This window comes from Cinclus cinclus, chromosome 3, assembly GCF_963662255.1.
Source record: "Cinclus cinclus chromosome 3, bCinCin1.1, whole genome shotgun sequence".
Taxonomy (NCBI): Eukaryota; Metazoa; Chordata; class Aves; order Passeriformes; family Cinclidae; genus Cinclus; species Cinclus cinclus.
Window position 1 is genome coordinate 97,431,149 of NC_085048.1, and position 72,089 is coordinate 97,503,237.

At 42.4% G+C, this 72,089-nt stretch overlaps 1 protein-coding gene across 1 annotated transcript; it reads right to left on the reverse strand.

Annotated features, from left to right (window-relative positions):
• Positions 1-3,311: 3,311 nt before the first annotated feature.
• KCNK12 (potassium two pore domain channel subfamily K member 12) lies at positions 3,312-22,146 on the reverse strand. The gene is made up of 2 exons (XM_062489365.1): positions 21,795-22,146; positions 3,312-4,207 (listed from the first exon to the last, which is right to left on the reverse strand). Exons 1-2 carry the CDS (start codon positions 22,144-22,146, stop codon positions 3,312-3,314), a joined length of 1,248 nt encoding a protein of 415 aa, XP_062345349.1.
• Between the last annotated feature and the right edge of the window lie 49,943 nt (positions 22,147-72,089).

Here is a 72,089-nt window from a genome sequence, read left to right on the forward strand (position 1 = left end):
GTTAGGTGCCCAAACCTGGCAAGTTCTAATAGTTTTTCAAGGGACTATGAAAAACTGATCTCAAGCTTCCTATGTCCTCTTGGCTCATGTTCTCATGCACAGGGGTGATGGGTACCCAGGCAGGACTGGCAGGCTGAAAAGTAGAGATTTGGTTTCCATGCATCCTTGAAAAACACTTCTGCTACTGAGTATGAGGGAACTGTAAGGCCACCCTTCAGCAGACACTTCCCAGTGAGACCCAGGTCAGTAACTGTGCTCTGACCCACTTATAAACTGAGCTTTGTTGAGCCAGATGGGTTTGGGGATTTTTACAGGTGGGGATTTTTTTATTAGATACGACCGGGTGGTCCCTGTGGTTGGGTAATGGGACATGTGAGCTGCAAGCAACAGGACCACTGGTAAACAACTGGGCATGCACTTTCTCTGCCTCTGAGGCTAAAGAGAAGCAGCATGGAGATTATCAAGCACCCTGGGTGTAAGTAAACACTACATCTAAGTGAACAGAGCAGCAATCTGATGCCCAAGTCCCTTGAGATGCCCAGCTCTAGGAGCTGGTCCAACTTCCTCTGGAGTTAACAGGAACTGCAAAGGGTCCTGCAAAGGCACCCCTGTGACTGATGGTACCAGAAAGACTTGGAAACATTTCAATCATGTTACAGCAGACTGTGTGTCTGCCTTTGCCTGGACTCAGAAAAAGTACAGAGGAGGTACATACAATTTCATATTATTTGCCAGGCTGAAATAAGTAGTTTGAAGACAATTCACAAATTTACAGTTTAAACAGGATCCTAATCATAGTTATAATATTTATCCTTTAAAACAAATATTTGAAAAAAAACCCAAACTTAGTTTGCAAATTTTTTACCATAAAAATAAGAATCCTTGAGCTCACAGAATGTTGATACATTTGTGCGAAATGATAAACAGGTAATTCTGGTTTTATGAGCGAAATAATTAAAAGGTAATTCTGCTGTGGCTTGGGGCCCCATCTGTTCAAACTCCTAAGTCATTTGGGACAGAGCCTGTCTGCCCTGATTTATGTAATAATTGCAATGAGTAATTGTCCCCATGATGACAAATGCACCAAGATCGAATACTGAGAGGTCAGGCTGCAAAAAAAGAGCAGGGTCCTACTCACACTTTTGATAAACACATAAATCATCACAGGAAGAGATTTACCAGTGGGAGTAATCCCAAGTGGAAATAACAAATTTTCATTCTTTTGGTTCCCTGCCTGTGCTGTTTCCCTTGCATGCCTGAACTGGGTCTTCCAGCAGTCAGTCTTTTCCAAACCATGACCTGTCCCTATACATCCTGCCTAAATTTATCCTTCAGTGGGCTTCAAAAGGAGCACCAAACACCTCTTCCTGCCTCCTTTAAGAGGATGAGTGTATAGACAGGTAGAAACACTGACAGATGGACCTTGAGGAGTCTCTCTACCACCAAGAAAGCTCCAGCCTCTTGAATGCAGCCCCTGCCATACAACAGAATCTTAAGCCTGAGTCTGTGCCAGCTAGAAACACATTGCAATCATCATCACTGCTTGTTTCTGGCCAAACACATCTTGATAAAAGCTGTGACATTTACAGTGTGATACAGACCCATGTGTGATGGTTTATGTCAGATCTGATTCCTTTTCCTTAGGAAAAAGATACATTTACCACCATAATTCAGCTGGCAGGCTTAGGTGTGCAAAATCTCAAATTTAAAGTTGGTTGTCCAAAGGTAAATTCCAAAACATTTTGCACTGCTACAAATTTAAAAGAAAGCAAAAATGATGGCTACTTCAACCCCATGCAAAACAAAGTAAATAAGAAAAAAAATCTATATAAAACTTCATGGAAATATTTTCAATCATTTCTAATATTCCTAGTTATTTTTTTCATCAGCTTGTTCAATTTATTGAGTGACCAATCCACTACTCATGGTGGTGTCTACAATTTTTTCCTGTAAGTTTCCAATAGAAGTCTTCTCAGCTTATAAACTCAAATTTTGTTTCTTGCTTGGAATCAGCAGAAATAGTTTTATTATCTTTGTAGTGTAGTAGAGAGAATTTAGAGAAATGATCCAGAGCTGTGCATGTATTTTGAAAGAGGTTTGCAGCAAATCCTCTGCATCCACTTGTCATGCTAAACTACACACTCTAGACCAGGTTTGCTTTTGGCTCTTCAGTGGTTTGGGCTAGCACAGGTTAAACATGGCTTAAGATGGTAGCAGCAACAGCCAAAGGCCAATTTATAACTTGGTATCAACATTTTGGGGGAAGTCAGCTTCTGGGGGAACTCCAAAGCAATGCTCTTCTGTACAACCTGCACAGTCAGATTTGTGGGAAACGTACAGGGTTGGGGCCCTCCAAGAACTGCAAGGAAATGATTGGCATTAATCTCTGCAACAATACTGCAGAAGTAAAAGATGCAAATTTAGGACAACAGAGAGCCTACATTCATTTTAGTGACTTATTTCAATGAGAAAGTAACGAAGTAAGCATTTTTGCAGTGACACAAACATTGGACACCAGAGGTGCATACCAGCTTCTCTTGCATTAAACAAAGTCAGTTCTTGAGGATGACAATTGCCTGTTTTCTGTTATTCAGTAGGTAGGAACAGTTTTGCACGCTTGAACATGGTCCTTGATAATCCCCTGACTTTTATGAGTTAGATGGCAGGTGGTCTTCCAGACAAGCCTGGCTAAACCCCATCATTTGTAGGAGGGGAGTTCAGCCCATTCCATCCTCTGCCACAGAAGTCAGTGGGATTATTGAAGGGAAGCACTGTCACCCTAAAGCTGGTGCGACCACAGTCACCTACGTGTATGTCATATAGAGGCCTGCTATGAGGAATTGCTGAAGAGCATTGAGTACAAGGCTCAGGACCAGATCCAGACTTCAGCAAACTGTGAGATACCGGTTAGCCAAAACTTACCAACCCCATGTTTGAATCTGGAGCCCAAACTGCCCACTTTATGCCTTTTAACACAGAGTTTAGGTTCGGGCTCTATTCTGACGAAGAACATGCTGGTTTTGACACCATCCTAACTATTCACATCATCCTTCTATAATTGCACCAGATTCTGCATCAAAGACATCGAAGTCTCATTTAAAACTGCCTTAGGGGAAAATTGTAACATAATGGTAAAGATCTCACTGCATATTAGAGAAAACTTATAAAACCCCCAGAAAGCAGAACACTGAACACCCAACGAATACCAAAGCTGTCTCTGAAATGCAAAACTTTCCAGTAGCTTACAGCGGTAATTCCACCCTAACTTCCACTTTATTTCCATTTAAGAAACATAAGGAATTCCAAAAACTCTACCTAGAATCACTTGTTTCTGCCAAGCGGTTGTTCATGATGGCCAGAGCCCCAACCCCTGCAGAGAAACCATTCTGTCTCGTATTGATACAGACATTCCTCGGGTAGCCGTTGGCTGTCTCAGACAACTGCTTCTGCAAAATGGCCAGGGACACTTTATTGGAGGCTGTGAGCTCCCTCATGGAGATCATCTCTCCAGAGAGCCTCCTGCCCTCGGTGTCACTGTCGTACTGTCCGTCAGCGTCCATGGTGACGTTGTGGCGGCGCAGGCGGGCTCCTGGGGTGATGGCGTTGCGACGGCTGAGGCGGGTACTGGATTTATGGCACTTTGGGCAGCATCTGCATTCGAATTTTTTCAACACCCAGTTCAAAATTTGTTTGATTACGATTGAGATGACATTAAAAAGGGAGTATATGCAACATACCCCCAGTAATATAAACATGAAGTTCCCGAATCTGTATAATCCCTGATGTTGGTACGTAGCCTTTTGGTTGCTTACCAAATCTCCAAAGCCGATGGTGCTGAAGGTGACAAAGCAGTAATACAAGGAGTCAACGTAGTTCCATCCTTCCACTGCTGTGTACATGGCGGAGGCGCAGCAGGAAAGGGTAATAGCAAAAATTCCCAGGATCAGCAACACGTGGTAAACGGATGGCTTCCAGCCCACAAGGCTACCCACCCCAGACACAGCCGATCCCCTTCGGAAGTTGGGAGGTAGGAGACCACTTCTCTGCAGCTGTCTCTCATAGCATGCCCTCATGATAAATGCCAGGAGGGAGATGATGCGCTCCAAGAAGAGGTTGAAGAAGAGGATAGTCCCAGCACACCCAAAAAGGCCATAAACGATGAGGAATAATTTTCCAGCCACTGTTGCTGGTGTCGTCATTCCAAAACCTACGGTGTGGAGATAAATGGGCAACATTAATAACACAGGTTTTTGTGAGTAAGCTCAGGATATACGTACCTTTACATGGCTCCCATCTCACTGGACATAAGGAGTGCGATCTCTAAGTCATCTTAGGCCAACGCAAAACTGACTTTGGTAGATAACAAAGAAGGCACCAAAAATTCAAGGAGACAACTAAAACTCAAAAAAAGAAAAAATCCTTTCAAGGTGAAAGGATTATCATCTGTATTAACAGAGCAACCCCACTCAAAATGCAGGTGGAAGACTCACTGAGCTCAAACCTAACCAAAGTGGGATAAGGTGAAAAGAGGCCATTTTCCTGCTCCCACATGTGTCAGCCATCACATCCTGACGGAAAGTTTAAGTTGTCTGTTCACAAGCTGTAACCCCATGTAACATTTTTGTTATAGGGATCTGATTTATAGCATTTCCACTGAGAAGATGGAAGTTTTCAGGTTGTATAATAGGAAGAAAAACCCCAACATGTCCCAAATAATCAAATATTATTTTAAAAATAACATCACTTTAAAGTCTTTTCCAAATCCCAGCTGTGACCAGCCCACCTGGTATCATCACAGAGGGAAGGAAAAGTCATGATGCCGCAGAGCTGCCTGGCAGACTGAGGGCACTGGCAACTTGCAGATGGATAATTACAGCAGGGAAAAACACTGCTGCACAGTTGAATAGAAAAATCAGAGTATACAAACTCTGTGAAGATCCAGCAACAATATTAATTCAACTCGTCTTTACATGAATTACTTATTGTAATATTACATATTATTATAACATTACTCATACACAAAATTTTATAAGTAAGCAGTAAAGCCTTGTAGCTAACAGACAGTTAAATAACAGCAAAAGTGAATGTAAATTTGCATGCAAATGAATACAGTAAGCTTACTCCATGTTATTTGCTGATACCAGTTATCTTATGAAAAAGATTACATATATTTCACACCTTATCTCAAGAAGATTCTTCTGAAACTGTTCTGCAGGTATTGACTTTGTTCTGCTATTCTTCCCCGTAAAAACATTTGGTGGGTCAGGCAAAAAACATATTGACAGGACTGAGGTGACTGCTTATGTCCCATGAATAAATAACCACATCTAAGATAAAGTTTTGTGAAAAATCCACATTCTGAAGTTTCATTGCTGTATTGTTCCACCAAAATACCAAGCAAGTAATGTATACAAGGAGGTCAACATCAACACTAGCCTATATAAACAGAAGTTTGTAAAGAAAAGGCACAGAGCATAATGAAATCATTACAGAGCATAACAAAATAATTAAATCCAGTTTATTACCATGACACACCTTTATAAACAGCAACAGGATAATATTGCCTATATATAATGAGTTGAGATTGCTGCTTAAAATCTCTTTTTGCAATGGCTGAAATTTTCTGGATAGTTTATTTGTGATCCCTTCCTACTTCGTTGACAGAGAATTTCCCATTGGTTGATAAGAGGAATGTAAATGCCCATGACAAGTAAACTCAGACGTATCTTTTCAGTGACATGAAGATGCATGAGGGAAGAGGTGGTCCTATTTTCACAACAGATATGGCAGGCTCAGAAACAGCTGTGTGCCAGCAAGTCAGCCTATGCCTCATAATTTGAGTAACCTGAGCTAGTGAAAGGTGTCCCTGCCCATATGAATATATGACCTTGCAAGCCCCTTCCAACCCAAACCGTTCTATGATTTTATGATCAAAAGCATCATTGTAAAAAGAGTATTTTGTGCAAAAGTCAGTGAAAAACTTGCACAGTATTACCAGAAAATATTACCAAAAAGGTCATTACATTTTGCTTTTTGGACCCACCTTCTCCCTATTTTGCAGTATTAACAAGACCACCTTTGAGCAGACCTCACAAAGCCTGCCATGGGCCCTGTGAAATTCCATCTTCTCTGTGGGGTGGAGCTGCTCTCTGGATTGGGCTGGCTGCTAGCAGGAGTCTTCTCATTTAATGATGAATATCCAAAAGTGCCTGGTCCTCAGAAGGAGCCGGGGAGCCTGTTGTGGTTGCCAGCTAGGGATACACAGCCAAGTCATTATGGAGAAGGCATCTGTTCGCCTGTGCCTTGTCAGCAAAGCACTTGAGCATGTGCTTCACAGCAAGCATGTGAACACCACCATCAAAATAAATGGGTTTATTGTCACACATATGGCTAGACACGCTTATTAATTAGGAAAAAAAAAAAAGATAGCGACAGCTTGGATCAAGCTGTAAATGCGCCGAAGCCTTTTAGTATTTCCTGGTGTTCCTTCAAGAGAAGTGGTGAAGTTTTGTATTTTTGATGCTGTTTGTTTCATCAAAATTTTCTGAAGCAAAACGCTACCAAAATTCATTATGTAGCTAGGCAAGGTGAAAGGGCCCATCACAGCGATAAGAATGCTAAGAAGTACATAAAGCAGGCAAAAAATGAGGCCAGGCAAACACTGAATCATTTAGGTTGGAAAATACCTTTACAGCCATTGAGTCCAACTGTTACCCCAGCATTGCCAAGCCACCACTAAAACACATCCCTTAGGTCACCAGGTGGCTGAGGGATCAGTCACGGGCTCTCCGTGCAGGGTCTTCCTCTGCCAGCTATTTGTCCCTGGGTGTAACCCCAACCACGAGGAGTTAGTCTCGATATGTTCTGTACCTCATCTCTGAGCTCAGCCCTCGACCTAGGACAAGAAAACTGTGATGCCTGGATGAAGCAAACTCATCCAGAACTGCCTAAGCTTCCTACACAGTGCAAGGAAAAAGCACAACAGCGCTTTGTTTCTCATGGCCCTGAGACATATTTTACAGGTGCCTTGGGGTTGACTTTGTGTGGTTCAGATGCAATGTCTGAACCTCCCTCATGCCAATTCTGCCCCACCACTTCAGATACAAGCTCCATGACAGCATCAATTTCAGCTGGTTGATATTTCTCCTTCCCAAAGAGAATCAGTAGAGATGAGCTGATATAAACTCTCTTCAGCAGCCTCTCATGGTTAGGTTAAGTGCTGGCATTTAATGAGACCCTCATCCTGACTTGCAATAACAGGTTTCTGGTTACAATTCTGCTCATCTGGAGTTTTAAATTACTTAAGCTAGGGATGGATTCAAGAGGTAGAACAGATGGACAAACTTGTGACATATGCTTCCTGCTGCTCTTGCTTTCTTTTCTTTTACCCACTTTCTTATGAGTAAGAGATGGCTGATGCCAGAAGACAAAGGAATAGCAGCTTTAGTACTTCTGAGCTCTCCTCTCAGTCAAATTACTTCGACAATTACCTTGTCTTACTATATTTTGAGATTAAAGGGGGTGACATCTTTGCAGTAAAGATGTATTTACCCAGAGATGCAGTAAAGTTTTGGTCACTTCAAGAACTGAACACAAGAAAGCCACAAAAAACAACACAAGAAAGGGCATAATGTGTCCCTGCCTTTTTCAGCCACCCCAGTTCTTCCTATGCAGGTGTCCTGCCATAGACTTCACTCACACAGCAGGTCAGCACACTGGAGCAATCAATTGAAATCCCAGAGTGAAACAGCACTTAGATCATCAGAGTAGCATCAGCTCTATACCATCATGTATTTATATTTAAGGAAATCAAAAGAAACTAAAATGGTTGAAAGTAACTTTTAAAACAAATGGTTCTTCAGAGATAAACAACAACAGGAACAACTATAATCAGAATGTTGCTTCCAGAGGGAAAGAAGTTCTTGCAACATAAAAGCTATGGGGGTTACAGAACACAGACAGAGAAACAAAGCTACCGATTTTCATGTTTTCCTGCTTCCTGTCTTTTCCACACTTGCTTTACTTCATAGCTCTCCAATAATCCTGGTTGGTCTTCACTGACTAACACATAAACCATACTATACCCTATGCCCAAACATCCTATGTTTGAATCCCATGTTTGGGTTCTGGTGCTTCCTTCCAGGCTTTCCCATCTGTTAGCATTTCATCATTATTTCCCTTGAGAATCATACCTGTATATTTTACAACTGCCTCTCATTTATTCTCCAGCTCCTTACCACCTAACATCCAGAAACAGTTGCCTTGGATACAGGGTCACAGCTTGGAGCGGAGAAAACTGCTGCATCCAGAGCTTTTACCCAAGGAGTGGGAATACTACAAGTCAGTTCTTCCAACCAGCTCTGCATTTTCAGACTACAAATGAGACTTGCTTTCCCTTTAACATTTTTCTCAACCTGCTTTACTAAAATACCCCCCTTTGGGTTCAAACAGTAAATTTTTTTTAGAGCTTTTCTATTGCAAAGCCTTTAATATAAAAGTTGCTGTGAAATCTCATTTGATCTTATTTAGATTACTATCTGCAAACACCTCCTGAACAGCAGCGGTCTGTCCAGCACCGTGTGAATTAAGGCCCTTTAAGTTGGACCCTTGCTATTTCTGAATAAATGAGATACAACTGCAGTTTTTAGGGCTGACCTAACCTGTATCATACACAAGCTTGTAGTCCTTGGTGACTCATGTACTGGGGCAGATAGTCCATGGAGAAAATACTGGGCGACCATGCAAATAAGGACTGACTTCCATAGTCATTCCCTCTATCCATTCATTCAAGAAAGAGCACCATCATAAGTCTAATGAATGCAGTTAAAAACCATCCATGTCTCTGCTGGTGCTCCTTGTTTCATTTCCACCTGTGAAACATTAGTCAGGTGTTTGAGACAACTGCTACTCAAAAGGAGCCATACTGGCAGAACAGAGCCAAGAGAGAATTAATTGAACTTTAAGGAGTTTCAAAGACCTGCAGGCAATTATTAAAGGCTTTCTACAGTACCTGTTTTATTCTATTTATACACAATGGTGATCAGATTATTGGTTATCCAAAGTGCTGTGATGCCTTACATCAGCAAACACCAAAATCAATCACCCTTGGCATTTCTCTGCTGGCCATGCTTTAAACCACAGGCTAAAAGGTCATGGCCACATACTCATTCCTCTTTCATGTATGTTGGGTTTAAAAAGAATTTTAAGCCTAAAATAAGACAAGCTTCCCTTAAGGGAAAAAAAGATTAAGTCTGTAACAAGTACATTACACAAACAAAAGGTGAAATAATAAATAGTCTTTAAGTTACCAGATGCATGTGAAAGGTATAAAAAGAGGGAACAGTGTTTTTCTGTAGAATTGAATGACAAAGATGAAGCCAAAACTATTGCCAGCTGTGACTTGGGTGAGGAAAGGGAAGAGGGTTGGGCAGGAGCATCTTGTGTCAGAGCTGGAAAGCAGCAGGACAGCTCCATCAAGGCAGGGGTGCTGGGACTCTCCTGCTTCTCTGGCACCTGGTCCTTTCAGCACACAGGTAAGGGGACTGCAATTCCCACAGGCATCCCTGGAGACCAGTAGGATGTCCTGAGAGGCTGCCTCATGGGAATGATGGGTAAGAGGCTCCTTGGAGAGAGTGGTGGGATGGAAAGCACTGTGGTGGTAACCAGAGGTGCTGGTGGCTGTGATGCTGGGATTGAACGGAGTACTCACATGCTCTGCAGAGGAAATTTTCTAAGGGAGATGGTGATGAAGGACTTCTGCCATAAAGAGGACTAGGCAGCCAACTGAGGGATAAGAAGCTGCAAGAAAACCTGTCTCATGAAATCCCCTGAAAATGGGAATGTGAAGAGTGACCCCAAACAAAGAGTGCTTGCATGCAGAGCTGCTGCCACATGGGGCTGATACCTGGCAATGTCAAGAGGTTGAGGAGGGGACCTCACAACCTAAGGAGAGGTTGTCATGTGTGATACAGCCTGAGTAATGTATTTAGGGTGAAGGATGTGCTGGACTGAGAGGAATAAGGGCAAGGTTTCATCTCAGAAACCTCAACTGTTACCACCTTGATGAGGTACTGTGCCTTGATGAAGGCACTGGGGGCGACCCCAAAGAAACCTCGGGGAAGGAATAATCTTCTCAAAACCTGGCAGCTTGTGAATGTCTAACTTCTCCTCCTCACAGCAGGTTTCCCAAGTATGTTTTTCTAAGCTGACACCTATAAGTTGAGCTTTCCAAGAAAGATCTTCAGTCTCTAGTGGGTACTCAGCAAGCGCATTTATCAGCTCAAGTGGCCTAACTTTTGTATGTTTGAGTGATACGTGGCCCTTAAAAAGATAAACGCTGGGGCTTCAGCATCACCAGCAGCAGCAGTATTCTTGCTCTTTTCACTCAGCACAGATAGGCAAGCTTTGTTTTCCCAGCTTTGCTGCATGTTTCCCTTTCTGTGTACAGCCTGTGAAGAACTGCACACCAAAGACCAACTAAACAAGCCCACCCTTGCTCACCACTACACGCCATTATCCTAAAGACAAAACCCAATAAATACAGAAGGAGGTCTGCTGAAGTTGCTTTGGCACAGAACCACCCAGGAGAGAAGCAGAAGTGTCTCTAAATCAGTTTTATGGTTCCCTGGCTGGGGCCAGCTGCTCTTTATACACCTTGTACAGCAAATGGGGACTGACTTGTGCCAAGCCATCAGCGCTGCCAGCTGAGCAGCAGCTCTGGCCCCAGGTCTTGCTAAGCAGGCCCCCCTGAAGAGGGAATATATGGGGACAGTCACAGGCTTGAGGTTCAAAATCTTAGGCAAGCTTATGTTCAGTTTTCTGGCTAATCCCACTGCAACAGAACATGGGATGAATGAGGGAGAGGGACCCTCTCCTAAAAGGAGATGGTAGAGAATAAAGCTCAAAGAAGGATGAAAACCAGGAGTAGAAATTCAAACTACACAGAGAACAAGAAACTCAGGACCTACAAACTGGCAATATTCTTGCTGAATTGACTGTAAAGGGATGGATGTGTCCTCTGGCATGACAATCTCCCTTCTCTATTAACATATTGTTCATAAACTTTCTTTCAATACTTAACGTTTTATTGTTCTTATAAATAATATAATCTTCTTGCCTGCTAAACTCTTGGGGCTAGTCTATGGTTTACAGTCATAAAAATCAAGACAAATTATTTTCTTCATTTTATGCTGCCTTTCTTGGACAAATCTTCAGGAAAATGCTACTAAATGCCCTCCTGTCTTGTCAGTTATCCTGCCCCTTGGCAAAGCACTCCATGGCTTGTTAAAAGAGAAAGAATATTGGTTAGTGTTGCCTAAATTAGTCCTAAACCACCTCACAAATGAGGACTTCCAGGAAAAGGAGATGAGAGCAGAATGTTCTTTCTTTTGGTGGCAGTCTCTCTCCTTGTATATTGATCTAAACTAGCCAAGGGCTGCTTCCTGTGGCTGTCTCCACACCTTATGATTGCAGGGTCCTGCTTCTTTTCTTTTCTTTTCTTCTTTTCTTTTCTTTTCTTTTCTTTTCTTTTCTTTTCTTTTCTTTTCTTTTCTTTTCTTTTCTTTTTCTTCCTCTCCTCTCCTCTCCTCTCCTCTCCTCTCCTCTCCTCTCCTCTCCTCTCCTCTCCTCTCCTCTCCTCTCCTCTCCTCTCCTCTCCTCTCCTCTCCTCTCCTCTCCTCTCCTCTCCTCTCCTCTCCTCTCCTCTCCTCTCCTCTCCTCTCCTCTCCTCTCCTCTCCTCTCCTCTCCTCTCCTCTCCTCTCCTCTCCTCTCCTCTCCTCTCCTCTCCTCTCCCCTCCCCCTCCCCCTTCCCCTCCCCCTCCCCAAAACTATTCTGCTACAATCTGCTCTGAAATGGTGGTGGTGTTAATAATGGAAATATTGGAATAATGGAAATATCCCAAACGCTCCACAGTTGTTTAACGAGGTTGTATTACCATGCAAAAACCTCCCCTTTGCACTACAGGCTTAGGGTCTTCACACTCCAGCACTAACAGCTGTCAGGGGGGTATCAAAGCCCTGCTCAAAATCCAGGCTGTGTGAAGAAGCATCCGCCTTGGCTTACTGCACTGCCCAATATCACCTAAAACACAGGGGTTCCTGAAAAACCACCACACAGACCAAACACCCCTCCATTTAGAGTAGCTGTTTTTACAGCTACACAGAAAACAAAAGCATGATAACCAAGAAATATATGAAGTGTGTCTGAGTAACCACGGATATAGATGACAGTAGAGTTCATGGACCCCAAGAATCACCAATTCCTTCTCGCTCTTAAGATGTGTCCAATATCTGAACCTGTACACTGCCACCTCCTCTGGCCTTCCTACAGTCCTCACACAGCTGATGATTCTAGGTGAACGCTGTTTCAAAAGTAGATTTCTGTTGCAAACATAATTTTTCATCCTTTAAAGCTGCTTCCATTTTTATTTCCCTATATTTCTTGGAAAATGTTTTTTTTTTTGTGTGTGTGAATAATCATGTATCTAAGCAACACCCTAAAAGAAAAAAGCTTATGCCCAGTCATTGCAAACCATCCACACATGGTTTTGCTGTTTACTGAAACTTGCAGCTGCATTTCAGATGTCTATGTACACCCAAGGTTGAGCCATTTTTTTTTCTGAACTCCACGTGAAAAAGAATAATGGCATCCAAATTCTGTTACATTCTTGAGATATTACTGGCTTCCAAAGAACACTTGCACATGCACAGTCACTTCAGTGCCAGTACATCCCACAATACTTCTCCTTTCAGGCTAAGAAACAGCATTATCTAAATTTCATAGGTGATCTTGGGTCTATGTCATATTTCCCCACACAGGAAGTCTGATAAAAGAAGATGTCACTCATGGGCTTTCTGAGCCTTAGAGATGGGAAAGGCTGTTCAATGGCTATACTTTTGGCTTCTCTTTTGACTGGATTAAATAACAGACTTGTGGCATATTTTTCTTCTGCCACTGGTGTTTGTGTAGGTAGATGTTCAGAGAACATCTGTTTCTTGATAGTTGTCTCAGCTATTCTGCTTTACAAAGAGTTTGCCTATAAAGATGTACCCAAGGGATAAAAAGGCCCTAAATATGAAAACATCCTTTCCACTGTTAAGCCTTTTTTTTTTTTTCCAAATCTCTGTACAAACTTCTACAGTTACAATTTAATGAGAAAAACTCTGATAAACCTACTGGGGCTTCTTAATGGTTTAAATACACCTTCATGGGTCCCTTATTTTAAGAAGTTTCAGCTAATAGCAAAGAAGCAAATTCTCAAGTATCTTTTTGCTCAGGCAGCTCTTCCAATTCATTCATGAAAGCACAAAGACCTGATTTTAAGTTACTGTAACAGAAACAGAGGGTTACAGGACTGCTGACTAACCAGTTATTTCCCATTTTCTATTTCTTCATTTAACTTCCTTCCTTAGTATGCATTTCCCCCGACTATTTTTAAATTTAATGATACTGAACAACTCTGCCACATTACCAAGACAATTTTGAGCTTTTGCATTTATCTGAGATTTCCCTGGTCTTGCAGCTCTGCCAGTACTACTTTTTGTGAACGAACAAATCATCATATCAAGCAGCTTGCTTCTGCCTCTCTCATGAAACCCACAACTTGGATTCAAGAGCCGTCACTCCCTCCTATTTCCATCAGGCATAAAGCAGACCTGACTGCATGCACATTGAGCATGAGTGGCACCGTGTTTTTTGTTTGACCTCAGGAGAGAAATATATTGATTGCACAGAGCTCAGGCTGAGCAACAAGATGACAGAACATACAGTGATGAATAACCAAAGGCATTTTAGCTGCCTTTAACTGAAATTTACTGAATTAGTACTTCACTCAACTCTCACATGGGCAAAGTTCTTCTAGCTGCAGTTTCTGCCATGATTAAATGTGCCTGTGTAAGACTTGAGAACGACTGGGAAACATTTGGCCAATCATTTCTGAAGGGAAGAAGCTGCAGTGGAACAAGCTCGGAAAGGTTAAAATCCAGTGAGGACTTGTTGCGGGGCTACAACTGTTTTCAAGGCATTACTGCTTCTCTCATGCACCTACTATGGATTTTTAAACACAAGCAATAGCACTGTCTCACCCACAGTAAGTAATCCCATATGTTAACACCAAACCATTCAATTTCTTACCTTATTCCACTCCAAAGCTTTAATTACTTGTAAAGGCTGCTAATGCTTTGCCTTGTTTAATGCAGTAAGATTTAATTTTCATTCTACTTCTCATTTGATTCAAGAAAGATTGCACTGAAACCTTCTCATGTCTAGGTGTACCAGCCAGTGCTATCAGCAGACCCACTGAGCTCAGGAGGATGTATTTTACATGGCAATAATAACTGCATTTGTTTTACAAACCTGGTGTGCCAATAAAGTACCTATGGCAGGATTTCCTAAGGCTCTGCAGACTGGTCTGCTATTGCCTTCAGCAGAAGCAGGCTACTGAGGAGGTATTTTATTTGTCTGGATTGCTATGAAATTGCCCCTTGGATTATAATAGAGTGTTTCTATTTGTAAAAGGTTTTTATTATCACTTCAAACATTTATTGTGCTCTGGAGGACTTTAACAATTCAAATGTTCACCAGCACGAACCCTAATTTTTGTCCTTAAACATCTTTTCCCAAAATGTCTTCAGATATGCACTTGGTGCTGACACACTACAAAAACTGTCTCTTTTGATATAGGTAAGCAAGGCTTATTCAGATCATGGCCAAAGGCTATGTTTTCAATAATATCAAGCTGTTTCAGTCTAAAAATTGCATATTAAATGCTCCAAGCAGTTTTTCTGTTGCTCTCACCCTGATGCTACAATGGCAAGAGGCAAAATTCTCTTTGTCTTAAGAGCTTCAAAGATAAGGTAATCTTACATTCATTAAAATAAAGAAATTACATTGTATTTTCCAGCACACCGCCAGCAGTAGGTAATGTTACATGAAGTCAATTGTCAACAGAACTACCCTGTAATTGTTCTCTTCTTCTCTCCACAATGAAGAGCAATTAAAGCTTGCATAAAAAACAAGACAGTATGCTGGAAAAGATGACCCTGTGGTACAAGTGAGAAAAAACGATGACGTGCATATGATCCGTGTCAAACTGAAGACAATCAGAAAAGGAAGAAACAAACTGGAAAAGAAATGAAGGTCAATAGCAGGATTAACACTAGGGAAAGGGGATGAGCGTGATGAGGAACAGAGAGAAACCGTAAAGCTTTACTTCTGACTTCTTTGGTAGTTCTTAACAAGAAAGACTGTAAAGATATCAAACAAATATTTGAGAGTTACTCAAGCAAACAAGTCACTAGTAGAGAAGGGCATAGTAATTGGGAAGGCAGAAGAAGCTGGAGAAGTTCAGGTTGGGAAAGGCAGGTGAGCAGGCAGCAGTAGATAAGCCTTATGAGAAGGAAAGGGGAATATCCCCAGGAGAACAAAGTGGAGGGAAGATTCCAGGGACTGGCAGGGATTCACGGGAACACAGGCCATAGAGTTTCAAGCAGGATTTGGCTTTATGAGCTCGCAGCAAACAGGGCAGCTGATAAACCCAGTAATTATGATCCTGGGCAGCCACCACAGGCATGATAGCTGGTTTACAGGGAGGTTGCTTGGCAATAGGGATGGACTGGCTGGAGCCACACGTCGATGGAGAGCTGTCAAAGGGGTGCTTTGGCACACCAGTGTCTAGTTTGCAATCACATCTACAAGCTCTTTAAATGCTCAGAGAACTAAAAATAGAGGTATTTGCAGGACTGTCACTGAAGACCAAATGGAATGTTCTGCTAAGCAGGAGGTACATGCTCACTAAGAAGACATTGCTCCTTCAATGACCTGAGCTAGAGGCACCCTGAAAGCCGCAAAAATGGAGAATCCATGATTACAAACTCCAGCTAGTCTTTGGTTCGAACCCGAACCAGCACCTCGTAAGTCAGTATAAAATCTCCACTAACTTCTGAGATGCTGGACTATCTCATGTAATGCTGGGCAAAATTTGGTTTTTGGATGACTGCTCTATAAAGCTGTGGTGCTTGACATTTAATTTGGAGACGTCACATTTCAGTGCTCCAGCTGAGCACCTCAAACTCCACACCCGCAGCAAAAAGAAGTGAAATGTCTTTGTCCTTGAATTCTCCATCAGTTACTGATAATGTTTTGACATGTTTAGCTAGGGTTTAATGTTAAAGAAACACCTGAAATGCTTAGATTAACTAGTCTGAACTGAAATGCTCTGTAGAAATCATTCAGTTTAGATGACCAAAGCACAGTGAAAGTTTAATTTTCTGTGGCTGGCATAAACCTACAGGGGCAGGCAAACCCTAAGAAGCACTGAAATTAAAATAATATTTTTTACAATTTCTTTTTTAATTAAGAAAGAGTTTTATTTCAAGTATTTGGGTTCCTCCATCTTGCCTGCTAGAATAAAATCCCAACAAATTTAGCATCAAAATGTTTTAATAGTGACCCTTCAGTGGGGACTCATCAAGTCACCTGCGTGGATGTATTCCAAGTAAAGGTTTGTATTGTTGCTCTCAACTACAAGAAAGCAAGCTGTGATTTAGATTACTTTTCTGCTCAGAGCACCCAACCTATGCCCACACACACTTAGGAAATTCCTATCAGTGGTACCCAAAGAAGTTAATACTCCCATGCAGCTATGGCAAGCAGAAAACATTGCTATGGTGACAGTTCTACATTTGAGGAAAATCAGTGTAGGATCAGAATTCTCCACAGAAATATGCTGACCATTGACCTGCTGCTCTCTGAGCCTCTTGCTCTCTGTTCTTTATAGAGATTACCCAAGTGAGAAAATAACTCTCAGAAATTCACCAGCAAATTGATCAAAATATGACATGCACCAAAGGAATCAGATCTGCTTGAAACACACTCTCATTCTGCCTGTAGACTGTGTATAGGATGGCAAAGACAAATAACCTGACACTGCAGCTTAATAACACTGCTGGCTCTTCCAGCTGCTTTCTCATTTGCTTTTGTTTGATTATTCCTTAACTTTAAGAAGATCAGCTCTGGAGGCAACTCCCCCTAACCTGAAACCTCTGCAAAAGCTGCTTGTACAAGCCCCAGAGAACTGCAGAGCCCTGGGGAGGTAACACTGCTGCTTATCAGGTGCACACCCTGGCTTGGCTGTTGTGTTTTGGGTGGGTTGGCCCTATAGACAGCAAGGCTGCATTTGGGGAGAGCAGAGAGCCAGAACCTCCTGTGGCTGCAGCCCTGATTCACATCCTGGAATACAACCATGAAGAAGATGGGACAAATATATGTACCCCTTAAACCTTCAGACCATCTTGGTTATTTGTGGGATTTCTTCCCAAGTTATCCTCTGTAGTGCCTGCTCTCACAGGCTCACCCCCTGGCTCCTGGCAGCACAGTCCAACCTCTGCTTACTGAGCTGTCCAAATGTGCTTTGCACATCACTTCCATTTAATTATCACCCCCAGAACATCTGGACTGACAGATATTCTCACAAGACTATGATACAGAGCCAGAGGATATTTTAGAAGTGAGTGGTTATGGTGCTTAGGTTGTGGAACACAAACAGAAATGCTGCTGCATATGCTAGGTCCCTACAGAGGACCCAGAGAGAAGGTCTAACCTAGCTGACATCCTAAGGAAGGAGAGAACAGCTGCCAAAGCCAGTGAGATAGCAGAAAACACAGAATGCTGTGTCTCTTACTTAAGAGCAGAGCATGCCTCATCCCTTTGGGTGGAGTTGTCAGTCCACAGGAATATTGAGTCATTTAACAGGATACTTCAGGGATAAGGCAAGTACGAACAGTCCTGCTCACTCCTACACACTGTGTCCTCAACACCTGTAACCTCTGCACAGCTATACAGAGAGAAGATTCCTGCATCTCTTCTTCCCAGGGGCACTTCTCAAGCGCACATAACCCAGACACGTTCCATCCCAAAATCATCTGCCCACAGTGAAGGTGCTATAAAAGAAAGACCATTTTGTCGAAAAATCACTTTTATATGTCAGAGTACTTCACTTGACCTCATTTTTAATGCCTGGTATAGATTTCCAGTGTCTTCTATCACCTGATTTTTGAAACATGTACTTACAAATAAGAAGCTTAGAAACCAATTTTAATGGGTCTATGTTTAAAAATGTTCTACTATACAGGCACCTGTTTAGTAAAGGTTTATTCTAACACATAAGATAGAAAAAAAATCTGGGTTCAAAGTCTAGACTCATAGACTGAGTCAGAAATCCAGATCTTCAGGCATTCCAGAGTTGCCTGGTGTGCTAGGCAGAATAAGTCACTGCTACCAGAATACGGGGAAAACTAGGACTTGCATCTGTAACATCTTCCTTTTACCAGGAAGAAATCTGGTCTGAGTTATACCTTTGCTTTCAGCCTTTAACAAAGTGCTGAGTACTACAGGTGGTTTGCATCTGGGGAGGGAAGGTAAAAACTCAACTGAAAACCACAGTCTACAGTTACACCAAAGAACCAAGAATAAATTTCAGCTAGCTGCTCCTTAAAGAAATAATAATAATAATAATAATAATAATAGTAGCCTTGAAACCCAGTACCTTTTGGAGTGCAAAATGATGACTGAATAGATGGTGTAGTCTGACAGCAAGCAATTAGAAATTAGACCAAATGATTTTCTTACATAGCTCTGAAAATCCAGATGTGTCTCATGAAAACAGACTCAACATTTCATTATTCAAGCACAAACAATACAGTAATAAAAACTGAAGGCCCAGAGTGCTATCAAGAGGGTGTTTTATGGACTGTAAGACACACACTTTGTTGGCTATTCAGGAAAATGCTTTAAAATTGGAATTTCAACTCTCACTTCCTAAAGACTCCATTAAATATGTTTCTCACCCAGACTGTTTGATTAAGTCCCTGAAGAATCAGGGAAGCGCAGAGCTGCAGCCAAGGAGGCACCTAAGAGATGGAAGCTGCTTGGCTCTGCAAAGGTCCTGCTCAAGGAGCACGGATAGAACAGTTCTCTCCCAGCCTGGCTATTCCTAACCCTTGTGTTCACAGAAGGAAGAAGAACTGGAGTCTTTCTCAGCTCCTCTTACACAAACTCCAGGAGAACTTGCAGCCCTGTCCCTGGATGACTGTATTTCAATGCCTAGATGTGAAAGATTTAGTAGTTTTATTAAAACCGTTGAGAACAGAGCGAGGGCTTGAAAAGACATAGAGAGATTCCTGCAAGTTGGAATCATCTACAGATGAGAAGCTGAATAACCTGTGGGTGATTTACCCTTGAGAGACACTGAGGACAGTTGCTGTTCGTTAGGCAGTGAATAAGGGAGCTTTCCACCACCTCAGTAGGATACTGGTGTGTTGAGCTGGAGTAATAAAGTTGCTTTGACACATGTAGCTGATGAATCCGTTGAGGAAGGCAAGCTGTTTTGACTCTGCACGTCTGGTAGTTCTTGGCAAGGGTGGGTAAAAACAGCATTCTTGTCAATTAAGCATGACACAAAAGCAAATCAAATTGCTCAGAGCCAGGATAATGTGGTGTGTGAGCTGATAGAGGAATCAAAGGTAACCCAGGTGGGTAGGTACATAAATGAACTGGCTGGGAGAGAAAAACACGGACCTCGAAAGAATGGCTTTGGAGCTGCTCACCCAGGTGACATCTCGCTGCCCTGCCATTTGGTTTCTCCCATGCTGGGACCACAAGCCAGACAGATTTGTTCAGGTTTGACTAAGAGCACAGCGTCGTGTTTTAGTGGAACAACCAGTTAATTCATTGGGGTTTTTTGCTTTTGCTGGGCGGAACTGCCAAAAATAACCCAATACAACTGTGTGGTGGAAGAAACCCTGCTGCAGCTGAGTGCACTGTGGGCTTTGCCTCTACAAGATGCAGCAGCTTGAGAGGCACATGAAGAGAAGCACTGAGGTGGGGGCAGCAAGCTCCTCTTCATCTGCAGGAGCTGGACACGTGGCTGGTAAAAGCCATGCTAGGATGGAGCGCAGCAGCCTCGGGATGCTGGTGCTCCAGCAGACACTGCTCCTGTGCAGTCTGGTACCCCCAGCATGGCAGATCTGCCACAGCCTTCACTGTGCCCACAGGCACAACCTGGCCTCACTTCCAGCCACCTTCTGCTGCATCTCCTCACTCAGAGCAAAGCCCTGCTCTACGGCTCTCTGAACCCACCCCAAGTACCGTAAGTAACCCAGGAGTATGCACTGGCAGGTGGCATTCCAAGAGAAGGTACGACTTGGGGAACATTTGTCAGAATCCAGCCTTTGTTGCACATCAAAAAAACCCAGTTGTCAGCCTCCACCTCGCATGTGAGATGTGACATTACTGACTCTAAGGAGAGAGCACTGCCCTCAGTTGGTGCTACAGGAATATGAGATGCACAACTCTTGGTTCTGCCATTTACACCTGTCAAGATGGGGAAAAACCCCTGCTGAGTTCCTCAGCTCCTCTGCCCGGGTACAAATGACTGCAGATGGGGCAATGAAGAGGAGGTGGAAATGCAAAGTAAGAGGAAACATTTCACATTTCAATAACCACAGAGAGGAGAAGCCAGAGTTGGCAGGGAAGCAGTGTGTTCACACATCACCTGAAGATTTCTGTTTCCCACAGCAGGTGTAATGAAAAAATGGGTTTGTTAAAACATTGGCTTTTTTGTTCCTTCATTCTGGTCAGTCAAATGATCTCTTTTAAATACACATTCCTATGATGAAGAAAGCTTAATTAAAACTGTTTTAATGACTGGGCTACCAAATGCAATTGCAAAGCAAGTTAACTGGATTTTTTTCAATGCAAAAAGTAACAATACCTAATAACACCGCTATACTCACCATCACGACACCATTATATGGATTAGTCACTATCGATAAAACGTTTTCCATACCTAATGAATGTAAACGCAATTATGACCTGTAAGTTTCTTCCTCTACAACAGAGGGAAAACACGACATTTATGCTCAGAAGACATCTGGCTTCTAACAAAACTTAAAAACTGGCAGAGCTAAGACCGCTAAGATTTTGTGCTCAGGGACAGAGTTTCTCAAGCAACAGCCCAAAACTAGTAGATGGCCACAGAGTTTAAAAAAAAAAAAATCCTCCCACGAAAACTCATAATTGGCTTTACAAAGTGCTGCTCTTTCCTGAACACCGATGGGATGTGAAAAACTGCGGCCGGCTGCAGCGATACACTGAGAACACTGCATCGTGCTACAGCTGGAAGACACACGGCTTGGTGTGCCCCGAGTCTTTAAACACATACACACCCGAAGTTTGCCAGCAGTTAAAGCCGGTACCAAGCTGAGCGGCCAGGCACGGCGAAAGCCTGGCTCTCGCTCAGCATCTCCATCTGCCCGCTACTGCCGGCCCCCGCGCCGCCTCTCCCAGCACCGAGCCATTCGCCCGGCGGGCGCATCCCGGCGCAGGCAGCGCTACACGGGCGGCCGCCGGTCCCGTTCGCTCCTTCGGGCCGGCAGAACGAAGCAGCCCAGCCGCCGGCAGCAGAAGTTTGCCGGGGAGGGACGGGGCTGCCGCAGCCGCGACGGCCGGCGCTCCCGTCAACCCGCCGGAGCGCTGCGGGCCGGGAGCAGCGCCGGTCCCCGGCTCCGTGCGCGGAGCGACGGGGGGGGGGGGGCAGGGGGGGGGCGGCGGGACCGCGACGCCCGGACGGGAGGTCAGCGGGGACAGAGGGACCCGGAGTCGCTGCGAAGCCCCGGTTGCCACAGCAACGCGGCGGCGCCTCTCCCCAAACTTTGGTCGCTATAACGACGGGGCCGGGGCCGCGGCATCCCCCGGACGGGCGGGTCTGCGCCGCGGGGCCGTCGGGGCGGCGCTCACCTATGGTGGAGACGACGGTGCCCACGAAGTAGAAGGCGCCGGGGAAGTCCCAGCGGGGCCGCAGGGCATCGACGCGGATGCCCGCGGCCATGGCCGCCTCGTAGCTCCGCAGGAAGGCGCGCAGCTCCGGCAGGCTGATGTTGAAGATGCGGCTGAAGTTGTGGAGGGTCCGGTTCCAGCGGAGCTGCGCCGCCGCCTCCGACGGGCTCTCGAGGGCCGAGAAGACGGTGGCGCCGGCGCTCAGGTACGCCGCGATGAGGGCGGCCAGCAGCAGGAACCGCCCGTTGTCCTCGTTGAGGGGCGCCAGGCGCCGCCGGCGGCAGGAGCCCACCGCCCCCCGCGGGGGCATCATCCGGTGCGGGGCGCGGCGGGCGCGGCGGGCGGCGGGCGGCCCCCGGCGGGGCGCGCGGGCATGGGGCGGCGCCGCGCGGAGCCCGGTGCGGCGGCGGCGGCGGCTTCGCTGCAGGGGCCGCGGCTCTGAGTCATCCCCCGGCGGGGCTGCCCGCCCGGCTGGCGACGGCGGCGCCCCGGGGCCGTTGGCCTCGCCCGCCCGCCCTCGGCCCCGGGGCCTCGGGCTGCTGCGGCGCGGGCTCGGCGGCGCGCACCGGCCGGCTCGCTCTGGCCATGCGGGGCGGCGGCGGCGGCGGCGGCCCCGCCGCGGGGGAGACGCCGCGGGGAGGCGGAGGCGGAGGCTCCGCGCGGCGCCCGGTCGACGGCGGGCGGAGGGCGGGAGCGTGCGGCGCGTCCCCCGGGGAGCCGCATCCCCGGCGGGGACGCTCCCGCAGCCCCGCTGCCGCCGCCCGCCCGGGCCGGGCCGCTGAAGCAGCCGCTGCCGCGCCCCCGGGAGCCGGCCCGGGGGAGGGATGGGGCGGGACGGGGCCGCCCTGCCCTGCCCTGCCCTGCCCGCCGCTCCCCGCTTCTCCGCTCCCGTGGCGGTACCGGCCGGACAGGGGGGATGCGGCGGGCGCGCTGGTCCCTCGCCATGTGTGGGATGCGCCGGGGCTGGTTTGGCTTCAAAAGCTTTCCTCTACGCCCCGTGCTACCAGGGTGTTTTTGAGGGACTCGGCGGTGGTCGGTGGAGCGCTAATTACTTAATTTCAGACATTTCTCGATGCGCGAATCGTTGTTTCTGATCTGACTCCACAGAGTTGGACCCAAGAAAATGACACATTTTGGATTCGGTGCCAAATGCCCATTTAATCTTAGCTAGTGTCTGAAAGGTGATTTCCCCCCCCCTTCCCCCCCCCCCCCCCCGCCTAAGATGTTGGATTCTCTCTTTACTGTTTGCCTTGGAACAAACATTGTAGCTAGCTTCTCTTATCTGTTATGTTGCAGTAAGAACTGCAGTCCTTTCCTAGGAGACCTGAAGTAAATAAGTACATTCGTATTTTTAAAATAAAATGAGAATTCTCACTGATAAAGTATTGCAAAGAGGATGGGAGTGATGTCAGTCCTGCAAACATGTGTAGGGGTTGATAACGCATGTAGGAAAGATCTGGGCTTGGAGGAGGAAATGCTCTCCACAATTTACAGTTGCCAGTGTCAGTCTCACTGGGATGGGAGCTTGTGCCCTGGTTTATGTTTTTTTTTTTTAGCCTAGGTTCTACCTTTCTTTTTTTTTTTGTCTACAGGAAAATAATTGCTGCCTCTTGGTAGCTACATGATGCCTTTTAGCAAAGGGCTATTTCCCATCACTAGAAGCTCTCCATAGCTTCACATATCTATTTCTTATTTTGGATCTGAGAGATTTTGCTTTGCCATGAGATTTCACATTATTGGCAGTTCTCTCTTGGCCACATCATAGCAGGAGAACTTCTTCCCTTTCTAACAGACCATTCATACTTGTCAGGGGAAGAAAATGGCTTGGGTTTATGCCTATGCTTCCTAGGAACAGGCCACACATAAAATGTAATTAATTAGTTTACAAAGTATTCTGATCAAAGTACCATGTCTGATAGCCACTAACATGTCTGAACTTAGGGGTTTTGCCATTATTGCTTTTGTGCTAAGGTGTTTTGTTTGGTAGAGGTGAAAGGCAAGTGTCTAGAAGTATCAAAGAAGATTTCCGATCTCCTGTTGTGCTCAAGGTAACCAATACCACATGCAACCCTTTAAAAAGTGGCTTCTATTTCAAAGTATCAGTTGTGTGTGTCCCATTGTAAATAATAAAACTGAAGAAAAATTTAAAAATTAAACCAATAAATCACAAACCCAGTAGCTGTGGAAAGCAGTAGCAGATCTCAAGGACACAAGCAGAAAAACATTGTGAAAGTATATCAGACCTGAACAAAAGACCAGTGAAATGAGTGGAAAGTCTCCCATGGATGGTCAAGGGCTTAACAGGTCAGCAATGAGCCATTTAGTGGCAATGACTATAGTCAGGAATAATTTCCACTGTGGTAGCCCAGGAATGATTACATGTAGTCCCCTGTCTCAGATGATGCTAAACTAAGCTAATTTACCTGAATTTGCAGGAATTTTGTTGCTGCAGATGCGTATCACGGTTCTCCATGGTAAATTCCTGCTGCTTTTGTGTTTGCAGGGGAAGTAAGACTGGGGTTTTTTGTTTGGTTGGTTGTTTTTGTTTCTGTTTTTTACTTTCTTGTTGGGAATATTAAGAAATGAGGGTTCTGTTCTCTGGAGTCCTCAGCAATTTCTCCTACTGTGAGAGGCCCCTGATGTTTTTAGTGAGAAGCCAGTTAGCAAAGTTTGTGTAATTCGTACCTCACGGTGCTATGCATTGTCCCCTCTTGGGGGACGGTTGGCTCCCAGATGGGGAGTGAAAAATTGGCCATTTCCTTGGGTGACAGGACAATTTCCAAGCAGTAGAAGTTGACTGGCTCTGGAGTCTGTGGTGGCCTCTCTGGAGATGTCCTGCCTGGGAAAGGATGATGCTGGTGGGATGCTGATTAGCTTGAAGGATCACATAATGGATATGAAAGCCTACCAGTAACTTTCCATGAAGAAAAAAGCTCAGCTGAAGCAGCAAGGGATGTGGTTTAGCTGCTTCAGCATGGACAAGATTGTATTTCCAGCATCACCGAATCATGGTTTCTAAGAATTCGAGCTGTTGACAGATTTTCAAAATGTTTTGACAACTCATTTCAGTAAGATTTTTTTACTTGGAGTCTTGAAAATTTGTCATCATTTTGCAGAAATACTTCAGGTTTTTCTGGTTATAAAGCTGGGGGGGGGGGGGGGGGGAAGTGTTTTGTTTTGTTTTGGTTTTTGTTATTGTTTTTTTAAAGTCCAACTGAAAATGTGAAAATGTTTGGTCATTTCCAAAGTAACTAGATCCTGGAAGAATTCCATTAGCTAGATAATAAGTCCTCCAGAGCTGTGGTTTAAAGGAAGGTTATGGTTTTGGTGACTGTGATCCAGATATGAGAGTTTGAGGAAACACCCTGAAGCTGCTGCTATTCCTCTGCTTGGGTAAAACTCTAAAAGGCTGTTATATGGTTAAATGAAGGATGTTTTTCTAAGTTTTCTTGAATAATTGGATGAAATCTTGAGGGATTTGGTGAAAACATCACTGTCTCTAAAACCATTTGCCTAGAAATATTTTAAAAGCTGATGGTCAGCTGTAAATTGGGCTTTTTGCTAAAATTAGATCCCTGAGCTGTGGGAGTATTGTATGCGTGGCACCAGCCATTTGGTTTGTCAGGAGGTCAGTGTTTGTGAAAGCAATTATTTTAATAACTAAAATGTGGTATTTACATTATTAGCTTGGCAGTTGAAAGTGAAGCTCATGCAAAGAAATTAGATGGACTCATTAAATGTTTAATTAAACAATTGTCTGCAAATAGGTCTTACTGCTAAACATCACATCTCTTTATTAAAGAATAAAGTTTAAAATGCTATTTTAAACCTGAAAATGACCAGTTACTGTTCTTCCTTTCAAGGGAATAGTTTGTGGGGGTTTTGTTTGTTTGTTTGGGGGTTTTTTTGTTTTGTTTTGGTGGGTAAAACCCTCCAAATTCTCAACCATGGTTTGACTGTGTGACTCAAAAGCAAATTAGCAGGACCACTTATTTCAACTTCAAGGATACCAAGACCTCCACATTTGTATTCTCAGTTCCAGTACAAGTTTCACTGAGACACATCCCCAGTGACTTTATAGCAAATAATTGCGAAGAAAAAAATATCATGTACATAATTCAGGAGCTTTTTACCACGACATTGGCATAGAAATGTCTCAAGTAGCTCTTTGGAAGTGTCTCATACAATGTGAAGGTAAGCATGCCGTACTATCCTTGACCTGAAATGTACTGCTTTGTTTGCAGTAGCAGGATGTTTTCTACTCAACAGTGTTTTCCTAGTCAACTTGTTTTCTACTCAACAGTGACTAAAGGCAAATGGATTTGTAACTGCTCCTGCAGCTGGAGTTAATGTGCACATGGTTTTGTGCTGCTCTCCATACAGCCCAATATGGGCTGTATAAACTAGTTTTTGTCTGTAACACGTACCAAGGAAATTACTTTTTCAGTGAGTAGCCTTATGGTGAGCCTGGGTGCTTGACAAGCTGCACCGGCAATGAGGTGGTGCTCTTCTTCACTTGTACCTCCTACTGGATTTCAGGGGACAGCCTCTTTGGTATCACCTGGAAATTAAGAGGTAATTGGTAGTCTATGCAATCAAAGCCTTAATAGCATTGTGAGCAAAGGTTTCAGTCACGATGTGTAACAGAAAAGAATATGCCCAATTTTTAAGTTGGAAATCTTGATACTTCAGGATAGAGGGTTCTTTCCAGTACCTGACTTAGTGTGATGACAGATTGAGACAGTGAAAAGCATACTAACTACAGAGTACTTGGGGGATGAGTGTGTGTTTCCATGGAACCTCAGATATCACAAGTGTCTCCTCACCCTCCCCAGGCACTTTTTTGGTTTTGAAGCAGAAGACCAATCCCATGACCCAAATGGCCTTTTGTGCTCTCGTGTCTTCTCTGTATCAGGGAGAACTTTTGGGGAGGGGAGAGAGAAAACAGGCAGGCTTATTACTGGTATTGAAGCCATGAGTTGCCTGTTGCAGTCAATTTGGTTGAAAATTAAGACATTTTATGTGTTGATTAGCAGGTGGCCCATGTGGAGTCTCGGCATGAAACAGGTAGCTGGGCTCTGTAAGCCCCCACTGCTCTGCCAGAGGCACTCTGGCTTTCATGGGACCAGCGCCAACAAAGCTGATAAGATAAACTTGAGAATCTTTTGGAAATAATTTCTTGTACTCCCAAACTCAAAATCAAGTCAGGGTGAGATGTAGGAGTCAGCCAGTGCAGGTTTTGGTTTGCATGGGAATGGATACTAAGGGATGTAGGGAAGCAGTATTGGTAACCAAAGACATAGTTTTACTAGGAGAATATTTCCACAGGCTTAAGAGAAACAGGAAACAATTGCTGTCTGAATCAGAGATTCCTTCCTTCTTCCTTCAAATTTATGAATATGCAATGATCTTTTGTTTTTATTTTTCCAGAGGCTCAGCGATCTAAATACTACTTTCTCACTTTCACTGCTCTCACTGAGAGGGAGAATGATCTAATTAGTGCTGCCAATTACATTCAATTTAAATCTGATGAATAGCCAATTTCAGAAGGCCTGATTCTGTCTAGTGCTCTGAGCATCCTGAGCACTTTAATGTGTTTTCACTTGCATGTGCTGCTGATGGAAGCCGCGCCCTGCGTCTTGTGCAGGTAGCTCAGTGTTCACATGACTTACTTTCCTCACAATTTTTTGGTATGAAATCTCACATTTTATGGGAAAACCTTCCACTCTGGTGGTTTATGCTCTTCCTGCATTAGTTTTGCTAATTTGTTTTCTATTATTGCTTTGTGCAGGGAAATCTTAGTGGCTTGGCATGCAAGAGATTTTTAATACATTTTAATAATGGAAAGCCACTATTCTACTACTCAGGAAGATGCAGTTTTGTAATATTTCTGAGACCCTGCAAAGGATAATTTCTAAATGCACAACCCACTGTTGAATTCATGTAGAGTATTAGGCAACAAACCAGTTACCAGATTTTCTTTGGGTGTCACCTTGTTCAGCCTAACCAGGGCCTGGCCTTTCAGGAGAGGTCGACATCCTTCAGCTCTCCAAGTGAACAACTCAGTTTTTGAAAGCACTGAAAGGCCAGTTAGGCAGTCTGTAACCTGCCATTTCTCTTGACAAGAATTTGGAGGAAAGAGGAAGAGCTCTTTGTAAATCTCTCTGTTAAGGTTAGAGATGTGGCCCCTGTGTTCTGTGGTTGAGCTTCACAGTAGAGAGGGGAGGGATGGACAGACAGATGCATGGGTGGATGGATGCAGAAACCTGCAGAATGGGATTGGTGCAGCTCCTGAGAAATCTGCATCCTCCAAGTCCATGCTTGCCTGTGTACTGATGAGCTACAGGGAGCTTGCCAGGAAGGGAAGTAATTTTAGAGTGTGATTTGGAAAATGATTCAGTTTAAAAATTGCTATTTTTGAAGGGCTACTTTCAGCTGGGATCCAGTCTCCAGCCTGTTCCCAGAAGCACTTGCCTTGCTGCAGCAGAGCGTGGTGAAAAGTGGAGGAGGAATGTCTGTCTGGGAGCTGGCAGCCCTAAATCTCGTGATGCTACTGAGGAAACAATTCATGGGATTGGGGCCTCATCCCATGGGAATGGGGTCTCCTTACATTTCACACTTCTTTCTGCATTTGGCAGGCAAGTGTTTAACCCAGCTAGGCTGGTGAACATGGCAAAGGACACTACCCACCCTTCCTCCACACTCGAAGGAAAGCACAGGAATGTGGGTCTGAAAATGGGGCAGCTGGGCAGACAGAGTTTCAAAACAGGAAAGCCTACTTTATCCTGTTGATATAAAAGCCCAGGACAGCATGAAGAATTTATGAATCAAAGTTGTGAAATGGCAAACACCTTCTTCATGCCGTTTGAAGACGTACTGTATGTATTTGACAGAGCCTCTGGCTGCAGCTCCTGAAAAATCTCTCCAGCCAGTGGCACCAAAATGAAACCAGCTTAGCTGATTCTCAGTCCATCAGGCTTTACAGAAGTTCAGAATTTCAGGAAGTTAAGCATTTGATCACAGCACAGAAGAAAACATTGGCAACCCTTTGGCCTGTTAGATTTTCTTTCTAGGGTGAGGAGTTTCGGAGAGCAATTGTGTGCTGATTACACCTCTCAGTTACCACCAAACAGGTTAAAATGTCCCTTCTGCCCTGGATTTGTCCCTCTTGTTTCTTTCAGGTAGGTGCTAGCTGATGTTCCTCTAATGTCATTTACCTTGGTAAGCTTTTCATAGACGGATTCCACTTGTGACTAAGAAGCTTCACACAGCTTGGTTTGTTCTTGAGGATGTCTGGAGTGGAAGTGTATGGCTGAAGACTTTGCTTTGGTTTCTGTGCCAGGTATCAGGCACATACAAGGAAAGCAACATATCTTTAGAACAAAATCTAAGCTCCTGCTAGGAAGCAGAAGGTGAAGAGGATGTCGTGGTGAGGAGGGCTCCATTTTACAGCTTCAAGTGCGGGGCTTCCATTCCTGCTTGAAATGCAGTAAACAACTGGGGAAATGTATCAAGCTTAAAAAAAAAAAAAAGAAAAAAGAAAAAGTAAAATTCCAGTTTGCTATGTAGAGGGTTTTAAAGGACCTTTTTAGATTAAGGTTTTCTGTTATTTATGACCACATAAATGGTATTTCATATGTAATATGAAAACATTCTTTGTGCATCTTATGAAAGGAAGACAATTGCTGTGCCACTGAGACTGCAAAAATGTGCCAGTGAAAACATTCAGGACTAGAGTAATTTTCATCTCTGGTCTTCTTAGCCTGGAAATGAACTTCAGCCTCCCAATTTCCTATTTTCAGCCTGCATTTTCCTATTTTTAGAGATGGCCACTGCCCATATTCACCTGGGCACTAGGGGGAAATGAAATTAAGTGGCTTGGCAACGTTTTGCAGTCATTTCACGAAGATGCAATCAAAGTGATGTAAAGTGATTAAACTTGTTACAGTAGCTTTAATGCATTGTAGGTCTAGTGTGGCCAGTGCTCTCACTTTGGTTTTAGAGCACTGGGGTATTGATTTAGCATTTAACAAGCACTTACCTAGTGAAAATGCATCAGTGGAAACATGAGAAATAAAAATACACAATGAAGAACATATGATATTGAAACCAAACGACATGGCATGCTTCAGGTCAGAAAGAGCTTAGATAAGGAATGAGGTGAACACAAAGAAAAAGTGGGATGACTGGTGCCTGAGAGTGGCCACTTCAGAAGTGGAGCAAATAGTGGTAACCTCTGTAGCTCTGCAGCTGGGAGAAGTGCAGGTGGCAGGGGTGGAGAATAAAAAGGAGCACAGACTTTAAAAGCTTTCTGGAAGCTCAGGCTTAGAGCCCTCCCAGAAGATTTCCTTCTGGCTGCACAGTCCCCTTGCTGGCCCTTCAGGTGTGTTGACTGAGTTAAGCAGGGTCTCGTGCAGAGGTTGGAATATTTTCAAGCAGCACTTGGCAAAGTGTATTTTAATATCCTTAATCAGAAATTCAGTGGGCTAATAGAGGTTTAGGAGCTATGGGATTTGTCCCACATGGACACCCAGGGGCTGCTGGCTTCCCTGGGACTCTTGGCTGTATCTCAGCATGGAGCCATTCCCATTCTACAGTGATTCTGTGTCAAGCCCACATGCCATCCACAGCTCCTGACTCCTGGTCTGACAGCCAGGCCATCTGAGTCAGGCTTAGAAAACATGGATTTCTCACCAGTTAATCACCTTGATGTGATAATTTCTCTTCCAGTTGCCTTACTTACCTTCTGAATTTGGTCCTGTTTCTCTCCCTAGGTTGAGAAATATTCCAGAGTAGAATGGCTTTTATTTCGATGCATTATCATAGCTCCGTTGGAGATGCAAAGAAATCATGGCAAGCTTCCCACCATCCATGAAGGAAATGAAAGAGAATCTCGCTGGTGTGAGAACAATGGTACTGGGGAGACCTTGTTATGCAGATAATGATATAAGGGGAAAATGCTGTGAAAAAAAATTGTTATCTATCTAGCAAGCAGGCTTCATTTCTGTCCAAATGCCAGTGTGGCTTATTAATTTCTACTGAAGTGAAATATATTCATGCTCTTGGAAGTAGACTGTGTTGATTTAATTTGTGTTTTATGATCAAGATTCTAGATTTCATATCTTTTATAAGTAGTGAGCAGGGATTTAGCTGCATAAGACACATTAATATCAATACAATATAACTCCCCAGGCACTTCTTTAAAGACTATTTTATACATAACAACATAGAATTTCACCTCTATATTTCTCTCATTCTCTCCATGAGAAAACAGTGATAGCTAATCTGAAGGCAAGCACACATTTTATTATTGCTCTCAAAGCATTTTTAGTACTCTGAATTTTTCCTGCTGACAAACAACAGGCAGTGTGTAACATAGAAATCAAATAGCTGCTTTTTTTGTGGGCTGAGATGGGGAAAGCAGCAGAACAATCTCAGGAAAGAAACCACAGGTTTATTTATTTTATATGATTTCAGTGCTCTGCTTTCAGAGTTTTTTTTGCTTTAGAGAACTGGTATGCAATGAGTGAGGGAGATCCTTCTCCAGTATGAAATATTATTAGAAAAGGAATGTTCACTTTTCTAGAGGAAATTTCCTTCCTGCTTCCTTCCTCATGAGTAAAGAGTCTGCTTCCTTCCTCATGAGTAAAAATGATCCAAATACTGTTGGGAATTGAAACAGGGAGGAAAAATGACATGTTTTCCAAGCAAAATATGTTCATTTTATTTTTACTTTGTCCTTACAAACCCTGTTTCTGACTTTCATCCCATCCACTAAATTTATCTCTCTGTACTAAAAGACAGTTGTCACATCTTAGACACTTGTTCATCCAGGAGAAGGCAATCTGGAGAGGATCCTAGATGATTTTGAGTATTTCCCAATAGAAGAAAAGACCTCTCAGCATCGCATGAGGACTGCTGGTGGGTCTTGGACATTCTGAGATGTTCTGTTTGAGCTGGTGAGGACTTGGTGGAACAGGGTTTGTGCTGGGGGATCAACCAGCTGGCTGGACTTTGCAGGGTGTATCATGATTATCATGTAATGTATGTATCATTATACACCTGTATCATGATTACCCTCAAGTAAGGGAACATTACATTTGTATGAGTTTAGTCTTCCTAAAATTTGGCTTTCCTGATTTATCTCATGATTCAGATAAACAAAATTCTGGTTATTCTGATGACACCTGACAAGGGTTGGACTCATAGTGACCCAGTCACAATTTGCCCTAGTTTGGGATTGCAGAACATTCCTTTTGCTCTGGACTGAGTGAGTACATTTGGCAAGTATGGGGTGTCTCTGGAGCTGTGCAAGTCTGTTCCCTACACTAGTCAGTGGTACTGTTGTGTATTAATCCCATGAAGCAAATTCTCACATCTGATCAAGTGCTGAAGTTTAAAGGGGCTGTTACAATACAAGAGAACATAAATCATCACCTTAACTGCAGCCTGTGGTAACCTCTATCATGGGATTCAGCCTAACAACAAAACAAATCTATAAATCATCTGGAAATGACTGAGGAGACGAGTGCCTGGATTTTTTCAGCTGAGTGTTGAATAATTATGAGCGCCCAGTGTATGCCCAGGTCTCTCACACACACACAAACACACACACACTGGAAGCGTATAGCTGATAGAGATGCAGCCCAAAGTTCATCATGTGGCAGTTGTAAGAGTTATGAGTCCCAGGGACTGCCTGACCTTAGGATTCCTCTAGGCTACATCATATTTAAGTAACACTGGATTTCTTGGGACTGGCTAATACATGAATCAGAGAGATGAAGGTCAGGGAAAGAAAAGGCATGTTTAAGCTAAAGGAGAACATTGGCCCAAAAGTAAATGGGTACATATTTTATATGAATGCACTGAAAAAATATTTAAGAATGTTCCTAGCTATTAAAAAACCCCAAATTTCTAAACAGTCTTCCAATAAGATTGAGAGTGAAAAGCTGGACTGCCTGTAAGGTGGAGTCTGAAGTGTGTTACATAAAGTGGCGTCTGTAACACCAGCAAACTGAATGCAGTGGCTAAAGTGCTCCAAAACATCATCAGGTATTTTAAGCTGGGTAACAGACAGACCTCAGTCACACAGGATATTTCATTCTGATCACCATGAAAAGGGGCATTGCATTTCCACGCTCTTTTTATAGCAATATTGATTTTTGAAACTCAAGTAACTTTTGTAAGGCGGCTGAGGAATGCATTTAGGAAGAAAGGCTAGGGGTGATTTTGCTAGAACATCCTTATCAGTTGAAAAAAAAAAAAAAAAAGAAAAAAGTTACATCTTTTATAATTTACCAGCATGAAAGCTCCTCAAGGTCTCCACTGTTCAGAACCCAGCGGGAATTTTCCAACTGAGGAGGAGGAAGAAAAATGTTTACTAAAAGACAGATTGCAAACATCAAGCTGCCTGTTCTACAACTGATCTTTTACTCTGAGAATATCCAGAAGATCTATACTTATGGTTAGGCTGTTATTTGGAAAGGCAGTAAAAGACATTCTGCTGAAAACTGCTTCATATTAAGCCTGCAACTTGGGGAGCTTTTAAAAACAGCAATTGTCTTGGATGTTCATTTCAAGGCAGACCCTGCTCTGTACATTTAAAGTAATGATTTGTCTTTCAGATCCACTGGAAGTATTTTTTTAGTTTTTTTTTTTGTTCTTGCTTGTTTAAGAAGCATAAAAATATCACAAAGGAGAAAAAAAAAGAATATTAGATAGGTTTTTGTTAAATGCCACACTCTGGCCCCTTCCTGAAGAAAAAGAGGCCAAAATTTTTTTTAAAAATAGACAATTCTCTGCTTTGAAGTCTGGAAGGTAGATGGAAATGCTCTTGAGAAGGGAAGCTGCCAAATTCAGTCCATGGGGCTGTGATAGCTCAGTGAAACACAATGCGAGAGCCCAGAAATGGGAGAATGATGTTGGCTGAACGATCATATTGTCATTTTTAAGAGAGGCACATCTACACTTTTTCACTTTGACCTTTAGTTTCTTATCACTGCAGACTGATCTCTTTTGTGCTCTTTCCCCAGCCTTTTTAATCAGTGTTTTCTTGATGAGACGACAACTCAGAAGAATTAGAAGATTAATTTCTACTAGGAAGAAACTTGAGTCTTTGTCAACTGCCCCTTCAATTGCTGCTGCTAGGAGATCTAGACATGGAAAAGAGATTTATTGTTTACTGCCTGGTAACATGAAACTACATCCACATACTCATGGCTCCTATCTAGTACTTAGGCACAAACTCGTCTTTTGTGCAGCTGCAAAGCTTTGCTTGAAGCTGCATTTGCCTCTTCCACTGCCTCTGTAATTGTCAAATCCTCTGCAATAAAGCCCCTTTCAGTCTCATTTCCCAGCAGAGGTGTGATAGCTGTAAGCTAGCTCCTTTACTCTGATATTAAATTCCCTGGTATTAATGGATTATGGCCTTCAGCATTGTCAATATTATTGATGGCAATATTGTGACACTGGAAACTCAATCAAACCTCACCTTTTACATTAATTGTTGCACAGTTTTTACCTTAGCACTCTGAAGGGAAGCAATTACTCTGGATCCATGAAAACATATCAAATGTAAAAGACAGTAGGTAATGATTGTTGTCTCTTCACCCTCAAAGAAAACGGGTAACTGCAAAAGATAAATAAAGACACTGGTGAAAGAAAAAGGGATATAAATGGGCCATAGGTTATAAGAAATTCTGCCTGCTTGCATCTACAGTGCACTAACAGTTCAGCAATTTCTCAAAGGCAAGTGGGTAGCTTTCACAGCATTTTTTGATGCATCTTTTGGGAGGCCTGGGGCTAAAAATTGCCCGAGTGTGATTTGTAATTCTACTTCCTGCCTGTTCCCACACATGCAGTGAAAAGTCCTATACCCTCTTCTTTTTGAGCATAGCTGGCTAAAGGCAAGGTTCCCCAGGGAAATCCACAGCAAAATTGTGTTCCTGCTTTATGGTGACAGTTAACTTTGAAATTAAAAACTCATAAAGAAAATTCTAACTGAGCCCACAATGGTACTGGCTTTTTGGACTAAAATTTCAGGGTTGAATAACTGGAATTTCAATATCATCCCATATGTGTTTGTGAAGCAGTATTGTCCCAAATGGCTAGTGATGCAGTGCTTTCTCTGTCCTGCTGAATAAATCTGTTTTAGGTCAATTCCCAGTAGAGGAGTTTGAAAACCTCCTCTTGCTGTTGGCGTTGTTTACTTGCAACAGTAAAAATCTGCCCAATTTCAGGCTTCATCCTGAAAACACCAGGAGCTCAGTTCCTTATCCTGCAAAACCGTTCATCACAGACTTAATTCCAAAACACATGAATAGTTCTCAGTGACATCTGCAGAGTAAGTCATCTTCAAGAGCTTAGGTTAAGCACACCCATCCCCTGGATCAGAGGGTTTTGTTTTTATGTTCAGAGCACAACACTGCAAGAAAATGATCACCAACAGAAGGTACCTGAGGAGCTGGTGAGTGGTTTTCCACAGAAGTGAGTGGGGCAGGGGAGAGGGGACCAGCTACAGCGAGTGCTGGCACTGGGGAAGACAGGAGGCTTTGTCTTCATGCCTTAAAACTGGTATTCCACTTCCTCCCGAAGATTAGGCTAGCTGGAAGTTTATCTTGGTCTGGGAGTGTGCTCAGGCCAAACACAATGTCAGGCTTCTTCAGTCTTTGGAGATTTCTCTTTGGTTTCAGGGGTTGTTTCAGGGGTTTCAGACCTCTGCCCAGTGAGGGAAATGCTGCAGAAAGTGGCATGGCACAGCTTTGATCAGCCCTCAGAGATGTAAGTGGGTGCTGGTGAAGGAGGGTCTTCTGCTACAGCCTAAAGCCTGGCACAGACATCACTTCACTGCACTGAGTGATTTTATTCTGATGGAGCCTTCTTTATTCAAATCTCATCACTCTTGACTGACAACGGGAGTAAAAATCTTAAATAGAAATGTTTCTGTCTGTAATTATAATTGGATGTTACAAACCTCCCCTCTACACTACATTGACCATGCAATGATTTCTTTCAGTTCTGTGCTTGTTTGGGAAGAAAGCCTGGTATATCATCAGCATGAATTGCTCTGTAGAGAGTTTATGAGGGCAGGTGCACAGGAGAGAAATGGATAGTATGGCCTTGTGTTGACAGGAACTGTTACTGGCATGGAAAAAAGTTTAATTTCAATCTCACTATAAAACATGGAGCCAATAACTCTGTGGGCAGTGGAACTCATACCAAGCACACTCATCCAAGCCTTACAAACATAAAGGGGGCTCTGACTCAGATGGGTTGAAGGCAGGTCAAGATGAAACCATCCTGCTCACAGGAAATGAAGAAGTGACTGATGGTGCTCGGATAGGTGGATAGCTTTATTTCAGCCCAGTGAATGTGGTGCTGTGCACAAGGTGTCCTCTGGCTGTAGGTTTACAATAAGGAGCTCTGGGGTGAAAATTGCCTTGTGCAGCAGAAGCCTTAATGTTCAGGAGCTCAGAGTGTGGCTCACCAGGAATGTTCTGTAATAATGTAAAATATGGTGGGGCTTTTTGTTCTGTTTTTGTTGTGTTTTGTTGTATGAGGGCTGACTGCTGCTTTTAGTGACCTTCCCAAGATGAGCTCACAGCTAATGTGGAGTGCATTTACAGTGCTGGCTGCATGAAATGCACTCTGATGGAACAATCTTGCTCCGTTTCCAGTTTCTGCATTTGTCTTCCTTTGAACAAATTGGAAAGAAATAGTTAATCATTAAATTTTGCAGATAATACTGTTTACAGCTACTGAACACATTAAAAATGGTTTTCTGTCCTTGACAGCTTTGTGCCTTTGAGGGTTCTGCTTGTATACAGAAAAAAAGTAATTTTGCTCTGCTACCATACAGCAGCACGGGAGTCCAGTGTTTGTCCAAATTCTTGCTCTGAAATCCTACTTCTGTTCTTTCTCAGCACTGCTTGTTCCAAACCAGGGTCATTCAGACTGAAAAGATAACCTGAGTGCACGGAGAGCATGAAAGGCACAGGTTATGGCCTGTCAGTTAAATAAACTAGTATGATAAAATGAATCCTGCCAGGGGAGAAGCAGGCACAGAACCTTACATGGAATTTTGTGCTGCTTTTGCCATTCAGACTGTTGGCCACCTCAGCCCTTGATATGTGAAATACCACCTTTGGCTCCAGCATTTTTAATGCAGGGTTTGTGCTTCTGTATGCCGTGGGCTACTTGTGAACTGTCAGAACAGGAAAAAATATGTGAAATGCTCCTTCAGATTAAGCAAAGTGATTGCTTGGAAAGACACTTTGCAAAAGGGTTGTTCTTCTAGGACATCAGGTACCCTCTTATGAAGTGTTGGGCATCCCTGTGCTCATTATCATTAGAAGGACAGGAAGAGCTTGATGGGATGTAGGACCAGGTGTGGGGCTGGATGTGGCGTTTGCAATTTTCTTCCCTTTCAAACTTTTGACATGAACCAGAAAAGTGTGCCTGTTTTAAAAATAACTGTGGTGACATCTGAATCACCATCATCATCATGGATGAAGCAGATTATTTGCTCCAGAACCTTGCCTTGGCAACCTCTTTGCAAATCTATGGAAAATAGTATTAGTGCCTTTTTTTCTTTTTCTTTTTTTTTTTTTTCTTTTTCCCAGGGGAAGGGTTCCTCCCAACATAGAAGGATAGGAAAATCATGTCAGTGAGTCCTATTTTTCTTCGCCAGTACATGGCAATCTCAGCTCCTGAATCTTTAATTTGTAATGAAATGCAAACTAGAGTATCATGGTCAAAGAATTTTGCCCCTTAGTACATGTTTAATTTGAGATTTTAATGCATATAAATTACAATAGTTGTAATCAGTGCACTATATATTTTTATTACTATGAATGAGCTCTAGGGACATTATTTATGAGGAATCAAGTGAGATTTTATGGTGGGAACCTTAAAGGGGCTTCTTTCACTTAATTAATTAAAAGCAGCTCCACCAAAATCAGCAAAATGATGTTACAGTAGGAGGGATCAGAGATTTCTCCTCCATCTTTACTGAGCACATCTGAATTCCTTCACAATCTGGCAATTAACAGAAGACTAATGACTGCTGAGTGTCTGCTTCTTGCATCAAGCCTTAAAACATGGTCAGGTTTTTGAGGTTTTTAAGCTCAGTGGAAAACCCAAGGTATCTCAGCACCTGAACGCGACGTAGAGTCTTAAATTGCTATTATTTTTTCAGAAATAGTAACAGAACTTCTTATCCACTGGGAGATATCTGGTCATCTAAGAATCCCCCCTCCTCTGGGGAATATTTAAAGGACAAAAGATGTATTGAGCTCTCAAAAAGCAGAATAAACATGTCCCTAATAAATAATGACTGCTTTAAGGAAAAGATTTTCTTGTTAAACGTTGAAAGTGGAACTACGCAACTAGATTTGCTTCAGCTGAGTTGTAAACTGTCCAGACTGGCTTGTACAGAACATGGGAAATAAAACTGGAATTTTATTAGATGTAGTTGTAGAAGGGACCGAGAAAATAGCAATTACTGACTGAAAACTGCCTCTTGGGCACTGTAGAGAGAAGTAAGTCCCAGTGTAACAGGACCAATAAAATGTCATGAAATGTAAAGAAATGTCTGTGTCAGTGATTTTGTAAAATTGTTTTGAGCAGCTACACAGTTTTGCTGAAGACTGCTTGCAGAATGAACTGGAAACACTTTTCCTAATGACCAATGTGCAATTTAAAAGTCACATGGTTTTCCTTCATCCTATAGGGCTGGAAGTTCAGAATCTTAATCAAAACTTTTTTCCTCTGACTTATGGGAGTACTCATAGCCTCGAGGACAGCCACACAATTTGGATAGCTTTGTGAAAGAAGATGCACTGCCTGCCACAGAAACTCAGCTCCTAAAAAAAGTCAACGTGCAGCTGGCAGAAAAGGCAAGCAAACGCCCCAATGGTTTAATTTAACAATGAAATGTTGAAGTTATCTTGATGAAAGCTCTGTTCTATCTGCCTCAACTAATGCAGACAGTGTCACTTAGGACCAGAGGGGATATTCTGATCATCAGGTGAAAGCAGAATTCAATCCAATTATTTTTCTGGGGAGCCCAAGACATTGCGTCTAACTCAAGCCTGTCTTTTGGAAGGACTTCAGTAAGTTGCAGTGATTAATCACACTTGAAGTTTAAAAATGTACATCTAGTTTCTAAGTCAGATTTGCCTGGCTCTAGTTTCCAGACATTCGTTCTTGTTTCATATTTGTTTGAGTTTGAGTTTTTATTTAGTGTTTACTATTTGTGAATTTAAAATACAGACACTTTCTGGTTTTATTTTTGAATATGACAGAATATTTAGAGTTTCCTACATCTAAATCTCACGCTAGATTCCTCCATATTGTGACTGTACTTTTGTAGAGTGGAGCTCTTCCCAATTTTGCTCTAGACCTGTGTCTAAGAAATAGAGAAAACAAGGCAAAATAAAGACAGGAAACAGGATGCACAGGGAGAGACATCAGAAACATTAAATTCTTATTTCTGGCTGATGTCCAAACTCTTGCCAGACTGTCCATGGTAAGGCTGGGCCACAGACATGGCTTCACACCATAAACTAGAATAGAGTTTTTGGAAAGAAGCAGAGGGGCACCAGGAATTACAAGGGAGGCATGGAAAATCTTTAGAAAATCCTCTGGGCAAACCTGTTTTTCAGGTGCATAATGATTCCTCTGTTTTTTCCCCCTGCTTCCTCTTCAGGAAAGGGAGTGAAAGATTAATTACCTGAGGGAATGGCATGAACCTGTGTCAGGGAAGGTTTAGGTTGGATATCTGGGAACGGTTTTTCACCCAGAGGGTGGCTGGGCACTGGAACAGGCTCCCCAGGGCAGTGGTCACAGCACCAAGGCTAACAGAGCTCAAGAAGCATTTGGACAACAATCTCAGGCATGTGGTGTGACTCTCTGTGCAGGGCCAGGAGCTGGACTTTCATGATCCCTGTGGATCCCTTCCAACTCAGAATATTCTATGTCTCCATGATTTTCAGTATTACAGCATCTGTTCGCCAGTAATTTGCACCTGGTTTAAAGAACAGTGACAGGCACAATAATGCATTCTGTCTCTGTAAATATTGGAAGTTAAAAAAAAGAGATATATAAGTCACATTGCAACCATGGAAAAGGCCATTGTATAAATAAGGAAACAGTGGAGAAAAAGGAAACTGTTAGATGCCTCACTGTCCAATATATATATATTGCTATGTATAAGACACTTAAACTGCAAGAAGGAATAAAAGACACTGAAAAATGAGGGAGAAAGCCAAGAGGCAGCCTGAGGACACAGGCTGGCAAACTGGTCTCAGCTTACAAGGGTGACTGGAGCCATTCAGAAATGGAAAAGAATATTGTTTTTAAAGAAACAGCATCTGTTGGGAGATGCAGCACAAAGGTGGCTGTGGAACTGCCCTTGCTGCAGTTTCCTGGAGGGGATTGTGAATGACTTTCTTCCAGTTGCACCTATGGTCACAGGCCAGCAGAAGCTCTGCACTTGGAAGCTTTCTCTGTCAAGGTCAGCTGTGGCTGTGTTTAAGCAGAGTGCCTGACTGCAGCTCTGAGATGGTTGTACAAACCTTGAAGGGACCCCCAGATGAAATATATGTTAGCTATAATATTTTAGGTGCTAATAAACCATCTAAACCTGTCTGGTTTCCACAAAGATCACATCAGGAGCCTTTTCTCACCAGTGCCATCCTGTGCCCTTCTTCTGCATTTCTTTTGACAACACTGGAGAGGAGGAAAGGAGAGCTGCTCACAAGAAAGACTCTGAAATTTAAAAATGGAAGCAAAGTGGTTTTCCCAGTCTTTCATTCTTAGAACTACTGGAGTGATGTGACATAGAGGGGTGTAAGGCTGTTCTGGCTGGTTTCTTTAGGTGCTCAGCATTCTGCCTGCAGTGCCAGCCCAAGGTGATGGTGGTGGGCTCAGTGTGGCAGCACAGGGGCAGCTCTGGGGTGTCCACGGCCAGGCTGGTGCCTGGGGCTCTGCTCCACAGAGCTGCTCCCCCTGCACGCCTTGTTTTGGGTCAGGGTGGCTTCAGACCCTCAGCCCCCCTGTGCCACTTTGCAGGGCTGCCCTGTGGAGGGGGGACAAAGAGGTTTGGCTCATGGCTTTGGGGACACCTCTGCAGTGCATCCCTGGTGTGGGGCATCTCCCTTGTCCACAGTCCCAAACAACTGTTGGGAGGAGCTACTTCAGCCTCCTTCTGTGACATATTGTGTCCACAGGGCTTTTAATGATTCAGAGATATGTCTCAAGCAGGGGAACAGAAAAGAAAATCACTGCTAGCACCCTCTCAATCCCTTTTTGTCAAGGTTAACAAAAATTTTTGGAAATTAAACCTGGAATCTATTTCACTCTCTCCTCTTTTCTCCTCTCTTCCCCTTCTTCCTTCTTCAATCTGTTCAATCTTCCCTGCAGAAAAGGAATCCCCACTCAACTCAGGGGGAGCAGCTCTCCAGGAAGAGCTGGAAATTAATCTTGTTGCTGAAATGAAGAACAAAAAAGTTCTTTAAAACGTAGTCATTTATTTATAAAGTGCTAGAATTATGATTTATTTGTCCTTCCTTTCTCATTAAACTTTGCCTTTTTCAGGCATTCAGGAAATGTATGTCAGCCCCCGTCAGATTCATTAAAAGGAATAAAAAGGTTTCCTTTATCTGCCTTCTTTTGCTGAGCATTGTAGGACTGGACTTCATGGATGTTTTTGGGAAACATAAAAAAAAATTGTAATTTGAAAATTAAATAGAACCTTCAGAGGAATATCAGCTCTTAGTACATTTGTGATAGAACTGTATGGTTTGGATTCCAGATTTAGTGTAAGAAAAAGGAAGCACATATATCTTTATTTCATGGATGCTCCCTTCTGGAGTAAGGAGCCCTTGCTAACACTTGCCTTGAACCTGTTGCCTTAACAATTCTTGGCCTGCCAGCACACACCTGCTTACATCTAATGGACATGGCAGGACACAGGCTCTCATGGCTTTGCAGTGGCACTGTGTAACTCCAGGATTTGTTGAAGTGCTCTTGGCACCTCAAGTTACTGACTGCAAACCTCTCCCAACATCCCCCAATGAATGACAGAAAGAGGGAAAGGTGACACAGTAAGGAAAAGTGGCTTCCCTGCCATTAATTGATGGCGAAAACCTACTTACATAATTTCCCCCAGCACAAATAAAGGTGAAAAATCTTGTTTCTGCTCAACAAGGCTATGGCTAAGATAGGTAGAGCTTGGATTAAAATGTGCTGGGAGAGTCAGGTGGGTGTTTTGGAGCCCAAAATATGGAATTGTATGTCAGAAGTTGTACTTAGAGGGGAAAAGCTTCCCAGGCTCCCAGTGGAATGCCAAGATTGTAGAGAGCAGGTTATAAATTTCTTTTTCTCTTTGAGCATGCACTCTAAAACACAATTTCTAGAATGTTATTAAAGGCCCCTGAGCATGAAAGTGGGTGCTACATATGTGTATATTACAAGTAATATTAATGTAGATGTGTTACAGTAAATTTCCAATGCATTTTCCTTTCTTTCTCTTCTTTCCCCCGTCTCCATCCTAACATACTTTTGAGGTGGAGCTGCTGAATCACATTTAGAGGGGATGAAGGGCTCTTGGTGTCTGGGGTGTGTTTTCCTTCAAGGCAGCACTGTCTCTTACAGCTGTGGTGGTGAAGAAGGACCTGTGGAGAGCTGAACTTGTGCTTGTCTCAGAAGCCTCCTGTGCTAGAGAGAGGACTCTGTGCTGTCAGGGGTCTGTATGAAAGGTATTATTTGGATATTTTATAGTGAGAGGCTGTCTCTCCAGCTGGAGAGGAAATCAACATTCAATAATTGGTTTAAGACAGTAAAAATGTACCATTTAGTGCAAGTAAAGGTGTGCGTACAGAGAGTGGGGGTCAGCTGTGAGCCTTCCTCTGGAGTGCCAGAGATGTGACCCTCTGCAGCTCTGCTCCCAGTGGATACACTGCTCCACCTGCAAATGTATTGAATGCTCTATATCTGCTCATTTCAATATATATCAACCTGACTAAAGCTCCAGACATGAGTACTTCAGTATCAAGAAATCTTTTCCAAAGTCAAAAACTTCCTTCCTAAATTTGTTCCATTTCTCTTTGGTTTTCACTTCCTTTCCTTTCTCACCCAAAGCTACCCCAGATAAGAGTGCATTTTTAAAATTGACATCTTAGAGTATTTAGAATTATTTGTGAGTAGTTACCGTGTACCCTCTTGCACTGCTGTTAACTTGCCCAGCTGATGTATGTGTGCTCTTGTGAGGACAATCTGTGGGCAGGGTTGCTTCTCCCCTATACTCAAAGCAGGTTTTGGTACAGCTTTCTGTAATTTATGTCTCTCCGTTTGAATGAATTTAGGACACCCCTGCCTTATCAGTATATTTCAGTCTTTACTAATTTTTGGAATTTTCCATCCAAACTTTGTTGTTAGTGGAGATGATGGGAAGTGGGACATACAACCCTTTAAGTCCCCCTGTTACAAATCTGTGTGCTGTAGGTAACTAAGACCATTTGTGTATCAGCCTCAAGGTGAAGGTAGTAAATCTTGCTCATCCTTGGGACATTTGCCAAGTGACTGATTAAAAGCAATCTTCACAGGACTGTTCTCTTTGCAACTGGCCCATAAAATCCCAAACCAATCCCTCTCTTCTTAGTTACTCCTCTACCTGTAGTAGAATAAAGCTGTTTGCTCTCTGAGAAGACTTGAATATTCTTCTTTTAGACTTCTAGCCTACTCTTCACTCCTGGTCACTGTATCCTGCAGATATTCAGTTCTGCTGAACACCTGAGCTACAAGAAAGACAATTAACATGTGGTTTTGTTGTTTTTTTCCTCAATGCCATTAGGCCACAAGTGTCAGTCTGCAGACAGAGTTTCTGAAGAAGGCATGTCCTGCCCCAGGAGAAAAAGCTGGAGCAAGCAGCAAGGCTGCCAGCAAAAGTGCTTTATGGAGGTAGACAAGTGGCTGATTGGCAGTGCTGGGGAGGCAGGGGAGTATTTGGGTGGGGAAAGAAGGTACTGAAACAGAGAAGAGGTTTTAACTGCAAATGTATGGTGGGCATAAGGGAGACAAAACACTGCTTAAGAAATTGTGTGATTCAAAAAGTACATTATTTGGTTGTCAAGTGAATTATAGAGGAGAAAGGGAGATTATTCATTAGATGCATCATAGTGACAGGACATAAAGGATTAGACATGCTGTGTGAGCCATAAAGCTTTCACCAAGCAGGGAAAGAGTAATGATCTTGGTTTTATTGTGCTGTTTTCAGGCTGACAAAGTTCCAATTTTGTTCCAAAAAGTAAAATTATGAACCAAACAGAAAGGGCTCTTAAATTGTGTATGTTTGCTTCTGTGGTGGTGTTGACTGTGCAAAAGACAGTTTGATAACTATCTGTCAGAGGTGTAGAGAAACCTTGTGCTTCATGGGAGCCCAGATAATTCCCAAAATAAATGCAGGTAAAATTTCTTCCTATCGATCAGGCTGCTTTTATTTGCTTCTGCAGCACCGTCTGTCATTGCAGGATAAATACCCTGTTACTTGCAAGAACTGGCAGTCTGACCACAGCTTCTCACGGAGGAGGATTATGTTTGATGTGCCTGTGCTGGCTCTGGCTTCCCCAGCCCAGAGTCAGGAAATGCTGCTCTGGAAAGTGCCTCTCACCCCCACTCTCCTCGGTCACAGGGGTGCATCATCATCCATCAGCCGTGGGGAAAGTGCTGCTTCCACCTCTTGTGCCTGTGCTACTCCAGCACCACTGACCCCAGCCAGCCAGAGGCATCCAGCTTGCCTTTCACACCAACACCAAACCCCCTAAAAGCAGATGAAGAGACCCATGTCAAGCTGGATTGACCTAACAAAGGAATACCAGGGGCCTGCCTTCAGCTGTGATAGAGTTAATTATTCTTTGCAGCTGGTACACTACTGTTTTGGATTTAGGATGAAAATAGTGTTGCTAACACACTCAGGGAACAGCTGGGCACCGTTCAGCAGGTGGTGAGCAATTTTATTGTGCTTCACTTGGTTTACTTGGGTTTATTCCTCTCTTTTTGTTATCTCCTTTTTGTCATAACTTTTAATGTTGTTATTAATGTAATTTCCTTTATTTCAGTCATTAAGCATTTTTAATCTCAACCCACAGGTTTTACCTTTTTCTCATTCTCCTCCCCACCATGCCAGGCCAGAGGGCATGGAGTGAGCAGGCAGCTGCCTACTGCTGCTATTACTTAGTTGCCATCTGAGGTTAAACCATGACAAGCACTTCAGTTTTATTGCTTCATATTTACTATGACTTGGACAGCCCCTTGGCTGGCTATGGGGGAAACTTTGGAGTTAAATTCTAGAGTATTTTGTTTACTAGAACAGCAGGTTCTGCTCATTTACAACCCTCAGAACGAGGTAGTTGGTGAGGAATGCAAAAAACACACTTAAATCCCTTCTGTAAGTGAAATTCAAAACTCAGAGGAGCAATTTAACCTCCAGAGCTCCCAAGAAGACAATATAACAGTGTGGTCACCTGCACTTTTTTTGATTAATTCACTCTTTTGAATCACTCTTATGTGGTTCACAGAGGCTGAGTGAGAGTGCAGACCTGACTTGCTAGCTGCTATCTTTTCTTCTCTGTTTTTCCTTCAAGCTTTTCCCATTTTTCTTAATTCTCTCCCTTCAGTTACTTAACAGTAAATTTATCTCAATTTCCAAACTGAAGTTAACAAAGAGAAGGGTATATTAACTACATAATCAACATATAAAGGCTGTGACACATGAATGAAGCACCAGAAAGATAATGAGATATTAAAAAGAAGTTATTCTGATTTATAAGCACTGGAGAGACACATTTTCATACCTTCTAAACCATTTGAAGGCTAGAAATGTATTTGAAAGAAGCGTCACAAAGGTTTCTTATGCTTGCTTATTGGTACTTCCATAATGTCCATGTCTTTCCCTTTCTCATGACTTCCTAATGATGATAACCTTTATTAAATGAGAAAATTATGTTAGCAGTTCCTAAGTGTATTGTCTTCCTCTTTGGGTTGAACTGTACAATTAAACTAATATCTTAGTCTGCATTTCTCAAAATTATCTGTTTCTTCCTGTAGCATATTCCCATTCTTGTCAGCAAATCCTGTCAGCAACTGAATCAAGCTCTTTCTCACTAGCTTTTTTTCTTCCTCTATTTTCAGAGGCAGTATTGCATAAAACAAAATATGAAATAAATATTTCTAAGTTTGAGCCACAAAAAACTTCAGCAGATCCTTTCTTCATTCCAAATTGTTCTCTTTACTTGAGTGTTTTAACACTTACTCTTTGAGTGGGTCCCCTCTCTCATGCTGAGCCTCTTCTTCTCTGCCTTAACTAATATTTCTTCATGAAGCTCTTCATCAAATGCACAAAAATGAGATGTTGTGCACTATGGTTTGGAAAAAAAACAACGTCAATCTCTTTTCTAGAAAAGAGATCATATTTATCTTTAATAATTTTATTCTGTACTTCATCCCTCTTTATTTTGTGTCTGGGTTTGCACTTACTCTTGCATTCCAGCTTTGTTCTCAACCGTCCATAAAGTCATATTAATTAAATGCCTTTCATTCATGCCAGTCACTCCTTCCCACTATCTTAAATATGAATCAACCTGGGAAAGGTCATCAGCTTCAACTGCTCTTTTAATACAGAGTGGAGCCAGCTATAAAACAAAGCCCAGATAAAATCAAACCAAACCTGGAAGGACTGAGCTGAAAAGCAGTATTGCTGGACTGTCCCCAACAGAGCTACAGAAGTGCTTAACTTAACTCCAAAACAAAACTGAGAGGATTATTGGCAAGGACTTGATGAAAGAAACTGCGGTAGATAATATTGATTGTAGTTGGCAATTTTTTTTCTCCAGAAAGTGCTTTACAAACACTTAATTAACCATGGTATTGCACAACCTGTGGATCTCTTCTAGTAGGGCTTTTACGCTTTGGTTCTTCTGTGATATCTGGCCAAAGATTAAGCAAACTATAGCAAAGCTTTTTCTGGTGGAGGAATGGACCCACTTAGATAATCTAGTGACCAGTCTTGGTGTGTGCTAATGTACTCTGCTTTATCAAACAACAGTCAGCACTTTTTAAGGGAGGTGCATTTGTCTTTGTCTAATTGGGCATTAAATAGGGACAAAACATCATATTCACTCCTAGACCTTGGGTGGAAGGGTTAGCAAGGAGAAAGTGAGGTGCTGGCAGTGGGCCAGGGCAGTTCATGGTGCTAGCTTTGCTTGGGTTTGGGTCTTTTCCTTTTTTTTTGTAATTAAATTTCCTCGGGACTCTGTCCATTGCTGCATATCCACAGAAGAGTCTGGAGGACCCATCTAAGGCCTAACCACTGCTGAAAGGCACAGGAGTGTTGCTGTCTCTGCAGTCTTCAGTCTTCCACCAAGTGAGTCCCTATAGTGATGATGAGATCATGAGATGATGGTGATCATGAGATTGGCCTATAGAAGAGTTAAACACAGTTCCAGTTACCAATAATGAATAAAAATAATTGAATAACTATTTCTGTTGCTGACAGTCAAATCTGTCATGCATCACTGATACAGAGCCCCTCAAGATTTGAGCCCCTCAAGACCTGAACCCAACTTAACAATTTTTTTATTTTTTAGCTATTAAACAGTAGCAATATCTGGAGAGTTATGATTAAGCAATTGCATTGTGAACCTTGTGAGCTTGGGTAATCTTTTGTTTTAAGGGAAGGAGAAGACAATCCCAAGATGAATGGGCTGTCTGGACCAGAGCCACCAGGAATGAAGTCAGCAGAACTGAGCAGTAACTGGGAGAAAGGTAATCCTGGCAGAGGGAGACCACAACCACCTACCATTGACCATTGACCACCTACTCAAAACAGACCCTGTGCTCAAATGGATGGAAGAACTGTGCATGCAGACTAATTAGCATGAGTCATGAGAGATAGGAACTAGCAAATAGGGGGTTGAGTACCGATTAATTAAAAAAATTATGTAACCTGTAACCAGTGGATGCTGATGCTTTTGTTGAAAGGTTTAATTAGCGTAAGGTTTGGATGGTCAGGTAGCCAGCCTTTTGTGGGTTACCACCCAGCTCCCTACTTGGAACAAACGAGAAAACAGTATTAGAAATACCTCTCCGTGGTGTGTGAATTGATGCTGAACACCAGGTAATGAGCTGGCATTTGGGACAACAGAACCAAAAGCAGAGGAAGTCTCAGTTTTGGTTTCTGTCTCCATCTCTCATACTGACTGTGCAGGGCAACAGCAGCTGCTTAACCCAAAAAATCCAGTGGCCAGTTCTTCTTTATGATGGGTAAATCACCAAGCCTCACAGGTTTCAAAATACTTGGTAGAACACAGACTGTCCTTCTCATCCTCTCATGCATCAGGTACAACTGTTTATTTTCACTTTGACCAGCAGTGTCTATCTTCCATTTCCAACTTTTCTCTCTTTGCCATTCCCAGAGATCTGAAGTGAAAAGAGGGATCTATTTTTGAGTGACAGCATCAAATTTCTTTGCACTGATAAATAAAATAGACTTGTAATTTTAGGTAACAAAAAACTTGCTCTTCAGCCACACCATAGTATGGTCTTGCCCTGCTGTTGTGCCAGGAGCAGCCTCAGCTATGGCACTGCCTTGGTGCCATAGCAGGAGCAACAACCTCATTGTTCTTCAAGCACTGAACACCTCAAAAACCTTCAAAGTCTTCTGATTTTGATGAAGACTTTGAGAAGAAGAGAGAGATCAAGAGTTTTATCTAGTACCAGTCTTCCCCATAGGTATTGCAACTGGTTCCTATTTATTGCATCACAGCCCCTGCCTCATCACTGCAAAGGAAAAAAAGCAGGAGTGAGGTGTGGGACCTCAAATCAGCTTGGTTGTGCCACAGCCTGTGCTGGGTAGAGCAGTATCACTGAGGGAAGGAGGAAGAAAGCAATCCCATTACGGGTAGAAGTCTGCCCAAATGGTAGCTGCAGTCCCATTTAGTGTGTTTGTTTTCCAGGCTCTAATAAAACCCATCTGCATGCAATCACTGCTGCACTAAATTGAGACAGATTTGGTGAACACATGGCTAGCCAGGATTTCAAGTGGAGAGAGAGCCTGCAGGACTTGTAGCTCATAGCTCCTGCCTCTGCCAGTGTGAAGGCAGCGTGGAAAGCCAAGCACAAAACACCAGACACAGCTGACGCTGATACTGGGCCTCCATTGTCACAACCCTTCGTTTTCAAGCATTTTTTTATTTACCACAGCTTGTGAGAAGCAGAAGGTGTTTAACTCTTTATGGTGTTTCCCGGTTTCAAATGTCCTTTCAAGGGGACAGGCTGGTTCCCAAGGGCTCTGTGGTTTTCCAAGTTCCACTACAAGTAAAGTAAAACTAGAAAGGTTTGGAGAAGGGTAGTCTAATGATTGGCATCCCTGCCAGGAGTAATTAAACAAGCTGTGGCTTCTCAGCATCATAAAGTCATAAGATGGGGAAAGCTCGTTTGCAGACCCTCGCAGATCAGTGTCATGAGGCACCCCACAACACTGCTGGGTGGCAGGTTTAAAATTAAAATAATGAAGTATTACTTCACGTGGTTGGTACTTCAGTTGCAGAATTCATTGCCACCAGCCACTGGAGGCCTATCATTCAAATGACTTCCAGGAGAAATTATCTCGTTCAGGGAAGAGATGTCTGCCAGGACCTGTTATCAACAGGGATGCTCACACACAGCCACGTTCAGGAGTGACAGAGCTGGTGCTTTCATGGAAGTGTTGCTCTACATGCTCCTGCTTCTTCTTCCATCCCCTTAATCATCCCACCAGCTACCAGCAGGGGAATTTGGGTCTGATCCAGTGATGCTATTACAGTGCAAGGATTGCTCTGCCCAAATCAGGAAGGTTAAGCACCACAAGCACTACATTTAGCACTACAAGTCCCCTTGCAAATAACTGCTCTACATGTGCAGAGTAGAGCTGGGTGTGGCAAGAATGCGGGGATGTAGTGAGATAAATATGGAAATATATATGAGCCTTCCCAAAACTATGTATCAGCATAAAAGGGGCCTAAGGGCTTCCCTGGTCTGAGTCTTGCAGTGGTATTGTCCCTCAGAGAATTGGTGCAAAGTAGCTGTATGATGCTAGCACAGGAAAATGAATTTTATAATAATTATGAATCACGGAGGAAAAAAGCCCAACTATCTTTTAATGCAGGATAATAGACATACGTTCAGTACTTATAATGATCCTTCTAATCTGAACAGGATCTGAGTTTTATATTTTGGAAGAGAGGGAGTGCTCAGACATTAATTCAGGTGCATCTGCAGACAATGCTTTTTTTGTGGCTTGTTATCCATCCATAATTCAGGACAGTGAGTTCAGCATTTTAGTTTTGCACAGCCCATTTGTTTCCAGACTGCTCAGGTTTTCCAAAGTACTTTAAGTGGTAGAAATCATGCCAGAAGGTAATATCTCTGCAGCCTTACCCAGGTGTATGTTAGCTACCATCAGTGTGTGCCCCCAGGTGCCAGAGTAGTGGTGGGAGCTCCTTCCTGGGAGCTGGGAAATCAGGATACAGCTGGCTCCTCAGCTTGCTGTCAAGGTGCACTTCATTCCTGTTGTTGAAACCTCTCTTGTGTGCAGGAAAAGCAATCCCCATTTATTATGCTGTAGGGAACATACCAGCTGGAGAGTCTTTGTAGCCTCGTGGTTTTGAGGTTTGTGTTTGTGCCTTGAGAATACTGCAGTCTTTGGGTTAAAGAAAAAATGGTGTCCCATTGCATTTTTTGAGGTGGCAGACCCCTGGCTATGTGATTTATATCTGATTTGCAAATCCTGGGATGCTGAACTACTGTGTTTCTTTTCCATATCCAGGGTGTAGTTGGCAACTAGACCAGCATTAGACTTAGTCAGGATGACCTGCAGCTGCTCATACTTTACCACTGCAGAAGAAGTTTTCTAATGATGCCCAAGTCCTGCTGACTCAGCATCTGATTTTTACACACTTTTTCTCAGGAAAAATAACAGCATTTTTCAACTAGTTGGCCTCATCCTCCCTCCTGGCCTCAAAATCTATGAATCTGAAACAAAGAAGATGAAGAAAGATTCCTGCTTGTGTCAAGAAAACCCTTTTATTTCTCAGTGTTAATATTTCTAATTTACATTTACTGCTTGGGGGTTTAGAGAGGACGTGGAATAGCAGCTATGAACCCTCCTTTCACATATGTTGGGGCAAGCAGCTATTTATAGTTTTTGATTTGCTGTTGGAAGAAGATCCATAAATATTCCCTAATTCAGCAGGAAAACAGTTCCAGCAATATAAAAAAAGAGCCTCAGTACATAGGAATAGCATAGGATTTGTGATGCATTGATTATGCTGTTTCAATTAAGATTTAAATTTTCTGAGACTGGTACAGTCTTGTGTCCATTTAAAGATAGCCCAGCCCTATGGGACCAGTAAAACTCTGCATCATTAACAGAATGATGTTCAAAAAATGCTCTGTAAAAACAACCCAATTCCTTGGCTTTATGCTCCTGCATATTCCAGGAGGAGACAAAAAATCACTGATGTGAAAATTTTCAATGTATTATTATGCTATGGGGACATGATAATAATCTGTGACACCATACCTTTAAACTAGCCATCTGTGATGAGGAGAGAGGGGAAAAGGGCTGTAATTGTTCTGCATGTTTGTTAAAGGATTATTTCACTATGTATTTGATAAAATACAATCCCTCATGATTGTGTATAATTTTGCACTGTTAAAAATAATTATCAGAATAACTTTTTACAGTTTTTTATTTTAACATAGCTGGACAGATATTTCATTGCAGTTTATTGATGTTATATTTTTGATGTCTCCAAGGGGGATGTGCTCTTCCCTGGTCAGAATTTCTCAATACATTTGCTCACATAATGCACCTATTTTCAGTATTTCTGTTGCATGCAGTTCCAGTGAAAATAAATGTTCTTAATCCCAGCCAACTGAGATGCAAACATTTAAAATTAAATGTAGTTACTCATTTTAAAAGGTCACTCTTGTCTTTATTAGTGCTATTTATTTCCTCAAACCTGCTTCACATTCAGATCACTAAAATGAAGAGCAGTGTAACCCAAAACAGTCGGAGCTGTGGCAGACAGTGGAAGGGAGAATTCTGGCACTTGTGGCTACTTGGTCTTAAGTGTTGCCACTTATCCCTTGGGCTGTGCATAGTCTGCAGAGACATACCCAGTCCTCTGCGGATCTTCTCATCCTCTCAAAATATTTTCTGCACTCCTGAATCGCTTATTTTCTGCAGTCATGTGCGTAGGCTCTATTGTGCATTACTGATTTCTGCTCTGAGCTAGGTGGACTGCAAAATGATTTGAGATTCCAAACCAAATGGAGATTCACACTCTTAATCTCCTGAGCCTTGTACCGCAGGGTGTAGTTAACTCCTGGGAAATGCCAGCAGCTCCAAATAAGGATGGGAAGCCTCTGTAGGTTGAAATAAGGCTCAAAGCAGCTGGACGACTTTTTTTTTTTTTTTAGATAGTCATAGCAATTGAGATATTAAAATCAATGTCATGAGCTGTCATTTATAGACTGCATTAGCTCTGCTCTGCCATGAACTTGCTCTTCACTACACAAACCTTCTGTAAATGCAAGGGAACAAACATTTCTCACTAAGCCAAAGTACCCTCAGCTCTTAATCTGAATATGTTTGGATTTCTCACTGAATCCGCCAACATCCATTACAGTCACCATTAATGGGCCATGGTGGGATTTGAACTCAGCAGTACAATTTACAAAATTGTTTGGAGCACAAAAACTTTCAGGAGCAGCTGAGTGGTGAAACCATACTCAGGGGACAGGAGTTTTTCTAGCAAACAGTGGAGCAGGAAGACAGCTTGGAAGAGGAGTAATCACTCTGACTCCCACCCAGATTAAGGAAAGCCAGCATTTGAGTCTGTGATAAACAAAGGAGCAGCCCAAGGTGTTTTGAACCTTCTCAGCAAACAAGAAAGGCAGAGGAAGACATCAGGGAAGAGAGTCAGCCAGTCATCAGTCTATCACTAAGAATTGTTTTAATTACCTAGGGGACAGAAGAACAAGGAAAATTGATCTCTGGTGCAAAGTCAGAGCATGTCAGATTTACCATTTTTCCCATTTCCCTCTCCAAGTGCTGCCTCACACTGAGTGATGCTTTTGAAGCCCCCTGTGCCCACTGATGAAATATAATCCATATTTGCATGAAGGGATTATAATTAAGCTCCTCTGTGGCTTCACCCACAAATTTACCACTCCTTTACAGACAGTGCCCATCAGTTTTGTCTCTTCTGTCTGCTGTGGGATCATTATACCCAGATCAGCTGTAGTGTGCAATTTTAATTTGATACCTCAGCAACAGCCAGGAGCCTTGTTTTAGCTGTCTCTGTGCCTCACATTATTCTGTTCACAGCCTTTAAGCTGGGACAGCCATCCCTTGAGACAGGAGGCTACAGCAGAGCTGCTTGGCCAGCCAGCCCAGCTGAGAGCAGGGCTGTCAGAGGAGCTCCTGGAGATGGTGCAACTCCAGGTGGATCTCCTGCCAAAGCCTAAACCCAGGTGGCAAGAACACCCATCTCTCTCCATCTTCCATTCATTTGGTTTTGAATCACAAACCAGTAGCTAACTGCAGCCAAGTCTGACTTCTGCTTTTTGAAATTCCATTTCTAGATAAGTTCAGAACTGAGTTCTGGGTTTAGCCACTCTGATCTCAAATTTGGAACAAACTTCAGTGCCACTTGGTATTTTTTTGCAGAGGTGTCATGGTGCCACTAGCAGTGGGCTTTCCCAGGAGATGGGCTGTGCCATGTGCTTCTGCATCACTATGTGGAAGTAGCAGAAGAAAATTCTTTATCTAAGTTTCATTCAGCTGAAGCAGTTCCTTATTTGAAGTCGCCAGCCATGATATGAGCACAGGAAGCATGTCTGCCTGAAGTGGAGGAGCCACAAAGAGACTGAGGAGAGAAGGGCACAAGGCATATGGTGGTTGGTTCCACACTCTGTCAAAAAGAGAGAGAGCAGGACTTGTGTCAGAAGTGAGGCTAGCTCATGGTGGCTGAGAGGGCTCACAGGTATGGTGATGTGGCACGGAGCTGCTTGAGTTATATAGAAAGAGACAGAGAAGCTTGTGCTTGTAATTCACTGTCCCTGTGGTGCTGTGGTCAGACCCTGAGCCAGGCAGGAGAACACACCTGCCAGGGTGATGAACATCCTGTGCTCAGCCACCTGCACTCTGACTTCAGCAGACTGTCCTTCAAATGAATTGCCAATCTCCTGTGTTATTTTGGAGCAGGACATGCAGACCTACAGGCTTTGTCTGCATCAATAATCTTCTCTCAGTAAGAGCTGGGCTTGGAGGATGACCCTGGTTGCAGCCAGAACTCCTCAGGGCTTGGCTGGAAAAGCAGGGACACAGCTCTTGGGGACACAGTCCTACCAAGGGCTCCCTTTGCTCCTCTGCTTCCAATCATACAAGAATAAACATATTGGTTTGCTGAGCCTGAGCCTCAGCAGTGTTGTCTATTTAAAAAGTAAGGGTGGAAGTGAGCTATTTTTTCACATATTTTGAGGTGCTTCCTGTGAGGTGTCAATAAATAAGAGAAACAGTCAGGGAAAGGTAAACAACAGGTGGTTATTTATAAAAGAAAGTAGTTAAATGTTAGGTACAGAACTATTCCTTGTTAAAAGAAATTAATTCCTTGATCACCTAGTATGATCTTATCTACAAGCTCTCATTCAATGTGTGTTTTAAGGAAAGAAGAATTTCTATTTTTTATAATCATTGTTTTCCAAGACTTAGAGCTATACAGACGAGTCTGTTTCTCTTCACCTTACCAGGATTTATAGCTGCAGTCAGCCTTTTGGAGGAACAGACATCAAAGCCTTCAGCAGGTGTGCAGTGACCAGGAAACAATGCAGCAACAAAAACAAAATCCAGTGAGGAGGTGACACGACATTTCCCCTGGGATCCCTGTAAAAATGACATGGAAAAGACAGGAACGTTTGCAGATTGCATTGTGAGCCCTGTAGAAAATCTCTCAGCCAAACCAGGAAATAATTTTGGAAATGACAAGCCTCATTGAAGGTCAATGCTTACAGAACTGTGGGAAATGGTCCCAGTGGCAAATTACTAGCCAGCCTGGAATAAAGGTGTTTTCCATGAGCTTATGTGCCAAAGGGTAGCCATCAGTGTGGCACTTCTGAACTGCAGGTATTCAGTGTCCTGAGCCATGCTGAAGCTGAAATGACCTCATGCAGCTGTGGATAACTGATGGAAGAGCTGCTCCATAGCTCAAGAAGCAGGAGAAGGAAAAACTGTGCCATTTAAAAAAAACTTGTCTGGTGGTGACAAGCACTTCCAGCACAAACAAAACAAAATAGATGCAACAAATAAAAGCTGTTCATCTGTCAGGACTGGATGTACATGTTGGAATGTACATGTTCATCTGTCACAACTGGATGTACATAGTTTCTTAATGTGCCATTGGCATTTGCCAGAGGCATCTGTTTTTTGAGCTATGTGTCTGAATTGCACATTGCAAGTAGGTAGTTTAGTGCTTGTGTTGCACAAATACATATTTTCTCTATGAAAATGTCTTCTTGACTGTTTGGGAACCAAATAAAAGTGGCCTGGAAATGTATGCACACCTGAGCCAGCTGATAGTCTGGGTTGGTTTCTCTGAGCTGGATGCTGTAGGTGGCACTAGTGGTGTAGCAGATGTTAAATTATGCAGTGTTTATCCCCTTTTGGCTAAAGTGGTAATTTTTGGTCCAGGTAAAGGAGTTTATCTGTAGGACATGTTAAATTGCTATAGTTTCATTTGTTTTAACTTAATGAATATGCTACTGCCACTGGAATGATCTCAAAAAGCCCTTCTCAGAAAGCTGTGATTGGCGCATCTCTTATATCCATGCAAAGTGGAAAGGTATATTTGATATATTGGAGCCATCATCTACAGTCTGTGTTCAGTGAATAGAGCCAAACATACTTGCTAGAGCTGCAAAAAAGTCTCACTAAAATAATTAGTTTCAACATGAACAAGAGTTGAAGATTATTTTGTAATCTGCTGCAAGCATCAGTCAGTAGTGTAGCAATTAAAATGGTTTGCTGAGATGAATAACATTTTGAATTTATTGTTGTGATGCTACCTACCTGACTGCTTGGCTGCTGTAAATCAAGTGACACTACTGGAAGCATGTGGATGAATGCCAACTGGAGATCTGGCCCATTATCAGACTATAAAATTCTCTTTCCTAAAGTATTTTACTGGGCAAGGCACCCAGATCTATATATAAATTTCTTAATTGAAACAGATGGCAAGAGGCCATAAATTTTTGCGATGTATAACACAGACAGGTAACAAGGACACATTTATCAGCATTGTGGTGAATCACAGGAACATAAAAGGGAGCTCAGAGAAATGTGCTGTCCTATAAAAGCAACAGGATGAACTCACAGCTTCGAGGCTTTAATATTTGGTACGTGCTCTTCTTTTTATGTAGCTATTTCTAAATTCCTGTGCTTGCTGCTGCAGCAGCAGGTTCAGTGTGGTGGCAGGGTTATAGAGCAGGCAGTGGTGTGTGCAGTGCACCTGGAATGACTGGATTTTATCAAGTATGCCTATTAAATAGCTAGAGAGATGAAACCTGCCGTGAAATCCAGAGGAATTGAGCTTGAGCTGCTGAAAGGAGAGTGTGTCTCAGCTCCTTTTATTTCATGCTCCCTCGGCTGGCTGAAGAGTGTTGAAGTGGGGAAATGTTTAATCTGCCTTTGCTTGTCAATATTTCCCAGTTCAGCAGACACAAGCGGATCAAGTGTTGATACTCCTGAATATAGCCAAGACACACATGTAGGATTTCTTTTCACTTTTGAATTTCAATATGTTTCATTTTCAGCATGCAAGTGCCACAGTAGAGGGATGGGCTGTGAAGGTCTGGTCTTATGCTGATGCCTGGAGCAGGAGTAGCACGGAGGGTAATAGCTGGAGCTTTCCCACAATGCCACAGCTCTTGCCTGGCATGTATGGTGGCAAAAGATCCATTTCTCCCAGCTGTGCTCTTCCACATGCTCTGCTGATCCAGTCAGTGCCAGCTGTGCAAGGGATTCAGCAGCTGGAACAAACTCACATCACTCCATACATTTCACAAGGGGTAAGTGAGGCAACCACTCTGGCAACAGCAAACATCCCCTAAGAAATTACATCCTCTGTCCCTTCACCCAACCTGTCACGGATCAGAACTGTTTTGTAAATAGATCATACGATATATCTCTTTATTTTGTCTTTTTATGTGCTAAGTTCAGGGTATCGTGTGAACTACTGAGTTCTGGATAATGAAGCAAAGAGCAGTTGGGAAGTGATTGATTTTGACATTATATATTGTGTTCTTTAACTTTTTGGTGGGTTGATTTTTTTGTTGCTGTATATTAATGCTGATGAGTGAGTTCGCTTTCTTTTCTTTTCTTTTCTTTTCTTTTCTTTTCTTTTCTTTTCTTTTCTTTTCTTTTCTTTTCTTTTCTTTTCTTTTCTTTTCTTTTCTTTTCTTTTCTTTTCTTTTCTTTTCTTTTCTTTTCTTTTCTTTTCTTTTCTTTTCTTTTCTTTTCTTTTCTTTTCTTTTCTTTTCTTTTCTTTTCTTTTCTTGTGTTATCCTGATCTTCCTACTACACCTTGTATATATTTTTGCATGCATCCATTGAGGGAAGGGAGGAAGAGCTCTGAAACTATATCCATGACCTTGGGTTGTTCTCTGGAATCATGTTCTGTCACAGTGTGATGCCTTCCAGCAAAACCATGACAACACTATTATTATTATTATTATTATTATTATTATTGTTATTACTATTATTCCTTCCAATTGCAGCTAGCATACATTGGGCTGCCAGTTTCTGTACCTAACAGATACTCAGACCAAGTCTGGCTACTCTCCAGCAGAGCTTGTTCAGTGCTACTGAGAGCAGGGTCCAATTCATTCCAGGCAAATTTGAGCCAGCAGTAAAAAAACACCAGAATTTTATTTCCCAGCTCAGTATGATGCAGTCAGTTCAGTGAATTCCTTGTCAAAATAATATGCATGTTGACACCCATGAGCACAAATCAGAGCACAGCTTTCCAAAGTGCTCATAAAGAAATTGCATGTACTGTTGAGGGAGCAGAGATACCTAAATTGTTTTTCAGAATTCAGACAGCATATCATGATTTCCTTCTTCTTATTTCTTTCTCTGCCTTACTTCTATTGATGGTTTGCCACTTAGGTAACTTTTTAGCAGGTCACTTTGAAAAATCAGGTTCAAATTAGTACTTGATTGCCCTCTCCCCTGTTTGTTTCAGAGCCAAAAATAGGAGATTCACACATCCCTCCTTGGGAAGCTGCTAGGAAACAAATATTGCTGCTGCAATTTTCTAGCTTCTGAAACGGCAACAAGTCCATTTCCATACCAGTGCAAAGCCCAGCCTATTAGTGGGATTATCCCAGGGGTAGGCATTTTCTCTCCTGGGGGTGCTGGGATTGGAGATGGAAGGAGCGAGGACCGCAGCTTGCTTGTGATGGTGGCACAAATCATGTGGGACTTTTGAGCCACCCCCTCTGCTGTCCCCATCTCTTGCATGTGGCCTTACTCTGAGATTTTAAACTCTGCAGGGTGGTGGTCGCTTTGCTGTCACCCACATCCATCAGGGAGCTGCAGCTAGGAGTGATACTGGTGATTAGAGAGCCAGCTTTAGTCTTTGGAGTAATTTAAACTTCAGCCTGCTGGGTTAAACTCTGTTTACAGTTAAACCAGTGATGTGCAGTTAAAGAAAAGAGCCCAAGAGGTTTTAACAGAGGGGAAACAGATGGTCCCCAGTTGGAATGCAACAGCCACAAGAGACACAGGAGTTCTAGATGTTTCTCAATGCAAAGATCTTTGGTGTGCATAAATAAGTACAATATATTCTGTTACAGCTATATAGCTGATGTAAGAGAGAAGAACACTTTTTATGTCCTGTGCCATGAGTGCAAATATGCTGACAAGACCTCATCAGCAATTCACAGAGGAGCAATGTCTTTGTCCCAGTAAAACCAGCATGGGCTGCCAGGAGGGACACTTTGCTCCTGCTTTCAGTTCCAGTGTTGCAATAACGTTCAGAGGCACCAAAAGCTGTAACCCTTCTGTCTGTCTAAAGCTGTGGTTGTGACATACAGCTGCTCTGCTGGGTGCAGGGACTGTGTCCAGCTTGGACACTGCCTGAGGGGCAGGATCTGGTGATGGCTCACTTTCTCTAGGAGCCAGGATGGCTCACAGGCAGCACAATCATTTTGTGGCCACAAGGTAAGAAAAAATTCGTCTTCACTCAGACAATAAATTGTAACTTAGTTTTTCAATCAGGTGTTGAAAGTAGTGCCAGAAGCCAGAACTGGGCTGGCTCAGGATTCCTTTAGAAGTGAAAATTTGAATCATCCTGCTGCCCTGACAAAATGTAGCATTTAATGGTGTTTTTCTTAAGCAGGTGTCAGCTGGTGTCTCTCCTTACCAGCTGACAACAGAAAAAGCCAATGAATCCAACAGAGAAGCCCAGGAGTGCTGATGTCTGAATGCTGATGTGACACTAACAAAAAATAATGGAAGAATATCCCAACAATATCTGTTCTTTTTTGGTTATTTATTTTCTTACCTCTAATAATATTAAATATCATTGTCAAGCGAAATATTTCATGACATTTCATAGCTTAGGGATATTTTTCAGTTACATTACTTCTTCTGGACTGTAAGAACCTGGATTTGTAAGAACCTGGAAATAAAAAAGGGGCTTCACCAAAGAAGATGCTTTAATTACTCAAGGAAAGAGCAAATTTGGACTGTTGGGAAGCAGATCCGACTTCCGCCAAGCTCTTCCCTGAAATGGAAAACAAGATGGATTCTGGATGTGAAATGGAAATGTATTTTTAGAAACTAGTCCATGCAATTTATTATTGCCCCATTCCAGAGAAACTTTAATGGATAATGGTAATCTGAGAGGATGATGTACTCTCCGTGTGCTAGCTGCAGTGGAGGGATTAGCCAAGACCTGTTTGCAAAAGTGACACTTCTCTGGTACTCAAATCTGTCTGAGATATTTATAAGCTGAAGAGCTGTGAAGTGCTGATATGCTACTATATTTATGGAGGGTTTCTCCATTGAGATTGTGAGTCTTCTGCAGGTGGACAGAACTACCCCACACCCACAAGAGATGCAGCTAAAATTCAATGTCTTCCCAGACTCTTTGCTAAAAGGTAGGGGTATAGAGTCCAGGCTTGGTTTCTGATCCAGTTGGAGTGCAGGGGAAATGCACTCATCTTTGGGAGCACACAGCAGGACAGGTCAATCCTCTCAGAATTCCTCTGTGTAATAGGATGGACAGACTCTCATCTCTGTTTTAGCACTTTTGCAAAGTCACTGGCAAAGTCCTCCCGTGGATGCTTTGGGCATCCTCTTAATCAGTTTGCAAAACTGATGATTGACACTGGAGCAAGCCCAGAGATCTTCCAAGGTGATGTAGGGAAGTGAGTGAAAATGCACCCCAGAAAAATATAAGAAGCGTGCTTTGCTTAGCCTAGAAGAGGAGGGATGAGAGAAGATCTAATAGTCTAAAAACACACCAGGTGAACAAATATCCTCATTCAGAAGAAAACAATCCAAAGAATATATTGGAGATATCATCAGCCAGCTGAGATAGAGAAAGTTGGGAGGACCCAAACCCCTCTCAGAAAGTGTACTGATTTTTTCCCACTTAGTGAAGAGCAGATGGGAGAAAAAAAAGTTTTGCAGTCAGTTGGACAAGCCACAGAACTTTATCACTCTTGGCTCCAGATTTTATCTCATGGTGCATTTTGTCACTAGAGGTTTGATGACACTAACATGAACAGGATTTTATAAGCAGCAGCTAACTCAATAAACACCATTTCCTCCTACGGGGACACGTCCTGGAGCTCTTTCAGTCCTCAGGACTGCAGCAGGATTTTCTGCATTCCTGCCACGTTCCTGCTGGGAAGCATTTGTCATGTGGTGTCCCACCACCACTGGTTCAAAGCCAAGTCCAAAATCCTTCTGGGAACAAAGTGACCAGAAGGCACCACTCTCCCTGGCATCTTTCCCAAAAAAGATAGCAGCTTCTAGGTGCCCACAGGAGGGACCAGAAACTTCCAGTCCTTGTGTGCTTGTCCTAAATATATGCAATTAGGTAAAGTTAGGTAGATGTGGGAAGGGTTATCACCAGGAAAGCTGCTGTGTGGGAGGAATAGGGAATGGACCACGAGCTGGTGCTGCTGAAATGTGTCAGCTGAAACTGCAAATGGTGATTTGCTGTGCTACTTCTCTTGATACATTTGTACGAAAGGAAAATTATATTTCCCAGGAAAATCAGTGGTTTTGTAGCCTGGCAGGGTGCAGCACCCTGCACTGACACCTGTTTCTAAGGACTTCTCCTGTCAGCTCAGTTCAGATGAACTCTGCAGTGCCAGGTGCTGCTTGCAGACTACTGAATAAATTCCTGCCAGAGAAACACAAGGCAGTTTCCAGGTGACAATAAGTGTGATTTGTGATGGAAAAAAGAGTGGAATACCTTCTCTTTCACTATCATTAAAACTTGAAATATTCATTGAAATCAAGCCTTTTCCTAAGGATTCTGCAGCTAAACCTTGCCCAGAAGTTGCAGGATCTTGCAACATCAAAGGAAAATATTCTGCTTTCAACATCTGCCCCCACCTTCCCCCATCAAAGTAAAATTAAAGACCATGGTCTTCGTTCCTGATACGTAGTCAAGAAAGACAGGGTAAATGTATGAAATAATGTCTTTGGAATTAGATAGTGCTGTATAAGTACATACAAAGTATCTGGGACATTCTTGAATTAAGTACAGTGAAGCTGTGGTCATATTCTGACTGATTCAATGCAGGAGCCTCCATGATTACCTCCCCTTCTCTCCTGGAGCTACCTTTCAGTCCCTTCCAAAGCAGCTGAGGTGGCAACATAAAAGGTAAATGACCTCTGACAGTGGCATTGCTATGATGGGAAAAGCAAAGCAGCATTAACACAGGCTCTTCTGTGTGAATTGGATGAATCAGCTAAGGATGAGCTGGCAAAAACTTATGGCTTGGGACAAAGTAATGAAGTTATGGAGAAAAAACTAATGCCTGATCCCCAGCCCTGATAAAATGGTCCAGTGGCAATGCCATTCAGCTGGAAGGCACTGTAGGTTCTAAATTTGCTCTGACGTTTGTTGTTTGCTAAGAAAATGATAAAGTGTTTTGGTCATGTGCTGAATTTTGTGAAGCTGCTGAGCTGAGCAGCACTGCTGCCCTGCCCATTGAGCAGCTAATCTAGGAGAAAATTGTAGTGCCATGCCCAGAAATGGTGCTTGGAGTGAGTCTGGTTGTGTGAGACACAATGCTGGACCTTGTAGGATCACACAGCGTGGGGGAACCTCACACACAGCTGGGAGCGCGAGGAGAATACTGACCTGGTCTTAAGATGGTTCAAGCTGATTTTGTTAAAGTTTTGTTAAACCGCTGCGATTTCAAGTCTGGCAACTCTTTAGAGTGGTGTTCTTCTCAGGATGTCTAATGGACAAAGTAGGTAAAGGTAATGTAAGGAATATGAAAGCAGAATTTGATAAGGAGCAGGAAGATTGCTGGGGTGCTGTAGCTGAGTTTCAAGCAAGGTTCAAGTCTGAAGGGTGGGCAGCTCCTAGTTCAGTTCCTGGCCAGACTTAGCCCACTACCCTTTCACTATCCACAGCACATCTGTTCACTTCACTTTGTTATCCAGGGGATATCATAGTAAATGCAGTTTGCAATGTCTAAATTAACTCTAAATTTAGAGTACGGGCTGAAGAAATTCCAATTCTTACTCCAATTCCAACTGTGAGGCCTTACACAAATAAACCTATCTGCACCAAGGAGAAGACAGCAGGAGGCACTCACAATGTGGCTGTGTCTCTGAGGCATTGCTATCACTGATGCTTTTATTAACACCACAAAATAAATCACCTCTTTCACGGTTAATAAAATTTAGGGTGTAGCTCTCTGTTTCTGTTATATCCCTTCAAGAATGGAATGGGTCAGCAAATGGTGCATGACATTATCAGTTGCCCTTTAGTCTCTATATCGAAATTGGACTGGTCAATGTATCTTTTGAAAAAATTAGCATATACGAGCATGTGAATATCATAAGCTTACCCTAATTTTAGGCAATTGGTAGATATCACTGTTTAGAAGCTCTGAACAGATATTATGGATATTCTGGAAATACGAGCTACTTATAAAGTTTAAAATTTTTTCTAATTATTAAATGTATAGTTCTCAAATTTGACTGTTGTCTAAAGAGGAGGATTTTCAACTTTTCCTTTTCCATCCTATTTGTAGAAGCTATGAATGTTCTTCCCATCCTTACAGCTTGCAGACAGGTGCTACATTGTCTCTTTGCTGACTGAAGTTTTCACCTAATTTTGACCTTACATCCTTGTGGCTATAAGTCTGTATCTTCCTCAGCACCACTTTTGTTGGCAGCAAATACCAAAGGGAAAAGTTTCTTTTTCATTCTGTAATTTTTCTGTCCTCAGTGATCTCTGTCTATGGAGGAAATTGGACTTTTATTTTGGTGTTTCTGTGGGAGCTGAGGTGAAGAGTAGCTTCAGTAGCAAATCATCCTTATTATTTCCAGTCCTCCTGCATGATCTCTCTGCTTATGTAACTTAATAAAGGATGCATTTCAAGCCAGTACAGTCAGTGTGCCCATCAGTGTGATGCTTTTCCCTACCTTGGTGTGACCAGGCTGGGGTTGAACCCACCAAGGACATCGTTGGCACTGTGGGATTCCACAAACACAAGCACCAAGAGTCTGGGGAGGAAAAGTGGGTGTCCCTGGAGGCAGGGGCATGGCAGCACCATACTGACTGCCAGCAGTGGATCTTAAATTAGCCATGAGACAAGAGGATTCAAGCCAAAACACCATTATGAATATTGATGTTCAATGAATCTTCTCTCTTTTAAAAAAAAAAATATTTCCCCTTTCCTCAAAATGTTCAAAATTGCAGGACAACAGCATAAACTACTTGCAATATTTTCCCTTTTTCTTTTCTAACATTTCCAGATATTTGATATTGTTCCCATGAAGATGTGAATACACTCAGAAGTACTTGATAACAGAGCCAGGTACTGAGCTTCATGCCTTTGCCTTGACACCAGTGTGACTTTACCTCTGTGAGTTGGCCCCAGTGAGGGCCAAGTGCAAGCACAGCCACAGGAATAACACAGAGGGTGAGAAACAATAAGGCAAACTGTGAAATAGGTGAGCATACCTAGTGGTGGCCTCACCAATCACTTCAACTTCTCACTGTTGGTGTTTGCAAGGACTCCATCCAAAACACCAGGTGGGTTCATAGCCTTGCTCCTCACTGGTATCATTCCTGCATGCAGGATTTTGAGTGTGAAAATGGAGACTGAGCAAAACCAGTTTTTATCTCTGGTACAGCCTCAGTTCCTGGCTGACAAGGCTGTTTGTCATGCCCTAGAAATGTATGCCCTTGTTTCCAGAATGATTCTATAGTAGGAAGGTTTCCCTTCTCGCTCAAACTCACCTCTCATCTCAAAGTTGCTTCAGTAGAGTTCTCTCACCTCTACCAAATTCTGCACTGCTCTTCTGAAAGCAATGTCCATGTTTTACCCCCTCCACCTGGATTTAGCTCACAGGTCAGTGTCATGCAGCCAAAGGCAGAATTAGAGATTAGATCTGATATTTGCATTAGACACAGGACCAGACTTAAGTTGTACAAAAAGATCCATTTTGTTGAAATGCATTCATTTTTAGGAAGACTGTTATCAATTTGCACCTCAGCTGAAAAACTGTTTTAAGGGATAGGTTGAACAGCTGTTAATGAAATTCCAAGTTCAGCAAAAACAGCCACCAAATAAACTAGAGAAAGTTGAGGTTTATTTCAGGAGTCAGAAATAGTGTATTGCCCAGAGGAAGATGGATTAGATAATTATCAGGAAAAAAGAAAATCTTGGAACTGGCACTAAAGAGTCAATAACTAGAATGGGACTTTTTACCTTATTTTCTATGAATCATGTGAATCTTGGAGGGAAAAAAAAATATTTTGCTCTCCTTCAGCTGGTCTTCATTAATAAAAGATCTTTCAAAGAAAGACTAAGAAAGAAAACGTTGAAAATTAAAACAGCCCGTGGATTAGGAGCAATTCACACATCACATGTCAGGATGTGGAGAGTATCCTAAAATGAAACAATGTGAATTAGAATCATAGAATGGTATGAGTTGGAAGAGGACTTAAAGATGATCTAATGCCAATCCCACTGCATGGGCAGGGATGCCTTTCACTAGGCCAGCTTGCTCAGAGCTCCACCCAACATGGTCTTGAACACTTCCAGGGATGGGGCATCCACAGCTTCTCTGGGAAACCTGTACCAGAGCCTCACCACCATCACAGTAAAGAATTTCTTCCTAATAGCTAATCTAAACCTACTCTCAGTTTGAAGTCATTCCTCCTTGGTCCTATCACTACAGGACCTTGTAAATATTTTCTTTCCAACTTTCTTTTTGGTTCTGTTCAGGTACTGGGAGGCTCACCTCAAAGTCTTCTCTTTTCTAGGTTGAGCAAACCCAATTCTCTCAGCCTTTCATCATAGGAAAGGTGCTCCTGTGGTTTTCTCAATCAATGTCAGTGTCCTTCAGAAAAATGTTTACACTTCAGGAGCTCCTTCCAATATTTAAAACAATTCTGGTTAACGGAGGCTTTTGCAATTCATGGATGAAGCATTTTGAATAACTTCATCAAAAAGGAGTAAAGCTGCTTTTGCAATAAATTGAAAGTGCTAAAACTGTTAGTGTTCTCCAAGGGGAAAATTAAGTCAATGAAGCTTGGACTTCTTTCTGTGTTATTAAATGCCATCAGTAGAGATACCAGCACCAGCCATTGATAATAGCTGTACTGGAGCAATGATGGTATCTTGTGGAGCATCACTGCCGTGATGATCACAACAGTCCACAGGTGTCAATGACACACTTCTCATCTGTGTCTTTCATTAAAACAACTGGGGCAAAGCAGAAAGCGCTGTTAAACATTGTCCTGATGGAACATTTATAACAAACCATTGGCTTTCAGCTGGTATCCCAACACAGTTAGTGCTGCCATAAAGAATTTGACAGCTGTACAAACTCTGTAGTTTGCCCTGGAAGCTGTTAAATTTTTTAGCACCCTGTCCTATCTTTTGCCAATCCTCCACTTGCTTTCACAAAAAAAAAAAAGGACCTACTGAGCTTCCTGTTGCTGCTCCTGCCAAATATTTCCTTGCCTGGTGCAGGAAGGAGGATTGCATGTGGCAGTTCTTTTGAGAAGGTGCAAAAGATTCATTTGCCATTTTTTAAAATGGAAGAGCAATATAATAATAATAATAATAATAATAATAATAATAATATCAGTAAAAAGTGCACTCTTCTATAGAAGAATACCCATAGTATTTTCTTCAGAACTGTAGGAGAAAGCTAAACAAAGGATGGATAGAAATTGTACAGTGGCAAGGAAGCAATAGGAATGCTTTCCCCATTGGTGAAAAAAAGTATTTATACACAGTGACACTATTCCACTGCAAGCAGTGGAATAAAGGCCAAAAGGTCAATCTGAAATCAGATATATTGAAAAAAATATGCCAATACTCTGATACACATCACATGAGAATTCTTGGTCTAAATAGTAAGATCAAAATATCTCCAAAGATCTTTAATATGCTATTTACAAAATATCCTGCTCTAAAAAAATCAAAACTTTTGTCATCCCTCTCTTAAAATGTGTTCTTGAATGCAGGAATTATTTAGGGTCAGATGGATTCAGTTCACCTTGTTGTTCAGCCATTATCAACTGTGTAAAGAAATACAGTTGTTCTCCCTCTTCATTCCCATGATTCAGCTCATGTCTACAAAATACAGTATCAGGTAGGATGCTTATTCCACATCTGCAGGTCTAAACTGTGCACTTCTGATTAATAAAGGCTCAAACAATGCTTCTCCAGACCAAAGCTGCCAGTTTCAATCAGAAGAAACAAGTCTGATTAAACAAACAACAAGGAAGAGATCCAGTGATGTCTGTGGATGAAATTATTTGTACCTCAGCAATCTGGTAAAGGAACCAAAAGATGCTCAGCTAAATGAGTCACTTTGGTCTGCAGTTTATAAATACAGAGTTCCATATTTATAGCAAACTGCCCATCCGTGATGTCTGCAGCAGCATCTCCCACTGCTTCTGCTGGGGTAGATCAGCTCCCATGCTGATAAACAGCAACTCCTCTGTCATTCATAATACACAACAAAACTAGTGTTTCCTTGTGCTTCTGATTTCAGCTCTGTTAACAGATGAAGACATTTGGAAAAATTTATATTCAGCCCTGGCAGTTAGTGTCTTTTAAATAATCTGGTCTGCTTCCATTCCTTTAAATAAACTTGCATTATTCATAGATCTAACACCAATCCCATGACTTGAGTGCTATCATATACTGGAATTAAATCATAATAATTCAGTTCTGGGGGGTTGTGGTTTAGTCAAGACTTGAAAGGACTTGGTAATGCTTGCCTTTATCACCTCCCAGCAGCACCAAAATACATCTGGGCACAGAGCCACCAGAGCTGAGAAAATACCAGCTAGCACAGAATTTTGCTGCATAAGCTACTATGAGTTTATTAATCTGTCTACCACAGAATATGTTATGTATCTTCCATATATTTCAAATCACAAATGACCAAGCTCTAAGTGCTTAAAACATCACCTGAAGGACCATCATTGTGCTTGACCACTTCATTCCTCAGGGACAGCAGGTCCCTTCTCTGCAGGTACAGAACTCATTGGTACAGAATCAAGCATTTCCTTGGAGACTGCTCTGTGGCTGCAAACAGATTTGTACAAAAATCTGAGCGCCATCTGAAATTCAGTAGGCTCTATTCAGAAAGCAAGGTGTTCTTCAAGAGGTTGTTTTCCCAAGAAAAACACACACCCCAGCCAAAAATGTATCTATGCAGTGTATTGCTTATGAAAACACAGTGTATACATTTTTAAGGAAGGCAGTAATTTCAAATGGCAATGCAGCATGGAAGGGCTTAGGTATTGCTAATTATTATCAATGGCATAAAAAGCCAAATTGAAACAGAATGGGTTACACCTAAAATTTTCATGTTTGTTCTTGTTTTATCTCTCAGGACTCTTCTTTTGTGTGGATGTAGAAAACGGAATGTGTCTGATGCTTCTCATGTTTATGAGGTGAATTAGACACCCTGTATTTGGTACTTTTTTAGCCTCCCTGCTCTCAAGTTCTGGATGCTGTGGGCTCTCAGCCTGCAGCCAAAGAAATGGGACCCAGACTAAGCAAATGCTGCTTCAGGGAAGACTCCTGGGTTGTTGGAGCTTGCGCACAACTTCATATTTCTACAAAATGTGCTTCATGGCATCACTGGCATATGCAGGTTTTGGGTGAAGAATAAGAAAACACTTCTATTTTAAAGGCCTTCCAAGTGATAATTTTGCAACAGCTTTTACTGTTTCATTGGAACAGTGAACATTTTGAAGTACTTTCAAATCAATAGGCAGTGCACTTTTATTACGCTGTTGTAATTATGATATACTATACAGTATTTTTATAGCATTTCAAGATAAGGAGCTTCATTTTTTTTCTGAATTCATTATTGCTTTCATTGGAAAAGTGCCTCAGCATTATTTAATTTCTCAGCTTTTAAGTTTCTCCCAGAGCTTCAGTGCACTTCTCTGCATTAAAAATAAAAAATGACAAAGAAAAGACAGATTTCAGGGCTCACTCTGGCATTAGCAGTGTGAGCAAAGAAGCAAGCAGGCAGATTTCTGACATTTCTCTTCAGAAATGGAGAATTATCATATTTTTATGGGCATAACAAATGAGATATGAACTGGGACCTCAACTTTTAACTGCTCTGCTTTTTAAACCAGACTTTGATGAATGCTCAGGCTGTGTCCTGGTTAGGAGATTTTTCTTGTGATATTGCAAGTTACAAGGGCAAGGAAAAATGCAGCAAAATTTTGTTGGGAAAGAAGCTTGTGTATTTCACTACATTACCTTAGTATTTTCATGCTACCTCCTAATTACATAAAACTTAGTCATGTGTTAACTGTACCCTTTGTTACCTAAGATATCTCTTTGCAGACTATTATATACTTATGCTAATATTCTACTGCCTTCTCCTTATCTTATCAGCCCACTTTGTTTTAAACAGGAAACATCTCCTATGGTGAGGGACTGAAATAATTCCTGAGTGTGAAGATCCTAAACAACATGGCTGCGTGGCATGGTACAGAAAAAGAATAACATTGCCCTCAGAGTGATTTTCACAGGAAAAAAAAAAAAAAAAGTGATTTGATGAAACCTAAGTATTTTAGGGCAAACACATTCATTGGAGCCAGAGCTTTCTGCAGAGTGTAAAAACATTTTCTCCTTGGGTTGCTCAACTTCCCTGCTGCTACAGGGAAAGGCTGGCAGTGGTCCTGCTTTCCTGCAAAGCCTCTGCCTGCTTTTGAATAAATTGGTTACAGAAAGCAGCCCTGTTTCCTTAGAAATCGTACAGGGCACAGTAATCTTTTTCCCTATGTATTGTCCCATTGCAATAAGTATGGACTTTCATTCCATCTTAGAAAGACTTCCTTTAATTATTTCTGCTGCTGTCACCCATCTATGTGATTGATGAGGCTGACCTACACGTGCACAAGGGAGCTCACAAGCAATGTGTAATATCTCTGTTAGCCTGGGACATTACTCTTTGCTCATGTCAGCATCGACAGAGCTGCTTGCTCAGAGCCAGCCCACCAGGGAGCTGATAACAAATCTCTGTGGAGATGACTAGACCCAGAATTATGTTTCCCTTCTGAAGGATATTAAAAAAAAAAAAAAAATAACCAAACACAGCCTGTAAAGAAGACTGCCAAATGTATAGGAGACAATCAGGTTAGGAAAGTGTTGATATCCTAATTTCGACTTGGCCAAAGTATTTCAGCAGGAGAAGATACTTTGCAAGCAACTTCAGAAACAGTAAGGAATTTAGATAAGAAAAGCATGCACATTTTGCACAAAAAGAAAAAAAGTCTTCAAAGTTACAAAGCAATAAGCACAGAGCTAACTTCAAATCATGAGCACAATGTACTCTCATGGAACTGAAGCCTAAAGCGAATCCATATAACTTGTCTGTGTTCACTGATTTGATTTTGCAGATGACGCCTATCAATGCAAGATATTGAAATCAAACACTCCATTGAATTAAGAAGGATTTCATTCTTGGGAACATCTTTGAATAAAATGGATTTATCAGTGAGGAATGACTCCCAACATTTCAGAGTATAAAATATGTTTTCATGAAAACCAGCAGTACCTTTGATGTTAATACCAGAAGGGTAAAGATTTCCCCTGTCTTTCACTGAGATTTTCCACACTTCATTCCATTTTCTTTAATTAATTTTATGAATTTATTTATGTAGTAAGCTTTCCCAAAGGCTGAACTCCATGATGCTCATTTTGATGAGCATGTATATGAGTGAATAGAAACCTTTTGCATTAATTGCATGTAGGTGTAATAGTGACACCAAGGCCACTCAGCACTGTGCTGTGCTTCTTTGTGGATTTATTGGATTTATTCTGTGTGAAGGTGGTGATTTATACATTAACAGGAAAAACCAACATAGGAAATGTACATGGTCCAGCAGTTGACTCCGTGTCAAACTGTAATGCTGAGGAGCCCAAGATTTCGTTACCCATTTTGAATGCATAACAGCTCCTTTTCCTTTTTCTTTAAATTGTAGCAAAGGGTGCTGAATGAGGGCTGAATTTTCTTGTGTTATAACACTACTTTCAAATTTGTGTTTGGCTCATTCTACTGCTGCTCTTTCCACTCTGGCTTTAATAAAAAAGCAGGGAACAGTAAGTTAGGCAGAAATGACAGATACTTTTGTGAAAAGAGTAGGAAAAACACACAAGAGATTCAAGATCAGGCTTAGTGGATATTTCAGCTGAGGAGAGTCAAAAGAGTAGAGACTTAACAACAGCTAAGTGCTGTTGAAAATATCAGCCATGGGGGTAGCATTAGAAATTATGTCAGTATGCAAAACAAGCCCCTCCAGCCACATCTATTTTATAATTGTCTCTGTCAGAATTATGGAGGAGAATATTAAACAAGTAATTTTAAAGTTTTGGTGATTATCAGGATAAGGAAAATGGAAATTTGTATTAAAGACATGGAACAGGTCTTCAAAAAAAAAGCCTTTGGAATTTTGAATATGTCTATTATGCTGGCAGAATAGGAAAGCTAATGTCACATTTTTGAGGTGGGTGAAGCCAGTCTGGCCTTTGGACAGAGCAGGAGCTTAATTATTTTAAAGAAAATTTGGAGAAAAACCCAAAACTTGCACATGACTGCTGAGCACGTCAGCAAATAAGGATTATCTTGCTTTGAAAATCACACAACCAGCTGTATTACAGTGACTTTGAGCTCTGGAGTAAGAGGCTGTGCAATGGCACTTACAGGAACATTAGAAAACATGGCACAGATCTCTGAGAGGCTGTTTAGAGTAACACCATAAATACCATGATGAGAGCTCTGAGTAAAGCAGAGATGGATTTTAGCTCAAATTTCTCCTTTCCTGAAAGAGAAGATGAAGGCTGTGACTTGGTTTTGATCTTGGATGTATCATGTACTAAAGCCTTTCAAGAATACAGGGGTATGGATAGCAGGTGAATTAAAAAAAAAAAAAAAAAAGCTAAGGTTATCTTTATTACTGTAATTGCAGTGAAAAATGGGACTGGAAGATTTCCTGCCTTTGTCTCAAAGTCTTTAAAGAAAACAATTTGTAATTGAGTTGTCTTTATATCCCTTGAATTTTAGGAATACAGGACTTGAATGCAGGACTACAATAAACCAGGCAGGATTTCTGCCCTTGCCTTTGTATCCCACAATAAATTACTTTTTCCCTCTGACGCTCATAGACCTTTTTTAAATGCACCTTGCTGGGTTTTTTGTGAGCAAAGACCAAACACATTTTCCATCTTAGTGGCCTTTATTTCAAATGAGAGAACACCGATAAGAGGAAGAATAAATAGTCTGTGCAAGAGAGGAGAGTGGTTAAATGTTACTGTGAGGGGCTGCAAAGAAAAGGGGCCTCTAAGTGTTGCATCCTTTTCCAAATCACTTTTGAGAGGCAGCAGGCAGCAGTGTTC

What these genes read in the sequence shown, in the direction of transcription:
- KCNK12 (XM_062489365.1), bottom strand. Translation starts at nt 22,146, where the DNA reads ATGATGCCCCCGCGGGGGGCGGTGGGCTCCTGCCGCCGGCGGCGCCTG. An exon ending in CACCGTCGTCTCCACCATAG is followed by an intron (nt 4,208 to 21,794) that starts GTGAGCGCCGCC and finishes TCCACACCGTAG; the next exon opens with GTTTTGGAATGACGACACCA.